General features: G+C 44.2%; 2 protein-coding genes and 1 long non-coding RNA gene across 5 annotated transcripts; 2 read left to right on the top strand and 1 right to left on the bottom strand.

The window, feature by feature from the left end:
• Positions 1-5,787: 5,787 nt before the first annotated feature.
• On the top strand, positions 5,788-42,142 carry cltca (clathrin, heavy chain a (Hc)). Of its 3 annotated transcripts, XM_080840858.1 has the most exons (34): positions 5,788-6,059; positions 16,430-16,637; positions 19,409-19,677; positions 20,137-20,298; positions 20,789-20,902; positions 21,263-21,436; positions 25,717-25,914; positions 26,333-26,533; positions 27,255-27,407; positions 27,577-27,699; positions 28,046-28,183; positions 28,337-28,501; positions 28,720-28,900; positions 29,171-29,334; positions 31,429-31,554; positions 31,801-31,943; positions 32,363-32,597; positions 32,802-32,924; positions 33,079-33,224; positions 33,411-33,594; positions 33,765-33,957; positions 34,120-34,277; positions 34,391-34,555; positions 34,668-34,775; positions 35,405-35,572; positions 35,843-35,992; positions 36,090-36,221; positions 36,364-36,474; positions 36,652-36,822; positions 37,175-37,396; positions 37,665-37,685; positions 39,829-39,873; positions 40,889-40,964; positions 41,379-42,142. In XM_080840858.1, the coding sequence occupies exons 1-34, from the start codon at positions 6,018-6,020 to the stop codon at positions 41,516-41,518; spliced, it is 5,109 nt and encodes a 1,702-aa protein (XP_080696984.1). In that variant the 5' UTR covers positions 5,788-6,017; the 3' UTR covers positions 41,519-42,142. The 3 variants fall into 3 exon arrangements, with proteins under 3 accessions (XP_080696984.1, XP_080696985.1, XP_080696986.1); XM_080840859.1 differs by lacking the exon at positions 39,829-39,873; XM_080840860.1 differs by lacking the exons at positions 37,665-37,685; positions 39,829-39,873.
• A 1,282-nt stretch (positions 42,143-43,424) lies between these two features.
• On the bottom strand, positions 43,425-44,891 carry ptrh2 (peptidyl-tRNA hydrolase 2). The gene is made up of 2 exons (XM_080840883.1): positions 44,806-44,891; positions 43,425-44,010 (listed from the first exon to the last, which is right to left on the bottom strand). Exon 2 carries the CDS (start codon positions 44,006-44,008, stop codon positions 43,487-43,489), a length of 522 nt encoding a protein of 173 aa, XP_080697009.1. The 5' UTR covers positions 44,009-44,010; positions 44,806-44,891; the 3' UTR covers positions 43,425-43,486.
• Positions 44,892-47,496: 2,605 nt separating this feature from the next.
• Positions 47,497-53,966, top strand: LOC308375392. Its single transcript, XR_013968893.1, has 3 exons — positions 47,497-47,736; positions 52,730-52,891; positions 53,822-53,966. It is a non-coding gene; the product is annotated as an uncharacterized lncRNA (long non-coding RNA).
• The last annotated feature ends 6,607 nt before the right edge of the window (positions 53,967-60,573 follow it).

Raw genomic sequence — 60,573 nt, forward strand, 5'->3', positions numbered from 1 at the left:
TTATAAAACGACATGGAAAGAATAAAAAAGAAGTGCGGGCCTGTTGCTGCTTAAGTGCAGGTTGAGCTAAGGTGCCAGTTTAGGAAGAGAGGTGCTCTTTGAAGAGTTGGGTCTTCAAGAGCTTCTTAAAGGTAGGGAGGGACGCTCCTGCTCTGGTAGTGCTAGGCAGGTCATTCCACCAACGTGGAACTACAACTGAGAATAGTCTGGATTGCCTTGCTTGCACTGGGGGCAGTGCCAGACGACGCTCACTGGATGAGTGCAGCGTCCTGGGTGTAACATTTGCCCTTACAAGAGCATTTAGGTAGGTGGGAGCAGACCCAGTAAGCACTTTGTAGGCAAGCATAAGTGACTTGAATTTGATGCGAGCAGCTACTGGCAGCCAGTGGAGCTCAGTGAGTAGCGGGGTGACATGTGCCCTCTTTGGTTGGTTGAACACCAGGCGCGCCGCCGCGTTCTGGATCATCTGTAGTGGTTTTACCAAGCATTCCGGCAAGCCCGTTAGGAGGGCGTTGCAGTAGTCGAGGCGGGAACTCACCAAGGTTTGCACCAGGAGCTGGGTGGCATACTGGGTTAGGTACGGCCTGATTTTGCGGATGTTGTAAAGTGCAAAGCGGCATGACCTCGCGACAGAGGCAATGTGGGCTGTGAAGGTTAGTTGGTCGTCAATAATGACCCCGAGGTTTCTTGCTGTTTTGGATGGAGCCAGAGATAAAGAGTCAGTCTTGATGTTGATGTTGTGGTGGATGAACTGTTTGGCTGGGAAGACCATCAGTTCTGTTTTGGCCAGGTTCAGCTGGAGGTGGTGGTTTTTCATCCATGTGGATATATCAGCAAGACAGTCTGAGATCCGTGCCGAAACAGTGTTGTCCTCAGGAGGGAAGGACAGAACCAGTTGAGTATCATCGGCATAACAGTGGTAGGAAAAACCATGCGAGCGGATGATGGGGCCCAGCGAGGTGGTGTAGATGGCAAAGAGAAGTGGTCCCATTACAGACCCCTGGGGCACCCCAGTGGTGAGGTGGTGGGGTACAGATAGATGACCTTGCCATGACACCTTGAATGAGCGCCCAGAGAGGTACGATTCAAACCAGGAGTGCGCCTTGCCTGAGATGCCCATACTTGATAGTATGGACAGAAGAATGCGGTGGTTGACTGTATCAAACGCAGCTGATAGGTCAAGCAGGACAAGAACTGAGGATTGAGCTGCTGCTCTAGCTGTTTTTAAAGCCTCTGTCACAGATAGCAGGGCTGTTTCAGTGGAGTGACCGCTTTTGAATCCAGACTGGTTTGGATCGAGGAGATTGTTTGTTGACAGGAACTCTGTGACCTGTTTGGAGGCTGCCCTCTCAAGTGTTTTAGATAGGAGAGTGAGAAGTGAGACCGGTCGGTAGTTTTCCACCTGAGTGGGATTGAGAGACGGCTTTTTGAGCAGTGGTGTCACCCGAGCCACTTTGAATGAAGAAGGAAATGTTGCAGAATTAAAAGAGGCATTAATCACCTGTGTTATTGCCGGTAGGACGGCAGGGGAAATGGCTTGAAGGATGTTGGATGGGATAGGGTCCAGCGGGCATGTAGTTGGACGGCTACCTGCTAGGATTTTGGAGACCTCACTCTCAGTGAGGAGGGTGAAGGAGGGAAACGATGAGTTATTGATGGTAGCGCCCTTAGGGGGGGAAGACAGTTGGTTGAATTGTTTCCCAATGGCTGCCACTTTCTCTGTGAAGAAGGAAGCAAAGTTATCGGCTGTGAGGTTAGTAGCTGGGGGAGGAGGAGGAGGAGGGTAGAGCAGAGTTTTGAAGGTGGAAAATAGTTTCCGAGCATCAGTTGCACTGTTGATTTTGTCATTGAAAAAAGTTTTCTTAGCAGCAGTGATGCTGGTTGAGAAGGAGGCCAGCAGTGTCTGGTAGCTTGCAAGATCGTCCTGTGCTGCAGATTTGTGCCACTTTCTCTCAGCCGCTCTGAGATTGGAGCGCTGCGTTCAGAGGGTATCACTCAGCCATGAATGAGACTGGGTAGCTCGCGCAGGTCTGGTAGAAAGTGGACACAAACTGTCCAAGCATGAGCTTAGAGTGGAGCAGAGAGATTCTGTGGCATCATTGACACCTAGTGAGGAGAAGGTGGATAGAGGTGGAAGAGTAGAGGAAACCAGGGCGGAAAAGTGAGTGGGGGAGAGGTTGCGGAGGTTGCGCCGGAACGAGACCATAGGAGGAGGGACAGAGGGTTGCTCGATGAGTCGAACATCAAAGTGAATGAAGAAGTGGTCTGAGAGATGGAGAGGGGTTACGGTTAGGTTTTCCGTGGTGCAGTTCCGAGCAAGGATGAGGTCGAGCTCTTTCCCTGCTTTGTGAGTTGGGGGAGTGGGTACCTGTTGTAGGTCGAACGAGTGGACCAGGGTCCGGAAGTCAGCCGAGTTGGGGTTGTCTAGGTGGATGTTCATGTCGCCAAGGATGAGTATTGGACACTCATGGTCAGGGATGGCTGACAGCAGGGTGTCCAGCTCATGGACGAAATCGCCCAGTTGTCCTGGTGGCCGGTAGATAACAATCACATATGTTTTAACAGGAGCAGTTACCATAATTGCATGATATTCAAACGAGGCATACCTGTTTGAGGACAGCAGTGGAGTAAATTTCCAGTTTTCCAAGATCAACAGCCCCGTCCCACCTCCACGACCAGATGGCCGAGATGTATGGGAGAAGGCGATTATCTGTATCCACTGTCTCAGCAGATTGTTCCCAGAATTAAGAATACATATAAATGATCTCCTGCTATCATGTTCAGTGCTTTTATTCTTTTGTTAATATACAGTACATGTACAATGTGCATGTACAATATTAACAACAAAACCCCTGTTAATCTGGAAACATTCATCTTTATATTCAACGGAATAAAAGCAAATTATAATGAGAATGGACACAACTGGCAGTTTTATTAAAAATAATGAATTTCCAGTTAAAGCTGAATATGCTCATTTTAGAGGCTTAATGCAGGATATAAGTACTCTCAAGATGAAATTTGTAATGACATGCAAAAAAGACTATCAAACTTGATACAGACCACTGTTAGGGTCTTTGGAAGCGAATCAGTACATATGTAATGTTTCATCTTCACCGCTAGAGAGCAGTATTACTCTCTGTAGTTCTTCACACAAACTGAGCCATGGCCAATTCATTATCGATGGCATTGAGTTCATTTGATGAGTTTGCACAGTCATCAATCATTCACAAGGAAGTCAAATGGGCCATCTCCTCCTGCTGTGACAGAGTAATTAATAGGCATATGTACCACATGGACGTTTTATTCTATAAGTAAACGCTCTATTTTAACAGCGCAAACACATTCATCATGTGATACAAACAATGCATACACATGTTAATGATATCTATAGACCCCTGTAATGTTAAAAAACGAATTAATTAAAAAAAATCCTTTTTGTTGGGAAACCCTTGTACCTGCGGATGATCTTTTACAGACTATGTACTTCTTTTAAAAGATACAATGAATACGGTTAAATTCATTGCCGGTAATGCTTTGGGCTGAAAAGACTAAAGAAGTTGAAGTAGCATTTTTTTTTGAGTGTCCAGTTTCTGCAAGCCTAACCACACCCTGTACACTTTCTCTGAATCCATCACTTGCAGATCCTGACCAAGCAAAATAACGGAAATGCCAACCCCACCCTTAACTGAAATTCTTACTTAAGATCCTTCTACAGTAGTTGAACTTCTCTCTTGTAGAATGATGCATACAAAAAGTCATGCTAATACTAAACTACCAATCAATCAGCCTCTCTCATGTAGGATGATCTCACGTTTATGCTTATAAAAAGATTATGAGAATAATTCAAATGTGAAAATAAAGGTTAACCTCAGGTTGGACACTATAGAATATGGCATGTATGCATGGTGTGGTAATTCAAACAGAGGCTACAGACTAATGTTTTTAAGTGACTTTGAGGTAACTGTTCACTGTACAACAAAGACATACTGTAAAGTTGGCAAATTATGTTGAATGACGATATACAAATTCTTTAACTCTGTGCTGTAGCCTAAACCACTGTTACTTTATTTGAAACAATTTTGTGTATTTTTACCGGAGTCTACCTGAAACAGGGACATGTATTTGATTACGCACACCGCACATATTTTGAAATACTTTCCAAGTGTATTTATTTTAGTCAGCAAATTACATGTCACTGTACTAATGGAAAACCCTGACCAAGTCCATTATGTTTAGTGGAGTATATGGAGTTGGAGACCTTTACAAAATATTGTATATTTTATGTTATTATATGTTTTTAAGGTGGGGGAAAACTCTTTTACTTTGATGCTGGCATGATAACACTTTTCATAGCAAGAATGGGAGCTGAACCATTGCTGACAAAGTGTGGTTCAATTCAGCCTGGAATTGCTGCATTGCATCTGTTAGAGAGGAACTACAGCGTAATATTGCTGAAAAAGCAGTATGGTTGGATTCCAGCTATAAGACTAGCTGGAAACTGAGTCAACAATGGGCAGGAAAAGAGGGAAATGTGTGGGAAACACCAGCACTCTCCTCGTCAAAGAGTTTGGACACCAAACTCTCGAGCACCATTGCACTCACCCCCAGAAAATTCATTATACTCCACATACCACGTTTAAAAAAAAGGCATACCATTAAGACATACTGAATATTTGGGGTGGGAATCACCAGGCATCTCATGATACGATTTAATCACTATTCGATTCAGTCATGATTCTTTGACTAACTGGGTCTAGGATTTATTATAGTATTGATTGGACTTCCATTTTAGCTAGTGCCTGCAACTATGAAGTTATTAGAATAATGTAAATATTTAGAATTGGCATAATAATTACATTTACCTGCACTGTTGTAACAGAGAAAGTTAAGTTGTATAACCTATATTTAGTGACAGAAAATGCAAACAAAAACATTGATTCGTATGAAAAATACGAATCACCAGATGTTTTAATTTTACACATTCCTTGTTGTATATGTTGAAATATGGAGTGCTGCAACTGCTCAATACTGTTGTGAAAATAAGTTGCCTAACATTATCATGCTTTATTTGTAAACATGGGGTTCACAAACTTGGATGAGTTTTTCTAAACTAAAACAACCTAGGTTTAATGAGGTATTCAATTTTACATCTAATTATTGACATTGCTTTGTAGTAGACCTAGTTCTAGGCTGTTGGCCTAAGATGTTTTCCTTCCATAGACACACTGATTTGTTACAGGCCAGTTCAAAAGTGTGTAAAATCAGCATGTCAGGAGTGCTGGCCTTTTAAATAAAGCATTCCCATATAAAACCCATTACACGTTCAACCACTTAATGCTATAGTTGTATGGGTTCATTTTTCTTTTCTTTCTCTGTTTTTTGCAACCTTGTTTTCTATGGGTCATCACAGCACATATGCAGGTCTTCGAAACATGCAGGAGATACACACCGACAGTAAAAATACTCATAGGATCTGACGTCAACTCACGAGGACGAATGATGTGGCAAAAATCAAAGGGCGAATCGCAAAGAAATAGTCCCAACTTATCTCCATTGACCTTGCCAGCTGAGGCCATAATATTTCAAACGCACCGGAAACACATTTAATTGCTTTATTTGAAATATTAACGTTCGGTTTCAAATGTTATACACACCATAATTTCGATCGTAGCTCCTTTTTTCCATCTAATTGTGGATATTCTTCCGCCCCACTGAAACATAGTGCCATTTCCGGAATATTTCTCGCCCTGAACAGTTTCCGCCGCCATTGCAGGTTTCTTGAGTTCAATTCAGCGGCCGCTGTTTGTCATTCTGGGGAAGAAGCACTTAGTTCACATCCAACGGGCCCACGGAATAGCGCGATAACTGTCATCACATTTACCCAAGAGAAGCCTCTGTCAAATTATTTGGTCTCTCAACAAGCCGTCTCAAGGCTGCCCGGCTTGGATCTGAGTGAGAAAGCAGTAGTTTGTTAGCTAGTTTTAGGCGAATTAGGAGGAGAGAGAAGAGGAACCGTCATGGCTCAGATCCTGCCTATCCGATTCCAGGAGCACCTGCAGGTAGGTTATGAGGATGCGTTGGAAAAAGGAGTGACTGTTAAATAAAATTCTTCGAAAATCAGTGTGGACCAATACTTGTCTAGCTTGTAACTAGATTGCTTTCACTGTACGAACGCTGACTTGGACAGCTATTCTGCTAGCTTAACGAAATGACCTCCCTTCATTTGGCAAAGGAAGCGAAAGCTAGCTATAAGTTAGCAAGGCATCATACCGCTAACAATCGATGCTAAATGATTAGCCAACTTAGGTCGTATAACGTACAGTTACAGAAACGTGGTTTGTTCCAAAATAATTAACCGCTCCCGTATGTCATCGGATTGTCGTGTAGTTACCGAACAGGCTTCCTATGTGTCTTTGACGCTTAACGCCAAACTACCCTGCTAACATAAAGTTAACCGAAAGATAGCTAGCTAACTAGCTGGCTATCGGTAGATGGGACCTCCGAATCAGATTGTTTTAGCTTGCTAGTAAGCCAGTTGGATATGAGGAAATGGGCTATATTCCTTAACAGTCATGTAAGCTTTTTGTTTTATTGCTGCTTGTTTGGCCAACTGAAAAGTATTGAGTTAACATTAGGTAATTGAGCAATTGTCTACCTGGCTATCTGAAAAGTAGCCGAGAAGTAAGATAACATAGCTAGCTAGTAAGTTAACATGAATAAGCTTGGTAGATGGCAATAAAAGTGAACGTCATTTATGGATTTAGCTTATTTGAGTTGATAATGTAATGCTTTCCTCGAATATATTCGTAATTTGAGTAATTATGCGGTACTAACCATCAGTTATAGACACGACTGAGAAGCGTCACTTTCAATGAATGACACTACCGCCAGTTGCAAGTTTCCGTTTCTGTATCTGGCTAACGTAGCTAGCTCTGTGACGTGGATTGCTAGCTGACATTGCTTATCTGGAAATACTGGCTTCCTCTACTGCATAGATATTATTACCTACTTTGGGCAGTTGTCTGAAAGCTGGTGCAATGGGGTGAATAAACTGATATTTATAAACGAAACATCCCCTTTTTATCAGCAGTATCACTTACAGTCAAAGCGAGGTGTTTTTGTCTTTCTTTTTTAAAAATTGATGTATGTGCAGAATTATTTAGATGGTGCAGGCCTACTACATCCCGAATCCGTTAACCACCCCTTCCTCCTCGCTGAAGTGTGCTAGAAACTTGTGTTATTGGAACCGAACTGTTACGTTAGATGAGTTGGAGTGTGGATGGAACCACCACACCTAGCAGACATTGTACGACTCCATGTTAGTCGTCTTCAGGATGGATGAAGCATATGTTTTCATAACTAGGTGGCTGTTAAACAAGATTCTTTAGTGACATCAAATCGATCCTTTAATTGAAGCAGTTTCCATTCAATAACACTGTCTTCCTCTATTCATTAGTGGACATGTTTGAAGTGTTGAATTACATCCTTGGCTAGCATTTTTTGGATGACTGCCTGCTTGTTGAGTATCAGGTCTTCAGTACTCTCATTCATGTGCGGTCTTTGGTCTGTATTGTATTGTTGGCAAAGGCTCCCTTCTGTGGCAATATTTATGCATGAAATATTTGATAGGCACATTTTTTTATATCAGTTTGCAAGATCCGTCCATAAGCATCCATTTATTGGTTTGTTGTTGATTTGAATCCTTTGACCAGTTTGTTCATGTTAGACTGCATTAATGTTTGGCGGGTAAACATGAACTGAATATATTTTATCTTCTGTGAGAAATTTGCAATACTGTGGAACATTTCTGTGTCATGTCGGTTTAAAAGTGACTCAGTGTTACCCACTGCATTTCAATAGCAGTACTGCCGATTAAATTGAACAGAAAATAATTAAATTGCCAAGAAAAACACTTCACATTTTAGAAGCCATTCATGCCATCGTGTCCAACATTCACTATGAGGTCAGTCCTGTGTTGGACAGGCGTTATGTTTGTGCACCTGTATCCATGGCAAGACAAATGTATCCAGAGTTAGCTTGGTGTCCTTGCTATATCAAGGTCATTTTACTGTGTGTGATGAATAAATACCATGAGAACGAGTGAGTGGTTATCTCTGAATGCGCCCTTATACAAATTAGATTTGGGTGGCACACAGCATTTGTCTCTTCACACATGGGTCATGGTGATTGAAATACTACTGGAGACAGCTATGGCCTAGCAGACACTTTGATTTGATCTTTGTTTGCTTTTAAGGGGCATGGCAACTTGAAAGTGTTTTATGCATGGTCTGACAGATTCATGTCTTAGAATCGATCTGTCTGCTTCCATAAAAAAGACGTACATGCTGATTTACATAAGATGGTTACCCTTGTGCTCACTGTAGCCGTGTTTAACTTTGGGTGTTGCTTTGCTGCCACCCTGAATCAAGAGGGGATGACACTGAGGAGAAAACAAGTGATGTTTTAATCCTAATGTTTAGCTTCTGGCAGCAATACAAGATTCATTATAGAAGTGACATGTGTAGAATTCAGCATTCCCCACATTCAGAGTAAATGCATCATTACCAGTAGAGCTATTTCAGATTGTTGGGCTGGTGTGCCCAGTGTTTTAACAGCTACATCATGGTAGGTCTAGGGCACTGCATAGGATGTGAGTATTTAATCTTAAACAGCTAGCAATGATTAACCAACACTTTTTTTTATGTGAGGTCAGTTTCATTAAGCACTTGAATGAAATCACATGGTGCCCTTTCTGCCTTGATATCAGTGAATGTGGGTAATTAACCGTCAAAAATGCAATTTGTTGTCACCAACTTGGAAAAGATGCCAACTCATTACCGGCAGCTTTTGCAGTTTCTGCATTTAGGCTATGTTAACAACTGCGTGCCTGATTCAGTCATCAAAACCCATGCCAAGTGCGTCCATTTAGTTGCCAGTTGCCTTCACTTGATGAACACAATCACTGGGCATCAAGGCTAATTGGATGGAGACTAGCCTGAACTCTTGCTTTGTGAGTGTCCTGCTGGGCTTGTCTTTTTATATGTCATCCATTTATACGACTCATCTGACTAAGGCTATGACTTGTTTTTGCAGAACGTCTTGGGTATTGGTCGCCCAGTTTAACACACTCCCTTTCTACAGATAAGCTATGCACACACAAGTGCTTAGGGTAGCGGTTCTTACAGGGATGGCAATACATTAATTTGGGTAACAAATTACTTTTGTTCAGTATTCCAGTGTAGGTGCTAAGAGGTTGCTCAGTGGTTCTTCTGCTAAAGCTCCAAACCAGGTTATGCACAGCAAACAGGGCGACACACCTACTTCATGTATAGAGTGCATCATTTCATGCTTATTTTTTGATAAGTTATCTTTTTGTTTTTGAAAAATCAGCGCTGTGTTGTGGTTTTAAATTGAGCTTGGCAGTGTAGCTACATCCAGAGTTGCAGTTCTATCTTGGATGAGAGGGATGGGCAGGGGCCCCAATTCAGGGGATCAGTATGTCCATTAGCTAATGGATGGGGCACCATTCCAGTAGAATGCCTGATAAGCAGGGGATCAACTATTCAGCTAACCTCAGATTTGTAACCTGTGGGAAACGTATGAAGAATGAATGGCACTGCGCGTTGTTGGACTAGTTAGTGCAGGACTACTCGCCTCCTTGCAGGGCTTTGCTCAGTGTAGTCTAGTTAGTAGAAACAAACTGCTGTGTTGTGGGATTCCTGACATTCCAGCACATCCTGTTTTCCCATTTATTTAGCCGTGCCCCATTTCTGCCAGCTCAGTGCCGATGCTCCAGTTTAACTTCACTTGTGGGGCCCTTTGTTGGAATCCATATTTAACACAAAATGATTTTCCTTCTGTGGCCAGCCCTCTGAAATTGATCCGTTACCACTTGTGGAAGTGTGGCAAGTATTGGGTAGAGGATATTTTCCTGATTTCTTGGCCACAGGAGCATTAAACTTTGGAGTTGAGTCACGAAAAGCTCATGGGGTTTATACATTCGATGGTCCTGTGTAGACTGGTCAGGTGTCAGTCAGGTGTTGCAGCAGGATAGTGCTTTATAGCTGTGCTTTTTAATGCTTCACCTCGAGCAATGAGCTTCAGGTTGAACCTTGAACTCTCACCTGGTAACCTCTCCGCTGTCTCATGACTAGCTTGTGGGGAGTACAGGATTTGCTCAGGAGTGTGGATTCCACACGAGCACAGCCATACCTCCATTCCCTAATGGCTAATAAAACCTCAGTTCAAAAGAAAAAAAGAACAGAAAAGTGACCCTCACTGCCAGGAAACCAGTGTCAAACTGGTTTGGGGTGGGCTGGTGGGGGGTTAGTATGAAGGGAATGCTTGTAAGACCAACACACACACACACACACACAAACACACACACAAACCAGTGCACAAATGCATACACACACACACAATCCTTGGAGCTTTCCTTTCTGTCACTGCCTAGCTGGTCACATGTTGCAGGCTGTCACATGGTCACTGTGGAGATGTAGTGTTGACTTAGCCCGGGACAATGGGACCCAGCTTCCTGTTATGGAGCGAGCGGAGCCGTGAACGCTGCAAGACTCAGCATTCTGCACATCCTTAGGTGCCCTTCCTTGAACCTTCCCCTGGTGCCAGAGGCAGGGGTCTTTTTGTGCTGAGCCAGGTGCCATTTGCCCCTCTGCCATGCACTAGAAGGGTTAACTCAGCAGCTGGGGTTCCTGTGGATGGGCGTTTAGAGCTGAGAATGAAGTGATTGTGTGGCCCCTTAGCCCCACTGGAAGAGGAAGGATGCTGTCAGCACCATGGTTGTGGGCTCTGACTCCCAGAATCACACGCATAAAATGTAGATTTGCACAGCTAGTCGCCTGGATCTGCTATATGAATGAAGAAAAATATGAATGAATAACACCCTACCAGATTGTCTGTCTGTGTAGACACATACTGTGTAGACACATACTGTGTGGACACACACAAGTACATCTAATTATTGTCATATTTTCTTGGCAGTGTGAGTGAGAGCCCTGGATAGAAAAATACCATAAGCATCTCAGCAGAGAGAAGAGTAGCTGCCCGAGTTTGCATAGTAAGGGATTGTGGCATGCTGGCGCAAGTCCTTTTAGGCACCCCTGGCATGGTGTTGAGTAACACAGGCGAGTGTCTGGTCCTCTCTTTGTGATGTCATGACGAAGAGGAACCAGGCCCTGCTGGTATTTCGACAGCCATGGCTTCAGGCTAAATGCGATTTCATAATAATCCAAAGGAAAGGTGACCCCACTCCTCTCAGCCAATTCCCGGCTCCAGTGAAGTTTGCTGATGTCATCAGTCTTTCTCGCTTTCATCCGTTGCGGGAGGAGTAGAATTGGAGGTGGAGCGAGGGGAATATGTCGCTGCCGTGGCAACACGAACTCTGCCGAGGACTGGAAGATGATCACGGCGTTGCACGGCTACGTGCTCTATGTGGACTTTGACGTCTACAACCCCCTCCTTCATCTGGATGCTGAGCATGTCCTCCTTCTGTAGCATATTTCCCCCTGCCCCATTTACGCTTGATGGATTGAGCTGCTTTGAGCCTGACCGTGCATATTGTGCAGTTAGCCAGCTAACCATGCAACCATTTGCAGAGCAAGACTGTGAGGAAGAGTAGTTCGATTTATGGTGTTGGGTTCTTTAATTACTTAGGATTTCAGTGGCTTGACACTTAACAGTGCAATACAACCTGCTGAAGGTACATGAGCAGTGTTCCTAGACTGTGACTAAAAGGGTGTAACGGGAAAGTAGTCATTGCAAAACTTACTTCGAAGGAACAGTCACTACAAGGGGAAAAAAAATGTGCTTGATGTGCATTTTCATGCCGTATTCTTGGCTAAGATCCTGGCAAAGCCTGTGTCTAGTAATGGAAGGTTCTGTTGCCACTGGTGCTTTTTAAAACCTGAACTCCGCATGCCTTTTAACAGTCCCGGTCTAATACCTCTTTCACACCAACGACGATCAGTCAATTCAAACCAAGCCAGTCAGCGTGGGTTATTCCCAGGTTGTGACAATTCAGATTAGACCTGGGTCGCAACCTGGGATTGATGCATACATAATCACCTCTCGGCCTGCAGCGGGAGGGGATTATGCTTCCTGCACGGCACCAGCTAAACAGACGATGAAGACAAGAGTAGGGGAGAGGCATGTGCTGTGTTAAGTGTTAAAAGGTGACGCAGGTAGAAACAGTTGTTACTGAGTGCATCATGATTGTGACCGTGCTTAAATCTACAATCTTGCAGCATTTCAAAACAATTAAATTCGATTAACACAATCTGTATAAAAGTTTAATTGACTTCATTATCAGAAAAATGGTAAAGGTGTAAAAGGTAATTTTGAACTTGTTAAATCATTTTACCAGGGCACCAAAAGGCGGAGGGTGAAATGTTCACAGGCTGGTTGTGACCACTGTAACTGACTTAAAAAAAACAAAAAAGAATATTTTTCCGCAATTTAGTCCTCCTTGGTTTACACACATCAGCACTTTACCATAGCGCAACATTTTTTGGGGGGGAGCACCGAAGACCCATTTTGACCCAGGAAAAGACCTGTAAACCCTTGCCTGACCCACCTCCATAGCAGAGTCGGACATCGCGGCTTAACCCTTTTCAGACATAAAATCGACGTAGGTTGAACCCTGATCGAAGCATTGGGTTCAAAGGGGTATTGGTCAAGTCTAAAGTGTTTGGCCGATGGAAGCTTTTAAGGTAAAGATCTCTGCTCAGATGTTGTCCCAGGGAGATGAATGGAGGTCATAGCTTTTATCTCTTTTCCAGATCCCCAGAACTGGTCACGGGGGAGCGTAATGTCCTGAACTTAGACCCCAATAAAACCCAGATGGGCTTAGATTCAAGCCAGTCGAGATCAGAACTCCTGCTTGATGGAAAGAGCTCAGACATCCCATCCGGGCTGCACTGAATCATACCAGAAAGGGCTAATTCATCCCTGTTGTTCATAATTTAATCCAGTCCCTAATGGCCAGAGAGTGCTTTGGGGTTGAATCAAGGTTATCTCTGGTTGTGTTCCCTGGTACTGCCTATGTATGTGTGTGGACCAGGGGTGCCCAGCAGTGCGCTGCTTCTATGTCTGTTCTTGCAGCTGAGTCATATTTTGCCTGTGAGCTGCAGCACAAGCACCGAGCCTGGCGTGTAATTGGCCAGCGATCCGCTGCCTCTTACGCACACTACCAGCATAGTCAAGGGCACAGCTTTCTCTTGGCCAATGGGAGCAGTCCAAACACTGCACTGATGTCATAGAGCGTGATGTCACCAGTGCCACAGTAGATGGTGTGTGGTGTACTCCCACATAGCCAGAATGTCTTCTACAAGTTAACATTTGAATGGCAGCAACTGATTAAATAAAAAAAGAGACGACATATAATGTGCTTTCATTTCACTGCTGAAACTAGTAGCCTATAGGATGATAGTCTGTGATTTTTTATAGGATGATAGTCTGTGATGAGTGTTGAAGTAATTGTTATCTTAGTAGGCATTGCATGACTCGGAACGCTATTCAATTTCCCCAGTTATGGTCACAGGTCATTTTGAAGAAAACCAGGTGTTACTGGTTTTGCCCCTATTCTATAAGTGAGCGAAATGACAATGACCTGAGGTATGTATACGTGTTCTGTGTGTATAGGGTGTGATTCTGGGTGTGGCTACAAGGCTTGATTCATTGATAAAAGGTGACAGGCAGTTTAGCCCTTCCTGGAACATCTCAGTTGGCTGATTACAACTGTCTAGTGGTGTGGCTTGATGAGATTGACAGACTGGGTAACCTCTGCAGGTGTGTGTGTGTGTGTGTGTAAAAAAAAAAAGGTAAAAATGGGGAAATAGGTTCATTTGCTTACTTTTGCTGTACTTTCCCTCTGTATTTGTTTGTCGTCAGTGAATTGTGTTTATCGTTAGCAAACAGCTTGTCTTAGTCTGCAGCCTCAACACTGTCACCATATCCTGGATCGGTGAGCGAGTTTGAGAACAGTGATCCTTTTCTCATTGGAATCCCTGTTGTCAATGATATCTGAACTCCAAGTTGTCCACGCATTCGCTCCCATCTCACCCTTCAGCCTGGCCCATCCAAAAATGTGCAAGAAGCACCGCAAAGTAGCACGGTGGTGTGAATGACACAGGAGTGTGTCCCCTGCTTGGTGCTCTGGTGCTTCACTGATTCGGAACGTGTGTGTTTGTTTTTCTTTTTTAAATGCTAAGAGTAAGATTACATAAGGCCTCCCCTGCACCCCCACGTCACCCCCTTTTCAGGATGCATTCTCGTCAGCTCTGTCCACTCGAGGCTGTGGAGAGGCTTAGTGGGAAGGCCAGGAACACGGAGGATGTTTTTGGTTTAGCGACTCTCCCTCCACCACCGCTCTGCCCCTATGTTCAATTTCAGCTCTGGTATTAGCAATCTGTCTGGTATGTCCTGTGAAAGCAGGACTTGCTTTTCAGGATCGAGGCTCATCGTATCCAGGAGACGGTAGACCATAACAGTGTTCTGTGAAGGATCCTCTGGGGGGAAAATCATAGATGTTACACACCCAGAAAGCCACAGTTTCACAGCTCTAACTGACTAGTGAGGTGTGTTTTAACAGAAGCACAGATAGAGGCACTATCATGCCCCCAAAACATTCAACCCAACTGCTTAATGTATTGTTTTGTGGCATAGTTCTTCACACTGGTTTCAAAACGCAAATCACTGAACAAATTTGCTGTGAGCAAAACAGAGTCCTGACTCCCGTTGCAAGGCTGTGATGTGGTGGGTTTTTTTTTTTCATAGAGAGCGCACAGCTTAACTCCTTGCAGCAGCTTGTGCGTTGTCAAGAGTATTATCAGTAGTAGTAGTGACCAGGGCACTGTGGTTGCCAGGGAGAAAGGTAGGTAGAGGGAGGGAGAGAGAAGGAGGGAGGGAGAGAGGGAGGGAGGGAGGAGGCAGCTGGTGCTTGGTGGTTAATCTGGTGTCCCGCGGGCTTTTGTTTTTGTCACTGCTGTTAACTCCCGCTCACGTCTTCATCCCACTGTAGGCTACACACACGTATGCATGCACGCGCGCACACACACACACACACACACGCATGCATGCGCACACACACACACACACACACACACAGATTGGCGGATCACACAAATACACCATACTCTCTCAGACAGTTTGGCTGGCTGAGTTGGGTTCAACGTTAGGTCAGAAGTAATGTTTTTAAGGAGCTGTTTACCAATACTGCACAGGTGTTTGTAACCGATCCACACCAGGATGTGGTGGCCCAGTTTAAACACCGTGCACATGTGCAGTCAGCACTGTGTTGGAGAGGAGTGTATAGTGTTTCCGTGACAACCAGTCAATGATGTGACATTGGGCAGATCTCCAGTCTCTCTCTCTCTCTCACTCAAACACCACACCTAAAGGCTGCAGATTTATGTTGCAGCCACAAAGCGGTGTGAGAACTGAACACATGCCAGATACACAAAATAGTAGCTTTTGAACAGACTATGGTCACAGACTAATAAAAAAGCTGTCCATGCTCCGTGGCAATGTGTAAAGTGTGGTGCATTGCCCACTATAAGAACCTGACAGTTTCTGAATCCTAATGGCATTGTCTTAATAATCTGATGTGCAAAATTGAAATGTTTTCATATCCTGTGTGTGTGTGTGTGTGTGAGAGAGAGAGAGAGCATGCTTATGTGATGGCTTTTTTTGGCTTGCCTTTGCACAGAATGTTTGGGACATACTGTGCCAATTGACACCGTGGACAAAATCAATGCCTCTCAGAATAGCTGTGAGTACCCAGGAGGATTTTAATTGGGATGTTTATGGGATACATTTTCGATCGTATGAAGGGATCAGACTACAGGATATTTGTGTTTCTTTCACAATGGTCACCATGTCAGATTAGGCAATCATAGTGCCATACATTCTTGCTGTGTCTCTTTTTGGGAGACTGGCAACACTACAAGTTTGACCCTGACCAATATTCCTTCAAAGGTCGTCATGCTCAAGACATTGTTAGCAATAACCACCGCTACAAGTGCCTCTTTTATTTCTCACTAACGTGTATCTATTTGGACTCTTCCATCGTACTCCCCCGAGGAAATGTAAAAAAGTCAAGGTTGGTGTTGCCACAGCTCAACTAACCTTTTTCTCTGTTTCATTGTTCCACCTGAGAAGCAACAGCAGCATCCCTCTTTCTCTTCGCCATGTTTACATGCAGACCAGAAAGCAATCTCGTCCTTTTGGTCAACATCAAGGAACACACTGTAGGAGTTGTAAAACGAGGCAGGGAAATACAAACAATTCTGACATGCTAGACATTTTGTCAGGTTGTGGTGGGGCATCCCAGATGCCACAGAACTGTTCTTTGATTGAAACACTGAAAGTAACTCATCAAATGTTCTCTCTTTCTCTCACTCTCTCATTATATTAGCTCCAAAATTTGGGGATAAATCCGGCCAACATCGGCTTCAGCACGCTGACGATGGAGTCGGACAAGTTCATCTGCATCCGCGAGAAGGTGGGCGAGCAGGCCCAGGTGGTCATCATCGACATGGCCGACTCCGCCAACCCCATCCGCAGGCCCATCTCCGCTGACAGCGCCATCATGAACCCCGCCAGCAAAGTCATCGCCCTGAAAGGTACGCATGCACACACACTCATTGGTCCTTCCGCCCAAAGGCCAGCAGGACGTCAGACGTCAGTATAGTCAAGTCTCACTGGATGAGGACGAGACAAGTGTAGGGCTTTAACTTACTGAAGAACTGTTTAGTGTTTTAGTACAGCTCTTCAAAATAATAAAAATGAATGAATTAATTAAAAGGACTGCTCATACACTGTCTGTCCATTTCATTCTGTACTTTGGCGCACCACTACATGTGGTCCTGCTTGTCCTTTCATTCATTTTAAAGGTCTTCTGTTATTTTCATGAACTGTTAAACTTGTAAGAGATTCTTAAAATTAACGTTACCAGTGTATTTAGATATTTTTTGTCCTGCAGCCATAATTGCTTTGTCTGTTTTTGTTTTTCTGTTTTGTTTGTATGTTTGTTTGTTTTTTTGTTACTGCTTTCTTATGTGTATGCAGACGGTGAGTTAAAACTTCAACACCACAGCTTGTGGAAGTTATGATCCTGTTCAAAGAGTAAACGCCATTTTGATAAGATGAGCTGTCCTTGTGTCTCTTGGAAATAGCCTTTATTCCTAATTGGATGCCTGACATCACTGTCAATGATGTGAACAGTGACCACATCTGTTTTTGTCAAATAAGCATCGAGACTACACCATGTAAGAACTTAATATTGCCAACTCATTTATTTAGGTAGACCCTCAGATACACTGTCCATAGAAAGACCTGGACTGGCTTTGGGTCAACAGTAACTGGTGTATGTTCAACTCAAATTGGGAATGATGCTAAAACTAACTAATGTAGTGTATTCAAGCAGACTATTTCAGCTTGAGACAGTCAACTGGACCGAACATGCAAATAGCAGAACATTCTTACATGATTTGAACAGGATTTGACTTGCACAATTTCTCTAGCTTGAATGTTGCCATCATATTGATTTCCCTAAATGTGAATGTGATCTTTTTGGGGGGAGAATATCTGCAGGGTAATTTATTTTGAAATTATCTATTTATTTTCATTTCTTGGATTTAATTACATTTTTAAGAAACAAAGTAACTGCATTGCTTGGCAGTTTAGACCTACCCCCCACCCTCCCTCCCCCACCTTCAACACCTTCACACTCCCCCCTGCCAAACGTCCTCACTGTGTGCAAGTGTCCCAGTGAGTTCTGCTCCCCTGAAACATTCATTTCCACTAGCTGCCAGGCAGTGTTAGCGTAGTTTCGAGGCTAATGGGTGCCTATGTTCATCCACAGAGAGCAAGGTTGGGCCCGTAGAGAGACCTATCCCTTTTGATCTGTACTGAGGCTCGGTGATTGAATGCATCGCCATAATTAATTCAGTTGCGGGCCTTTTCGAAAGGGACGTGAAATGTGATCTCCCCGATCAGGTGCATCAGGCCTTCGCTAGTAGACATGGCCAAAGAGGATGCAGAGGAGCTTTAACGCAGTCATCTGATGGCAGAGCCATGAAATCACATTAGCCCTGAATTGGTTGTTTGTGGTTGAAAGAGTAATTAAAAAAAAAAGAAACCTTACATTGGCAAATTAGATCAGTTAGGCCCACTGTATTGGTCAGAGCCTGGTGTGTGTCTGATCCCTAATATGATTTTCAGTTGAGTGCGGTCTTGTAAACACTGTGTAATGTGAGAGGCATTCCCTGTGAGTTGTGCACAAACCCTTCTCACCCTTGTCCCCCTCCACCTCCTCCACCCTGTCATAGTGTTGTGTGGGTGTCGTGTGGGTTTCTCTACTGTAGTACAGTGGCCTTTCCCCTCCTCCCCCTTCCCTAATCTGCATTCAGACAGGTTTAAGCCACACACACACACACACACACACACACACACACACACCCTTATTGCCTGCGTCTGGCCCCATTCCTGAAGCGCTCTACTCAGTCTGGTCATGTGTGTGTTCAGATCAGGTGATTCCGGGATACCAACGCTTCAGCTGCCTTTGCCTCCTTTAAATTCTGCAGCTTACACAATCAGCCATTTTTCAAATAAAAAACCCAAACAAAATCATTGAGACATTTATTTTGGGATAAGTGGTTATTTAATAAAGCTTCTTTATTTATCCTCGTTGTAATCTTGACACTAATTGCTGTGTTTTTGCCATTCTAGGGCATAATTGGTCATTAAAGCAAAAACTAGGGTACATTTGTTCATTTTATAATATTGCTGACTTTAACTGTTTGCCTTAACCTAAAACCAGAGGTGAGTGTGGTACGTTCTTTCACCAGACTTAACAACATGATTGGACAGAGCAGCAATATTTCTTTATTGATTAGTGTGTTCTGGTCTGTTTGGAACTTAGTTTACCTCTATTTGAAGCCTAAATACACCCTGAATTCTGCACTGCTTGTAAATTTGTCACATCAAAATTGTCTGTGTCTCTCGCCTCGTGCTCTGCTCACCTGAATGCAGATGAACCTCATGAGATTGTCCTAGTTGTTAAAAAAACAGAAAAAAATATTTTTTATTTTTTTGCTGTGCTTTCCTTTCAGTTGTTTGCTTTCAGTTCTCTCTACTGAGCAGCTGTTTGATGTTTCTCAGTCATGGTGTGCTTGCCTGACGCGCCTGCTGCCATGGCTACCAAAATTTCAAGCTTGAGTCTCAGCAATCAAGTGGAATTTGGTGTTTTTATTTCTCTTCGTCTTCTGTGAGATTTTGTATGGGTTTTGCCCTAATGACCCGGCAAGTGTATCTTAAGCCTCTGCACCCGCCGCCGTCCACATCCTTGCAAGAACCCCCTGAATGTGTGTTTCTATCACCCTCCCCCCACCAGCTGCCAAAACCCTTCAGATCTTTAACATCGAGATGAAGAGCAAGATGAAGGCCCACACCATGACCGACGACGTCACCTTCTGGAAGTGGATATCCCTCAACACCGTAGCACTGGTGACCGACAATGCTGTCTACCATTGGAGCATGGAGGGCGACTCGCAGCCAGTCAAAGTGTTCGACCGGCACTCCAGTCTGGCCGGCTGCCAGATCATCAACTACCGCACTGACGCCAAGCAGAAATGGCTGCTCCTCATCGGCATTTCAGCCCAGGTTGGTACAAACACTGATCCCAAAACGGCTGTGTTTTGTAAGTCCATGTGCTCCAATCACCAATATGTGCACTGATGTGCCCTCTTGCACCCAGAAGGAGATGGATGTTTTTGTGTCTGTGTTTGTCTGTTTGTGTGTGCCTGTGCATATCTTTCTTTGATGGAGGTCACTCACTGGGCATTAGTGTCATTCTCTTCTATCTAAATACCTGTGCCTGCTGCAAACAATGTGTACAAGTCAGGTGAACTTTGATATGTAAATGTTTATAATGCAGGTCCATTCCACCAGATGAACTCTGTCATCGCTTGGCCTCCCAGTCATGACCAAGGCTTTCATTTTATTTACGTAATCATCCTAAGTGACTTAAGGCGAGTTGTAGCGTGACCAGGGCGTTATAGTTTGTAATCCTCTCAACCTCGGCCACACGAAGCCTAACGTATAGTGTTTGGTGTGTTCTAGCAAAACCGCGTGGTGGGGGCCATGCAGCTCTACTCCGTGGACAGAAAGGTGTCCCAGCCTATCGAGGGCCACGCCGCCAGCTTCGCTCAGTTCAAGATGGAGGGCAACGCAGAGGAGTCCACGCTCTTTTGCTTTGCCGTGAGGGGCCAGGCAGGAGGAAAGGTGGGTAACGTTACACTTTCACAGAGCTGAAGATGCTGCCTCGGAATGTATGGGTCCATCTCTTCAAAGTGGGAATTAAGTGTTAAACTGCACAGATAAACCTGTTGGGGCGAAATGAAGCAAAAAGATGATTCTCTGATTCTCATAATCGTGAGTCATGTAGTTGACATTTTTTATTACAAATGTGGCTTGCCAGCTGCTTCAAGGATTTTAGAAACTGGTATTATGACCTGCTCAATCCTAATTTAATTCATAATGGCTTCACGGCCCATTGAGTTCTAATTGGGATATTTTGCTCCCACTCACCCCACCCACGCTATTATAGAGTCTATAAGTGTTATTAGTGTGGTTCCGCTTGCCCTGCCTTACCAAAACAGGGCCTCTTTTAGTGCTGACGTGTGATGCTCCCATGCGGTCTGTGCTGTCTTGCTGTGCTGTGCTGTGCTGTGCTGTCTGTCGGTGTCTCTAATAAAACCGTTCCCCCTCGCAGCTGCACATCATTGAGGTGGGCACCCCACCAACGGGGAACCAGCCGTTTCCCAAAAAGGCAGTGGACGTGTTCTTCCCTCCCGAGGCCCAGAATGACTTCCCAGTGGCCATGCAGGTATGCCATACTCGCAGTGTTCCTTTACTGATATTTCGTGACAGTAGTGAATGTTCAATAGAAAACTGCATGCGTGCACTTTCCTTTCCGTCTTTTTTTGTGTGTTACGCAATCAGAACAGTGGGATTTGCATTTGTCACAGTCCCTGTAACATCTAAGTTAACAACTCAGTTAACATTTGCCTTTCCGTGAAGAAAGCCATACAGTGCTTTTGAGAGTTGATACAGTACCACAAAACATACAATCCTGATGCTCAAGTCTACCAATATTTTCTTACATCCCTATTTGTTGCTATCATATCAACACTAAGCTCTTTCTTTGCCCACTATCTGATTGGATCTCCCCCCCTTGTGCATTCAGATCAGCTCCAAACAGGATGTTGTGTTCCTCATCACCAAGTACGGCTACATCCACCTGTACGACCTGGAGACTGGCACCTGCATCTACATGAACCGCATCAGCGGAGAGACCATCTTTGTGACCGCCCCACACGAAGCCACCGCCGGCATCATCGGTGTCAACAGGAAAGGACAGGTACTTGTGCATCTTTTATCTTTCCAACAGCCATGTACGTGTGTGTGTACGTGTGTGTGTACGTGTGTGGCGGCGGCAGGTATGCAGTTTTAGATCCAATTGATACGGAGGCCTCCATGATGGCAGGTGCCCCTCTCACACAAGTGGCAATTCATCGTGAGTCCATGATTGTTAATTGACAATGTGGGTCTGCAAAGTGAATGTTGAAACACATCTGGCACCAGCCTGGGTTTGAGAGTACTGCATGTTAATGGCTGAATGAAAAGAGGTTATTGGGGGCCATTGCCTTGGCGGCCACATTGGTGGTAACAGCCTCATCTGCCAAGCCTCAAGGGAAACCTGAGAGATGCGCAGAGAAGAGAGGCGCTTTAGGCGCTGATTACCCGAGAGGATGCTCATCACCGGCCCTGATCACAGAGCGATACGAAAATTACCCCCTTCCTCTCTTCCTTGTCCTTGCTCTCCACCCACCCCTTTCTGTTTCTTTCTTTCCTTCATCCCTTTGTTTCTTTCTTTCCTTCATCCCTCTTTTTCCCTTTACCCTCCCTCCCCTTTTGGCTCTTTGCCTTTCAATGTCTCTCTCTCTCTTGCTCTCCCCCTCATTTTCCTTCTCTCCCCCTCGGTCTCTCTCAAGTGTTTCATTTCCAATCATGTTTTCAAGGTTAAGCCCCTGGAGAGGCCCATGGCTGAGCGCTTAGCTCTAGATAATGCAGCCTAGCCCCCCCTCTTGGTCAGCATTCAGAAGTGTCTGAGGCACCACCCACTTTCCAAATGATCAGAGGTGAAAAATATCGCTGGCGAATCTACGTGTGTTTGTTTGCTTGCATATCTATAGCCCCCCCCCCCCCCCCCCCGTCCACTTCAATCTTCCTCAGACGACCCCCGGCCCGTCGCAGGCGGGATAACCGGTTCTCACCGGCCGCTGAATAATTTTCCAGTCGAGCCTCAGAAAGCCATCAATAATTCACACGAGGGCCGAAAGCCGATCCCGCCGGCGTCAGACCACACATGCCAGGCCCCTCTTCCCGTAGACTAGAGTTACCATCACTCTAATACACACGGCCTGTCTGGCCAAACAACATGCGTCACTCCGGTTCTAATCCTCTGCACTGGCGAGGCTTTTTCTGCTGTGTGCTTTTGTAGTTCAGGTAGAGGATGTGATGGGCTGGTTTGTGTTTCGTGGATTTGCAAAGCTACGGCTAGAGATAAAGATGGCAATGCCAATGCACAACTGGAGTTCGTGTGTGTCTGTGTGTGTGTGTCGCTCGTCCATTTTCTCCCCCAAAGACACTGCTGCCGTACATCTAGCCCATGAGTCATGGCGAGGGAGCAGCTGATTGGCTGCGTGTGGCACTGAGCTTGTCTTCTTCCACTCCTTCCTCTCCACTTTATTTCATTCCCCCAAGGTCTAGGGGGTGGGGTGGGGTGGGGTGGGTGAGAGTGAAAGAGAGAAGGAGAGCCACAAAGAGGGGAGGAAGAGAGAGTGAGTGAGTGAGTCACAGAGGGAAGGAGAGCGAGTGTGAATTGAAGGGGTGGGGGAGGAAAAGGAAAGCTGCTGTGTTTGCGCTGCCCGTGATGGGCTGCTGTCTGGGATGACCTTGAGAGGGATGGAGGGAGAAAGACTGAGGGAGGAACTCTGGAGCAGAGAGCTTCCCACACAGGCTGAGAGGAAGGCTGGAAAAGAGACACTGACTGCTGGGAAGAGGGGGGAGCGGTTGGTGGAGAGATGGAGGGGAAAAAACGAGCAAGATGAGCTATTATGTGTCATGTGACGCAGTTGGCGGCATTGACTGGCAGACTTAATACCTCTGGTGCTACCAGGAGAGGGAGGAGCCCGTGCTCTAATCTAGGCCAATCACAGTCAGCGTGGATCTCGTGCATCACAATGACCCTTGGACATCATAGTGCTCAGTGGCCTCCCCTCCTCCTCCTTCTCCTCCTCTGTCGTGTATCCTCGGCTCTCAACTCTGTGGTGCAGAGCCCGTGTGACGTGACACACTTGATGGTATGTTTCACCCATCAGCCTCATAGCATCCAGACACACGCAAACAGCCCACAGTCCGATTTGTCTGCAAAGCTTTCATTCTGGGATGTGAGTAATTACTGTTGGACTGCCCAGAGGAATATGCTTTTCTAAAACTAAAGAGAATTGGACAGTTACTGATGTAGGAATTCTTAGAATACAGTATCTTCTCCAGTGCTACTACTGAGTGCTGATATGTGGTTGGAATTAGTATATATTTTTTTCTTCATTTGCCTCTGTTCTTTTTAATCTATTTAGAGAAAAATGGATTAGCATTATGAAGAGTGCTGCCTATAGCTTACAGATAAAGCACTCTTAATTAGTTTTTTACACAAAGCATGACTTAATTTGAAGAATTAGGCAGAGTAGTCTTCGCAGGCCAATTGTGTTGAGGTCCAAATCATGATCCAAGGTGACGTTAATACTGACCCACGCTCACAATCCCAAGCAGTGCCTGTAGTATTTACTAGAAATAGAGCTGTGAGGGGGTGCCATGTTCTCATGCTTATTATAGTTATAAAAACGGGATTCCATCTGAGTGCAGCCTCCAGGATGCTGCCAGCGTGAGTGGAGCATGTTGACTGCACTCAGGCCTGACGTCCCCTGCAGTAGGCTTTGACTCAACGCACCGCACTGTCCCGCTGCCTCCTCGCCTGTGGCCGTCACTGACGTCAGACCCCGTGCTCCCCTTGTTTTCTCTCTCTCTCTCACACACACACACACACACACACAAAGAGGCTGTGTTTGTGGTTGAAAGAGCTCTATTTTTACTCCTCTCCTCAGTGTCTTTCTCATCTCTCTGTCTTGTCTATTAGCTGACCCATATTACAGGGGGGTGGGCCTTTTTTTTCTTCTCCTGATGGAGAGTGAGAGAAAAAAAGATACTGGGAGAGAGCGATAGAATGGGGGGGTTGGGGGTGGTGGGGGGCCTGAAACAAAAACAGCTGTGGCTGTGTGACCTGGTGCACCACTTAGAGCTGGGGCCCACTTCAAGCTGGCCATCAGTCACATGGTGAACACAGAAAAAAACAACTCATAGGGTTGACAACACGGACAAAGGCACGACACCGTCCCTTACAGAACATGCAAAACACCAGTTAGTATTTTGCAAACATCATATAGATCATTAATCTTAACATTACTGATCTAGCATACAGTACATGAAACGTGTCCAGTCCTATAAAAAAGTTGTACGCATCTAATCTAGCCTGTGTGTGTGTGTGACAGGAAGCATAGTTCACAACACACATCACATTCCGCAGATCTGAATCTGCACCCCCCCCTCGGGGGTAAGTGATGAATGTGAAGGTATGTTGATCATTAACTGTAAAATGATGCTGAACAAGTATTAAAGTGAAGCCCGTTTCAATGGTTTATAGTCCAGCGTGGGGCATGGAATGCCTTTCTGCTCCTGCTCAGGCACATTCTGCACGAGGGTTGCTGCAAGGGTCACATGGGTCACAGTCATATTTAACTAGTTAAAAAGCGGTGCCAGGGACATCTCCATCTTTGACCACCACTAAAGTTTGCACATCAGCAGTCTTGTGGTGAAGAGGGATCAAAACTCTTTGTGCATTGGGCTAACAAGCCAATGAGCGGCCTCCATATTCCCTTTCCATAGTTTACAGCCAGGCCATAAACTCCTTCTCATCCCTATTTCACCTGACTGGTAGATCATTTACAAAGCTCCTGTTCAGCCTGGGGACACGGCTGCATAGAGTAAAGGGGACACCCTCCTACCATGGTGTTCAGTGTCCTCTTGTCACGGAGGATCCTCTTCTCTGTGGTCAGGGTTGTTTGTGGCTTGCAGAAAAATAAATGTGGGTGGCGTTTAATTCGCTGGATAGCGTTTCATTGCTTCCACACAGTCACAAGAAGCAGAAAGCCAGTTCCAATAGAAAAAGGTTGAAGACCTTTGTGTTCTCTCTTTTCAGGTGGTTGTTTTGTAGATACTCCATTTTAGATCGTATGATAAGTCTTTATTGAGTTCATGTTACACCTTATCAAATGAAACGGTTATAGTATTCATGTTTTGTTTTAGTTTTTGTCAGATGTTTTTGTGACATAGGCATCTATTATTAGGTCTTCATATGTGTTTTGCAAAATTAAAGTAGGGTAAAACATTACTGTTCTATGCAAAGCTAAGAATAGGTGTGTACCAAAGAACGTATCCTGTTGTCATGTCTGCATACTTTCACCCCAGTCCTTGATGTTTCCAGAACATGGCTGCAACCCTTCCTCTCTCTGTGTTCTGCAGGTTCTGTCTGTGTGTGTGGAGGAGGAGAACATCATTCCCTACATCACCAATGTGCTTCAGAACCCAGACCTGGCCCTGCGCATGGCCGTCCGCAACAACCTGGCCGGTGCCGAGGAGCTGTTTGCCCGCAAGTTCAACAACCTGTTTGCGGCAGGAAACTACTCCGAGGCTGCCAAGGTGGCCGCTAACGCTCCCAAGGTACGGCGGCAGGGCCGTTCAGTTAGAACGGGAAGTGCTCTCGCTTCACAAATCAACAAAGCCTTAGTCAAGCAAGATCTGTTATAAAAGCTAGAGAACCGCAAGATGCTTTCCGCCTTCATGTACAGCTGAAGTTGTGAAGTGGTTTTCATTGAAATACCACAAAAATAATTCTGTTTCAAGTGCACTGTTTTTCTAAGGGGTGTGTGTGTGTGTGTGTGTGTGTGTGTGTGTGTGTGTGTGTGTGTGTGTGTGTGTGTGTGTGTGTGTGTGTGTGTGTGTGTGTGTGTGTGTGTGTGTGTGTGTGTGTGTGTGTGTGTGTGTGTGTGTGTGTGTGTGTGTGTCATGTACTTCTGTGAACGTGTGCGTAATAACTCTCGCGGACCCCACCCATGTCCTCCCTCCGTGCCGTCTCCAGGGGATCCTGCGCACTCCAGACACCATCCGGCGCTTCCAGAGTGTTCCGGCGCAGCCTGGCCAGACCTCTCCCCTGCTCCAGTACTTCGGCATCCTGCTGGACCAGGGCCAGCTCAACAAGTTTGAGTCTCTGGAGCTGTGCAGGCCCGTCCTGCAGCAGGGACGCAAGCAGCTGCTGGAGAAGTGGCTGAAGGAGGATAAGGTATGCCAGAGAAGGGGCCCTCTAGCCTGGTTTGCATGCTTGTGTGTGTAGGATGTGTATCTGGGGGGGTTGTGTGTGTGTGTGTGTGTGTGTGTGTGTATACGCCCATATCTGTATGCCTGTTTGTAGCTTTGAATTTGGGCCTTTGCCTGTATGCCTCTGTTTCCTTTTCCCTTTCGTCATCAGCGCTGTTTGTCCTTTTATTAGCAGTGAGGTCATCTGTTTGTTATGCGGGGGCTTGGATGTTTAGCTTCTGGAAGTGGTTTCAGAGACGGAAGCCATTTTTTCCTCATCACTGACTCTCGGTTGTTCCTGAAGGACATGTTTGTCCCATTGACATTGGATGGCTGGATGTGAATGTGTAAACTGTCTCCCTGGGCATGCACAGCATTATTGTGTATTTCCCTCTCACTCATGATCCACACTGTCAGTATATACAAAGACGGTGAAGGGAGCATATTTAGGTGCCTAAATTGACTTATTGTCTTGGGGGGGAAATTTCTAGTGGTAGTTCAAATGCTGTAGTCTAGTAAGAATATTTGAAAAACATGAAGATGATTCAATTAAAAAAACGATTGTGTTCCTGCAGCATCTTTAATTTATAAATGTTTAAGGTACTTCCACTTAAACCCAAATTCTTAATTCCCACAAGCAATGAAGAATGAACGTCTAATTCCCTCTCTGTGGTCAGGCTCACCCTTAATGCTTTGCCTCTGTGCAGCTGGAGTGCTCCGAGGAGCTGGGAGACCTGGTCAAGTCTGTGGACCCCACCCTTGCCCTCAGCGTCTACCTGAGGGCCAACGTCCCCAACAAGGTCATCCAGTGCTTCGCCGAGACCGGCCAGTTTCCCAAAATCGTCCTCTACGCCAAGAAGGTACTGCAGCCAGTCCTCACAGCAGGAAATATAACTGGCCTTAGTAAAGATGCCACAGGGTGGTGCCCTCTTGTTTCTCTGAACCGCAATCCATGGAATGGTGTGAAAAAGTGAGCACTTTTTGTTGGAGTGACGGGTTTATGATCTCTCTCTCTCTCGTGTGTTGCAGGTGGGCTACACTCCAGACTGGATCTTCCTGCTGAGGAACGTGATGCGCATCAGCCCAGACCAGGGTCTGCAGTTCGCCCAGATGCTGGTGCAGGACGAGGAGCCGCTGGCCGACATCACACAGGTTAGAGGAGACAATGGAAGGAGAGATAGGGAAAAGAGAGCCATCTAGTGGGGATGGGTGGGAGTTGCAAGAGTGGGGAGGTGGAAAAGCTGAATTGAATGGGAAAAGTTTGAATAAGAGAGAAGTTAGTTGTTCATTCAGACAAGCAGGTGATGGAAAAGAAAACAAGAAGGTGATGTCATTGTATGTGAAATTGTCGCTGCAGATTTGTCAACACGGGTCCGTGTGTTGACTCAAAGTGGACTTTCTTAATTTTATTTCATAGAGTCTGTACAAAGAGCCTGAATGTTCACTAGCTGTTCAAACTGAGCTTTATTAAGGGTGCGTGTTTCTTGTGTTTTTGCAGATTGTAGATGTGTTCATGGAGTATAACCTGGTTCAGCAGTGCACTTCATTCCTACTCGACGCACTTAAGAACAACAGGCCCACCGAGGGTCCCCTGCAGACCCGTCTGCTGGAGATGAATCTGATGCATGCACCACAGGTAACACACACACACACACACACACACACACGCACAGCATAGTCATACACACTCGCTCATGTACATCTAGCGACTCTTCATGCAGTGACCCGTCACCTATCTGCTTTGATTATCATCGTTGATGACGACTTCTGTTTGCTCCTCGTCCTGCAGGTCGCTGACGCCATCCTGGGCAATCAGATGTTCACTAATTACGACAGGGCGCACGTGGCCCAGCTCTGCGAGAAGGCTGGCCTCCTCCAGAGGGCCCTAGAGCACTACACAGACCTGTACGACATCAAGCGGGCCGTGGTCCACACACACCTGCTCAACCCAGAGGTGAGCCACACAGCATAACAGTAATGTTCTCTCCAAAGAAGACTTGGGAGATTCCTGCACTGCCCGGCTAAGCTAGTGTAACAGTCTTGTTGAAGATTAGAAGGGAGCTATAAAGCCTTAACTAATACATTTCCCCCAACTAGAAGTGCAGGCATGCACTGCTACCTCAAGAGTAGTCTCATTGGTGTGTGTGTGTGTGTGTGTGTTTTCTGCTTTAGTGGCTGGTGAACTACTTCGGCTCCCTGTCGGTGGAGGACTCTCTGGAGTGCTTGAGGGCCATGCTGTCTGCAAACATTCGCCAGAACCTGCAGATCTGCGTGCAGGTTGCCTCCAAGTACCACGAGCAGCTCTCCACCCAGAGCCTCACTGAGCTCTTCGAGTCCTTCAAGAGCTTCGAGGGTAGGAGCTTAAACATGCTGCTTATTTCTGTCAACATTTTTATTGATGCCTATTTCAACCTTGACCGTCATTACAAGTATGACAAATGCTAAGAGAGTGCAGTTTGCTGTTATTTGAAAGTCGTTAGACATATTCAACTGAATGAGACGTTCATGGTCATTTTTGTCTTAAATGAGGTTAACTTGCAGTTGAATGTCTGAACTAAAAAGGAAGATGCCTATTTAAGCAGTACACAGCATCTGTCGTCACTCGGCTAATATTGTGTCGCAGGTCTCTTCTATTTCCTGGGGTCCATTGTGAACTTCAGTCAGGACCCTGAAGTGCACTTCAAATACATCCAGGCCGCATGCAAGACCGGACAGATCAAAGAGGTCGAGCGCATCTGCAGGGAGAGCAACTGCTACGACCCAGAGCGTGTCAAGAACTTCCTCAAGGTACTGGAAATGAGATGAAACTTGGCTCACCATAGCACTATGCATCTGTAATAAGGAATTAAGTGACTAAGTTCTTTCTTACTCTTCCTCCTTCACACTTGCATTAAAAATTGTTGGTGGTTTTCAGTCCTCGTCTATTGGTCATATATGTGTACTATGAGAATGTAGTTCAGTTGTTGGGGACCAGTTACTCTCTTAGTCTTTATTTTTTATGTATATACATATTCATTGTTGCAACGATTTGTTTTGATATGGATACTCAAAAGCCAGGGAGGCTTTGCATGTTCTATCTTTTTTCCCCTGTACACTACATAGGCAGGTCCTTGAAAGTTAAAGGTGAAACTGTGGTTGTGCGTGTGGGATTGGTCTTTTTTCTTTGCTTTGACAAACCAAAGTACCCCTGTAGTGCGGTGTCCTCTTTCTAATTCATAGTAGACGTTCACAGTGCCTCAACTTTTGTCCTGATGGCAGTTATTATCTTTTGTGCTTTTCCCTGTGTCTTTGGAATGGGCAGGACCTGAATCAGGTAAATCTCTCCCAAGTACAGGACTCCCACTTCCGCCTCCCTTTTTCTGTCTTCCTTTCTGCCTTCCTTTCTTTCTTTCTTTCTTTCTTTTTTCCCTCCTTGTTTTCTTTGGTCATCCCACCCTGCAACACCAGTTTTGGGAGAATTATTTTTATTTTATTTTATATTATTATTTTGTATACTGTGTACAAAGACAGTAGCTCCTCCCTTGGCTGCCGGCCATTTTCTCAGTGCTGGAGCCGTGCCTCGGGGAGGTGAACAAGGCTGTCGGTAGACCAGTGGCCAGCGCGTACACTTGTGCCAGTGTGGTGGTGCTTTTTGTGTTTGGCTGTGGTTAGTCAATGGAGACCCTGCCCCCTCCCCCCTTTTCTCTCTGAAGAAATGGAAGTCAGAGATCGAGAGGTTACCCCTGGCGACCAGGCTCATGGTCCTGCTTTTTCAGAATCGAAGCCACTATTGCGCTTGGTCCATTCAACATGTCAGGGGTTTGGCTGTTTTCTTTCTCTTTTTTTAAACAGTAGGGGACTAAGAAGCACCAAAGCCAGTTGGCTCTATCATCTCTGCGAAACTAAGTGACTGGGTGACTCCGTTCAAGGCCAGCCTGGAACAAACAAAAAAACTGCTTTTATTACTTAGACTTTGAGGTCTTTTTTTAATGAACCAAATTCTGAAACATGACCCAGAGCCTGTTTGCGTGTTCCGAACCTTTCCCAACCCCCTTTTAATTGCCTAGTTTGTTTCTGTTTGGTGTGTTGGCGTAGACACTGATAGCCTGGAAAACCTCCCAGGTTTTTCAATCAGATTTTGTTTCCCAGGCAATATAACCACTTTATTTTCACTGTGTAGCTGAGGCAGACCCAGACATGTCCGGATTAACACCACGAGCGTTGCGTCTGCATTGAGTGTGCTGAGTCCACACAGTTTTCCCAGGCCATGCAAGGTGCACCGTAGACTCAGTAAGGGTGTGTGACAGTGATGGGAAGCAGCCAGCAGGGGGTGCTGTCAGTCTCTGATAGCCTTAGAACACTTTGTCATTGAGTATGTGTGGCGTTGCATATGAGCAGAAAGGGCAACAGTGAGCTCTGGACCCGTCCTCTAACCTCTCGAAATGTGACCCATTCCATTTACTGTAGTTGAGATTTTTAATTTCTCTCAGTATCATTGTTGTTTTTTCCTTGGTATGGTCTCGTTAGGAATCACTTCCGCGGGGCCGGCGTAAATAGAAAATGATACCTCAATTTCATTTTCAGTGATTCTGATATCATGATTTTTGTAACCTTTTACTCTTACACGTATGGTCTCTGCTAGATTACAGTCCAGTCTGCCTGCTTGTTAGGTATTAGGAATTATTTTGTCAATGATTCGGTCACTGGTCAGGAAAAAAAAAGAAAAATATCCCTTCCCTGTGCATAACACTACAAGATTGTGTCGTCATATGAAAAGTGAAAAGTGTTTTGGAAGTCAAGGCAGGTTGGACTGTAGTTTCTGTGGAGATGCAATCTGTTGCTGCTGTTGCGTTGGTCTTCCTGTGATGTTGACACCCTGTCCTTCCTGTCTTCGATGGATAGGAAGCCAAGCTGACAGACCAGCTGCCGCTCATCATTGTGTGCGACCGTTTCGACTTTGTGCACGACCTGGTCCTCTACTTGTATCGCAACAACCTGCAGAAGTACATTGAGATCTACGTACAGAAGGTGGGTGAATAAAGTTGACCATGGTTATAGACTGGTGCCTGAATTGACTCATACCAGTGGAAGTATTTCCTTAAAGAACAGCTTGTTATGCAGTATGGTAAAATTAAATTCTTTGGCAGCTGAAAATGCTAATGTAATATGTGTGTGTGTGTGTGTGTGTGTGTGTGTGTGTTTATAAATGTATATAAATGAATTGGCCAATGGTGTAGATTTACAAAACCTGTATGTTCACACATGGTGATGTAGGTGAACCCGAGCCGTCTGCCAGTGGTGATCGGTGGCCTTCTGGACGTGGACTGCTCTGAGGACGTCATCAAGAACCTGATTCTGGTGGTCCGGGGCCAGTTCTCAACTGACGAGCTGGTGGCAGAAGTTGAGAAGAGGAACAGGTACACCTCCGAACTAAATCATGCTGTGGTCTGTTTGGTGGTATTTTACTGTGAAAGGTTCAGTCTGCAATTGTAATCCAATACACTTAGTTGTTTGTACACAGTCCTGACTCTGTGAATGGAAACAAATGAACCATAATCTATTCTTGCCAATTAACACGTTGCTTCAGAAGCACAGAAGGGAGGGGTGTAATTTGATTGGATGTTCAGTTAAAATACTTTTTGCCAGAATTGCAGACGACATTTTTGTCCAAACAGCTTTTATGATTTAAAAAGGAAAAATAACTGCTAATGCATAGAAATGGGAGGTGGGTGACATTTCATGTGAAGATTTTTAGGTAAACAATAGGAAAACTGTCCAGTGAGGATTATCTAATGTACTGTCTTCTCACTCACTGGTAACATGTTGCGCTCGATAGGCTGAAGCTCCTCTTGCCCTGGCTGGAGGCTCGTATCCATGAAGGCTGCGAGGAGCCGGCGACACACAATGCCCTCGCCAAGATCTACATCGACAGCAACAACAACCCCGAGCGCTTCCTGCGGGAGAACCCCTACTACGACAGCCGCGTGGTGGGCAAGTACTGCGAGAAGAGGGACCCCCACCTGGCCTGTGTCGCCTACGAGAGGGGACAGTGTGACCAGGAGCTCATCAACGTTAGTGCCACTTTTCATTAGCAGTTTTGTTCTGACACTGACACAGAAAAACAATGTAATATGTCTGATATGACATAATATGGTAACCGTAGTAACAGACTTTCTCTCTCTGCCATAGTGCCTCATAGTCTTAATTCACTTGCACAAACTGTCAGCTGGTTTACTCATGCCTTATGAGTGTTTGCGTGTTGTTTTGTCTCGCAGGTCTGCAATGAGAACTCGCTCTTCAAGAGTCTGTCTCGCTACCTGGTCCGCCGGAAGGACCCGGAGCTGTGGGCCAGCGTTCTGCTGGAGACCAACCCATTCAGGAGGCCCCTCATTGACCAGGTCTGTGCAACCCCTCACATATTTAGACAGTAAAGAAGGAGACGGTTCAGGGTAACTCTGCCTTATACATCTCTGTCCTCCTCTTGATGCATTGGTCCTTTAGTTGCCTTATGTTACTGATGTTCTGTACCCTGGTTTCTTTCTCCTTTTGTAGGTGGTGCAGACTGCTCTGTCTGAGACCCAGGACCCCGAGGAGGTGTCCGTCACAGTCAAGGCCTTCATGACTGCTGACCTGCCTAACGAACTCATTGAACTCCTGGAGAAGATTGTGCTGGACAACTCTGTCTTCAGTGAACACAGGTAGATTATTAGCCAATAGCCATTTTGGTTCCCACGATTTTCCATGATTTTTTTGAATGACACTTTTTTTTTAAATACCTCAACAAATGCTAATTATAATACAGGACTACTGGGGGGTAATGTGTGATTCAGATGTTTGTGTGTGTGTGTTGCACATAAATGTTTTCTGTTTTTTTTCCTCCTCAGGAACCTCCAGAACCTGCTTATACTAACGGCTATCAAAGCAGACCGCACTCGCGTCATGGAGTACATCAACCGCCTTGACAACTACGACGCCCCTGACATTGCCAACATCGCCATCAGCAACGAGCTCTTTGAGGAAGCCTTCGCCATATTCAAGAAGTTTGATGTCAACACCTCTGCCGTGCAGGTACATTCAGATCACAACGCTGTGTGCAAGGCCATGAGTGACTATTACCGACAAGCTTGTTATTTTGAGTTTGGTTTTGTATTCGAAGCTTTCTTAAATACTGAAAAGCGGTTGTTTTACCAAAGCAGGATTTTTCTCGTGTTCAGTAAGTTGACCCTCTTGGCCCTCAGGTCCTTATTGAGCATATCGGTAACCTGGACCGGGCGTACGAGTTTGCCGAGCGCTGCAACGAGCCGGCTGTGTGGAGCCAGCTGGCCAAAGCCCAGCTGCAGAAGGGCCTGGTGAAGGAGGCCATCGACTCCTACATAAAGGCAGACGACCCCTCCGCCTACATGGAGGTGGTGCAGGCCGCAGATAAGAGCGGTAAGTGAGGGTCACTGGTCCCTATGAAAGGTTGTCAAAATAGATAGCTACCTATATCTGTCCCAGTTTGAAGCACCTATTAGTGTCGGTAGACTGCAGTATTGTTAGTAAAAGTGGTTTACTTGTAATTTCTAATTTGGTACTGTTTGAACTGTTGTTTAGGTAACTGGGAGGACCTGGTGAAGTTCTTGCAGATGGCCCGTAAGAAGGCCCGCGAGTCCTACGTGGAGACGGAGCTCATCTTTGCCCTGGCCAAGACCAACCGGTTGGCTGAGCTGGAAGAGTTCATCAACGGACCAAACAATGCCCACATCCAGCAGGTGCAACTCGACATGCAGCTCAATTGCTGTTGCACTATTTTTAGTTGCAGCTTTTCTGAATAGTCATTTCAGTAGAAGATGAGTCATTTGTTATGTCGCTGTCTGTGCTCTAGGTCGGCGACCGTTGTTATGACGAGAAAATGTACGACGCTGCCAAGCTTCTGTACAACAATGTGTCCAACTTTGGGCGTCTGGCCTCCACCCTGGTGCACCTCGGGGAGTACCAGGCAGCTGTGGACGGAGCACGCAAGGCCAACAGCACACGCACATGGAAGGAGGTGATTAGGGCTGACCCCCACCTGCACATTCCTTGATTGAGATTGGAAATGAGTTGATGTTTCTGAAATGGAGCTTTGTTCTTATTTTAACCCTGTGCTGGTTGTCTGTTAGGTGTGCTTTGCCTGTGTGGATGGGAAGGAGTTCCGGTTGGCCCAGATGTGTGGTCTCCACATTGTGGTCCATGCTGATGAGTTGGAGGAGCTGATCAACTATTATCAGGTACAGTGCTGCTCCCTACCTTTAACATATACGATATATATTCAATACATTTGTTTATGTATCCTGATCTACAGTATGTCATCATCATGTAGTATGAATATTATAATGTCATACTGTATGTGTCCTGCTCTCAGTAGTATCATTAAGTAATATAATAAATGGCAATTATTGCTGGTTAATACTCTTCCACTTTATCTGTATTATTAAAGGAGTTTGTGATTTGGTTTGGATTTTGCCAAAAGTTGTTGAGCTCAACACCCAATCAAATTAAACCCCTCACTCCCATGCTCCTGATGCACTGTGTTGATTGGCTGGGATCGTTTATGGCTCCGTCCCAGCGTTTAATCTCAGACCCTGCTCTACCTTTCGAAAGCCCACAACTGAAAAACTTTTTGTGACGTTATTATGCTAGTCCCCAGCACTTTTTTCAGTATGCCCATCCTGGTGAATGAGCTCTCCACTAAAACCCTTCCTAGTGCCAGCCAAGATTTTATTGCCTTGATGTTTAGAGCTGCGGCCTGCTGGGGCCTAACCACAGCCCTGTGCATTGTGATTGAGTATTGAAGCGGTTTCCAGAACTAACCCCAGCGTGTGTGTGTGTGTGTGTGTGTGTGTGTGTGTGTGTTTAGGACCGCGGTTACTTTGAGGAGTTGATCACCATGTTGGAGTCGGCACTGGGCCTAGAGCGTGCCCACATGGGCATGTTTACAGAGCTGGCCATCCTCTACTCCAAGTTCAAGCCACAGAAGATGAGGGAGCACCTGGAGCTCTTCTGGTCCAGAGTCAACATTCCAAAGGTAGAGGAAACCAAAACGTCATTATGCCACCGTGGTTACAGCCGGAACGGGGCATTCAGAAATGTAACAATGCCAAACCATGGCTTTAAGTCCTGGAAGAGATGTCGTCAGAGACTGAGAACTTCCATATTCCAACCTTTTTAAGTGTGATTTACTTAAATGTGTATTCATATAAAAAAATGACCGATGATGAAAATACCTAATTGACAAGCACACAACTGTGTTTTGTAAGGTTAAAGCTAAATGGAGACTTCCCATCTTCCTCGTTAGGTTTTGAGGGCTGCAGAGCAGGCCCACCTTTGGGCAGAGTTGGTCTTCCTGTACGACAAGTACGAGGAGTACGACAACGCCATCCTCACCATGATGAGCCACCCCACAGACGCCTGGAAGGAGGGCCAGTTCAAAGACATCATTACCAAGGTAACAGGCCCGTTCTCTGTGACATCACAATACATGCTGTCTCAGGTGATAGTGTGGCGAGTACTAGTGCGTAATCAACATCACATTTTTGTCTTAGGTGGCCAATGTTGAGCTTTACTACAAAGCTGTCCAGTTCTACTTGGAATTCAAGCCGTTGTTACTGAATGACCTGCTCATCGTGCTGTCCCCGAGACTGGACCACTCCCGAGCGGTCAACTTCTTCACCAAGGTGAGCAATGTCATCATTCTGTTAATCCACAATGTAGTTTTTTTTTTTTTCCAACACCAGATGCCACATTACTCTTGAAGTAAATATGAAGTGATGAAATGTCAGTCAGAATACTCAGAGCCCTGCCCCTCTCTTTTTACAGGTGAAGCAGCTGCCTCTGGTTAAGCCATACCTGAGGTCAGTACAGAACCACAATAACAAATCTGTCAACGAAGCAGTCAACAACCTCTTCATCACTGAGGAAGACTTCCAGGTAATACATGTGTGTGTGTGTGTGTGTGTGTGTGTGTGTGTGTTTGTTATAATGGGTCCATGATTGCTTACGTCTGTAAATTTTGCCATAAAATAGGTAATTGTTCCAGCTTTCAGATATGCAGCTGCTCTGCTCCTAAATGACCCCTTACATGTTGTTGTCCATCCCTGCCCCCAGGCCCTGAGGACGTCCATAGACGCCTATGACAACTTTGACAACATCACCCTGGCCCAGCGGTTGGAGAAGCACGAGCTAATCGAGTTCAGGAGAATCGCTGCCTACCTCTTCAAGGGCAACAACCGCTGGAAACAGAGTGTAGAGCTCTGCAAGAAAGACAAACTGTACAAGGTGCGGGGACTTTCTTCATTTAACTTGGGTGTACCAGAAAGACAAACTGTGCACGGTGTGGGGACTTTCTTCATTTAACTTAGGTGTACCAGAGGAGGATATACCAGTGACACAACCTTGTAGTCATCTGTGTTGAAAATTGTATTATATTAATTAGTTGTTCAACTTTACTGTGTTCTCATAAGTCAGTATCGTTGCTGTTAGTTTCGTTAAGTCCTAAACTTGTGAAGCTGTCCAAAGATCAGCCACCTGTAACATAATGCAGTACAGCTCAGGAAGCCTCAGCCACTGGTTTAAGGTCGTTTGATCATGATCCCTGATACTTGTGTCGCTGTGTCTTCCCTCCCTGCAGGATGCGATGCAGTACGCGTCCGAGTCCAAGGACACGGAGCTTGCCGAGGAGCTGCTGGCGTGGTTCCTGGAGGAGGAGAAGAGGGAGTGCTTTGCCTCCTGCCTCTTCACTTGCTACGACCTGCTGCGGCCCGACGTGGTGCTGGAGACGGCCTGGAGGCACAACATCATGGACTTCTCCATGCCCTACTTCATCCAGGTCATGAGGGAGTACCTCTCCAAGGTATGGAACTCTGTCCTCTAGCATGACCTTGCAGGGAAATATTCATCCTTAAAGGGTTTAGCCTAAAGGGTGCTGCTTTCAAATTTTATGCAGTAAGATTATATATACAGGGTAGAAATAATATAGTTTTTTTTTTTAAGACGGACTAGCTGCATTTTTTCCCTCTTTTTTTGGGGGGGGGGGGGTGGTCTTATGACTGTCAGCAGACTTATTGGGTGTACCAGTTAAAAGTACATTTCTAAGCATCACTTCTAAAATTCCCTTTCAGATCGATTTCGTTAAGGAAAAGGTGAACACTGCAACCTCTGTTTTGTCTTGCTTTTTTTGTTTGATTTTAATTAGTGTATTGATTTCCGCAATCTGCATGGATTTTGATTTGTATGCATATTTCAATGTCACACTACAACTTCTAGCTGAAACTGCCAGTATTTTCTCCTAAACCTGACTTGGACTCGACCAGAATGAGAGCCATGCTCTCTGGTGCACCTGTAGAACAGTGTTTCTCAACTGGTGGGTCGCGGAATCATTCTGAATGGGTTGCAGAATGTTTGCTGCTTCATAACTTTAATGACTGGCACAAAATATATGAACAGAAACTTCTATTTTGAAATGGGAAAAGCTGAGCCTTTGCAGTTCTCATGCCCTAATCCCAAGGGGAAAAGGTACCTGTCGGAAAGTGACTCAAAGTTCTGCTTGAGCGGCATATGCGTATGAGAGCGTCAAGTGCCTGCTGGACTAGAGCCATCATGTGAGCGGGGAAAGCTTCGATTAACTAGCTGTCTACAGGGATGACACTGGTGGGCTAGTTGAATCTTTGTTAGTATGTATTATTCTGTTGGAAAGGTTAGGCCGCTATGTTGCTGGGTAATGCATTTTCTTGTCATTTGTGGTTAGCATGTGAGCGTGATTCAAACTTCTTGTTATATTCTTCATCAACAAAATGTCTAAATTGGGCAAAAGGTGAACAAATTTGGCCTCCAGATAACTCGTCAATGCAGGGAGAAACATCAGTTTACATTTTATGTTTGTCAAGGTTTGGATTCTATAAAAGTGATCTTAATGACCTTGAGAGAACTTTGGGTCCCAAGGCCAGACCAGTTGAGAGGCACTGCTATATAACACTTGTGAGGCACCAGAACCAATAGGAGGAGTTATGGCAGACGTTCCTCCGCACTGGAGCTCTGCTTCCCTCTCAGTTCAGCAGTTTTATTTCTCATTAGCCATTGACTTCTCTGAGCTACAAATGCATTATATGCATTGGAGATGTGTTGGATAGGAAGTGTATTTTACCCATCAGCAGACACATAGAATAGCACAGGGAAGTTTCACTAAGTACGCTGTTAACTGGATACCTCTTGTCAAACTAAATGCCATTAAATATGGATGAAATTGGGCTTAAAATAAATAAATGCAATTTCTCACTGATGCTCATTCTGTGATTGCCCCAGTGGCAGACTGCATGTATCCATGGAATGAGATGCCGCTAGAAGGACGTGCTGATGTGGAGAATACAATTCTCCCTGTATGCAGAGACATTCCTTTTTTGTAACTCTGTTTAATAGTATTAAGAGTGAGTTACCCACAGAAGAAGTGATGCTCACTGAAAAGTGAAAGTACTCAGAAAACTCAAATATATGGATGTTGATACTGAATGTCATACTGAAACCACTGCACAAATAGTGTGTGTGTGTGTGTTGCTGTGTGTCTATGTCTGTGAGAGGGTGTTTATAAATGCACAACATGGAAATGGAATTTGGTGTGAAGGAACAGCTAACAACATAACTGCACCTTGATGACCGTGTGGCTTGGCATTTGAACACGCATGTTGTTCCACTTGCCCCCTCCCCTCCCATGCCAGCATCTCTTGCACTGAGAGGCCTGGAGCTGTGGCAGCTGCTTTGGGGCTGTTGTTTGGGAAGCCCAGACTGGCTGGAGTACCACCCCCACCCCCCTTCGCCCCTGGTTCACTGCACCCCTGTGCTCAAGCTTTCTCACCCTACTCTCTTCCAGTCTTCATACTGATGTTTCATCTCTCTCTTTCTTTCTTTCTTTCTTTCTTTCTTTCTTTCTTTCTTTCTTTCTTTCTCTCTCACTTTTTCTTTCTTTATTTCTTTCTTTCTTTCTTTCTTTCTCTCTCACTCACTTTTTCTTTCTTTATTTCTCTCTCTTTATCTTTCTTTCTCTCACACTCTTTTTTTACTTTCTCTCGCTCCCCTATTAATCCCTCTTTTTTTCTACTTTCTTTCTCTTGCTCTCTCTCTTCTGGATGTTAACACAACACTAAGCATGTCTTGAAGTGAGGTGTAATTGGTTGGGAAAGTCCCCCAGATTGAAATGGGAAATGATAGGAAGGCATGAATAGGCATCCACGCATTTCCTTTAACATGACTAACTCCTTGATTCACGTAGTGAACTGAACCCACTTTCTGCAGATAAATGTGGATTTGGAGTGCAAGACAGGGGAGGACGAAATGCAGGTGAAAAACAGCAGTAAAGATCAACATTTTCTAACAAATTGAGGTGATTTACAAACTTGAAGGACTAGCTTGGAAAAAATATATAGATTTGTTGCAGTTCTTATTTCTAGAAATTGATTGCCCGAGGCATTTTGGGTTTCCAAACATCGCTGAGAATTGATCATTTTTTTTCTTTTTTTCTGAGCTATCCCTTTGAAGTATTGTCAAAATGCTTAACACGTGTCCGTTACACAGCTTTGCTTCCACATTTCAATTCACCTGCAATTTACTGTGAATTTCAGTCTCCATCCAGAGATCATGGCAACAATGACTCTGGACGTGTGCAGGCATAGAAGACCTCACAATAAAGTCCACTGTGACCTTCAAATGAGCTGTGCAGTGCATATCTTTGCTCCGAGCATTCAGATGACCTTCAATTCTTTATCTTGCTAACAAAATGATGAGCAACAACAACAAAAATGGTGACTGTGTGTTGGGATCCCAGACAATGGTCTTTCTATGGCTCTGTGCATTATGTGACTTCGTACAGTCCTGCAATAGGTTGCCATGGAAACAGAAATGAGCACTTCATTCCTATGTCTGCAACCTGCAGTGGCAAAAGCACCAGTCCAACTGCCTCAAATGTTCAAAAGTCCAACCCCGTCCAACTGTTCAGAGACCACTGGATTAAGAAGAACTATTTGTGCAGAACTGACATTTTCTGCAATTGGAACTGCAATTTACCTTTTTTTAAGGTGCACAAGGCTCAAATGGGCTTTTTTTTGTTCTCTCTATGAAGGCACCAAAAAATTTCTTTTTCTGGCTATCTCTGTAATGATGCATCATGGGTCAAAATCAGTGTGAAATAATTCACATCACACCTCACTCGATGCTTGTTTTTGTCCCACCAATCAAATTACAGGTTTAAATTCGCCCAGCAAACAGGAGCAACCGCGACCTTGCTTGCGTGGTGACTGATATAGTGTGTCATCTGGGAAGGTGGTAGTTAAGTAGTTTCTTTCTCTGCACTTCTTAGGTGGACAAGCTGGAGACTTCTGAATCGCTCAGGAAAGAGGAGGAGCAGGCCACTGAAACACAACCAATTGTTTATGGTGAGTCTCCATACCAGTTACAACAGATCCCCCATGAAAGGGGTGTTTCCCGGCAGGTTTTCTCCAATTGACACTGGAGATTGATGGTATGCTTCAGGTGCGGTAGAGATGTCTTTAGTAGGATGGGAAAATATTCATATTAACTTGTCCATAATAACCTGATACTACAATTTACACAAGTGTTTTAGATGTCATCAATCCAAACTCTTGGTTCTACAACTTTCTAAGGACGTACATTTTTTGGGAAGATTCATATTTCCCCCTTTTCAGAACAATGTATCTGTTTGTTAAAAGTATTTTTTTTAAATGGGGCTTTATTTTCAGCACTATATGTATTTCTATACTTGAATGTAAAGCTTGTTTGAATTGAAGTTTTCCCGGTTTCTGACGCTGTCTGTTTGTGACGTGTTAAAGGCACACCTCAGCTGATGCTGACCGCAGGACCCACCAGCGTGCCCGTCCCCCCTCAGCAGGCATACGGCTATGGGTACACGGGAGCGCCGGCCGGCTACGCCCAACCCCCTCCGGCCGGTGGCTTCGGCTATGGCATGTAAGGACTGGACGTCCGGACCCGCTCCGCCCCTCCATCCCTCCCTCCTGCGCTCGCTGGCGTCCCCAGCTCGGAGCAGTCCATCCACCTCTCCTCCAGTTCTCCAAACTGCCCTCTGTCATCTTTTTTTCATTCAAGACGACAAGCAAGCAAATGTTTTCCCTTCCCCTTTCTTTCTCCTTTTTTTATATGAAAGATTTTTTGGCTCTTATTATTTTCCTTTTACACTTTTATGAAGGACTTCACTTTATTTCTGTTTAGGAAGAGAGAAATTTGGATCACGGGGATTATTTTTTCACATTCCATCAATCTAACTAGTTTTAATTTTGTTTGTCTATTTTATTTTTAAAGGGGAATCATTTATGTCAAAGTGGAGGACTTGTGGTGGGGAAATGAAGCCCTCCTTAATAAGGTCTTTTGTGAAGCATCAGAATTGCACTTGGCATTGAGAAGAAACTAATGTAGAATCTGTTCATTCTAGTGTGTGTGTGTGTGTCTGTGTGCGTGCGTGTGTGTATGTGTGTGAGAGCAGCTTGTTCTATCTGTCTTTAAAATGCATTCAAATATTGTATATTCAGAGAAAAAATGGGAAAAATACATTGTTCCAAAATACAGTATTTGAACACAAGACTGCCACTTCATGACAACACTACAAAATATTACTGTACAACATGGGGGTTGTGTAGTTTTTCGGATGAGACCTATTGAGTTGGCCTACAGACATATTGAATTCTGGCAAGTTCTACCCTTCCCTGGCCTATGCAGGTTAAATAGTGTGCAAGTCATGAGTGTATTTTTGTTTATTCTGTGTGCTACAGATGACTTTCCCTTGTGCAGTAAGTAACCAGTGCTCTTGTGTGGGACCATTCCATTTGAAGAGGAATAATACACACAAAAAAGAAAAAAGAATGCTATTCTTCAGATCTGTGTGTTTGACTAACCTCCCCCTATCCTTGTGCTACAGTCTGTGTATGCTGGATATCGTGGTGTTCTAGGTCATTGTTCATGACTGTACAGAAAGAATATAAAACCTACTAACCTTGATGTCCTGCTATTTTTTTTCGACTTTTCAATTTATCCTGATCTTACCATTTGGTATAAATTACTTTATTTAAAAGAAGGCACCTAACTCCTGTACAGTTACCCATTTAATGCATAGAATTTACAGTGCACATGGTGGGTTAGCAAATTATCTTGATGACTACCAATGGCTTTGGCACTCTCCCCACAAAAAGACTTCTAGTTTGGTAAGCGCTTTGTTTTCAAACCTGTTTATGTGCTTATACCATATACATGCTGCTCCTCTGAGAAACCACTGTCATCTTTCTGATCATACCTAATTAGTAAGCTCCCCCCCCCCTCTCGGGACGGTTGTCCTGGATATGATCTAGACTCGACCAAATAACGTATACATATGGAGTAATCCAGATGGGTTCTAATGCGTAGATTACTGTTGTGTGGAAAATACAGTATAACCGTTGTCTGTGTTGTGTTTGGATGTAAAGTTGGCCCTTGCCATGACACTATGAGCACAAATGAAGAGCAGACTCACACAGGGAATGTTTGAATAACCCTCTACTGTATGGTTCAGTCAAGGGGAACCTTGCTGTTTATTGTTATTCTATTTGACTGTCAGATAATGCCTATGTATGTGTGGGAGGACGTTGATTATTTTTCTTTTTCCTAAATAAATAAAAAAGAAATCCAGCTCTGATTAAAGGATGACATATATATAATGATAGAATTGTGAAAAAAAATAGATGCCTGATTAACCCAGTAGTCCCCTCTCTGTATATACACTTACACATGCAAAAATAAAAAAAAATCCTCATACATTCAATGATTGAACAGGTGAAACTAATTGCTTCTTAAAATAAATGGTCAAACAATGGAAACATTTGTGTCGTGTGAAAACCTTTAATAACCCCAGGGAGCACTTGTTTTAATTCCTAGACAACAAACTAAAGTGTATTCAATACAGTTTCAAATGCCCTGTAACTTTGTCTATTACATCACCAGGCCCGGGGCCCACTCCAAGAACTGTTCGAGAACCCGGTGCTATTTGGGTTCTGCCTGCATCCTGAATTAAACTGACAAGAAGTCCGAGGCTTTTAGCCTTTCGCCACAGTTCCAACAGGCTCTCCTCGTCCTCGGTCTTGACCACTACTTTTGGCTGTCCGTAATACTCCCACTGTTTGAGAAGATCCGGATCTCTTCGCTTTAGTTGTTTATAGGCGCTCACTGCCGCATGAGAACACTGAGCAGCTACTTTTCCTTTACCCATGCTTAGGTCCTTTCGCACCACCAAAATCAACTTAAGCTCCTCACTGGTTCCCATGGAGGACGTTTCACTTTCATCTCCAGCACCGTCTGTCCGTACGCCTCTGCCCCCGAGGGGTTTTCCAAACCGGCCTTTGAGATACCATCCGAGTAAGAGTCCACAGCCAACACCTGCTAACATACCCATGGCCAACGGGCCACTCAACGAATCCATACCTGAAATAGAAATATGACATTTAAAATCCACTTGATAACTCTAGACTTCCTCAGTTCTGCATCGTGGATTCCCGCCCAGAGCCAGAAGATGACAATTACCTTGTAACCTGCCGTCACACACTGTTTTTAAAGACTTCCGTATCAAATTCACAATTATCGTTGACCCCGTGATGTTATACAGATATTGTTTCCAATCTGTGCTGCAATGTTGTTCCCAGATTAAATCGTTAAACTCCAGATGAAAACAGGACTTGTTTAACGTTAACAACATCAACGTAGCAACGTTAGGTCCAGCCACCAAGCTACGGCAGTGAACTAGCTAATGGATGCGGAAAAGTGGCAGAAATGACTGAGTCACATCTGCAGATATTGCATAGGATGTTTATTTCACATTTGTTCACGAAGCAACAGAGTCACAATTTTCACAGAGCATTAAGACAGAAGTTAAGCGTTAGTCAATAATCGATTTCCTTGAAGATGAAGTATAAATAAAGCCCACGTCCTCCTCCAAGCAGCAAGCCAGACAACACACTGCCATCTGCAGAATTTAATTTATTTGACAATATTAACATAACTTTAAAGTTCACCGGTTGTCCTACTGGATAAACGGACACAAGTTCTGTAACGAGGTTACCTCGACACTCAAAAGTTAGCTAGCTAGCAGTGGTAGTATACACGTGTTGACGAATATATTGGCTAATACATAACTCAGTTACATGACGTTAGGATGTTACGTATCATAAGTGATTTAACATTCAGACAAAGAAGGGCGAGACAAAAACATTCAAGTCTTACCACCGTCGAAAAATAAGAAATGTCCCTGTAGTGTTCACCGCATTTGTCACAGGTTTTAACGTCACGTCGGTCTCCCTCAAAAAATGTCTCAGCCTGATGACGTTGAACTTAGTTTCTTTAGCGAGAGCCAGAATGTTACATTGCTACATTGTTAGTGTAACCGTGTCTTACGTAGTCCCCTACTTGTATTTTAATTTAACTGAAAACACTTCTACTTGATGTATGTTGTTCAAAATTGTTAAAGGCTGCTGTTAAAAATAGATTTCATAATACATTATGTAAGGCATATAAGACCTCCCCTGTATGGCTAGACAAATGATTACATTAAATAACACATCTGTTGTACCTTCAGCCATAAAAAGTAGTGGACTAGTAGCCCATTATATTAGCCCACTTCTTGGCATGTCAACATAATCAGAGTGGTAGAAGAGGACTGGCTTCCATTTTGCAGTCACTGAATAATGCTTTCAGCAACAAATAGGTCAAATTAATATGAGATATTAACAAAGTTATTAAGAAATATTAACAAGGCCTTACAAAGTTGCCCTTACGCATGTAGGCCTAGGTCATGTGATGTGAGACTGGTCATGTAGCTATGAAGCAGCTTGTTCTACAGGGTTGCCTTCCCTGCTTTTTCAGTGTATCTTGTATCTTCATCAAGTTGACGGTGGCCTATAGCCTAGACCAGGGGTCCCCAAACCTTTTCCTGTGGCCAGATGCCTCTGCCCTGCTCTTTGGGAGGTACAGAGTATGTCAGTAACAGGAAATAGTAGTCTACTCTGGACAAAAACAGTCTACCTTGAAGATTAGATCACCTTTAATGACATATTTCAATGGGAGGTAACTCGAATAAAAGCACTCCAACCATTATCAAGGTTTGATAGCGTGAGAAGCATTCTGAAAAAGTAGGGGAAAGCAAATTGTGCAGATTGAGCACTACATATATTAAATGTAAATCGGGAAAACAGTTTCAAATCTGCAATGAGAATTGATGGGAAAATACAAATTAAGCTTAACCAGGCCTGGATCTAGACTGCTCAGATTCGGGTGTGTGGGGGCAATTCGAAATTTGGGGCGGGCACCATTTCACACAGTGGACTATACTACAATGTAGAGCTGTGTCCGTAGTTTGATTGTACACCTGACATGGCTATTACACATTACCACTCTACACACAGGTGTACTTAAAATTATGGAAAAAGGCATTTGCACATGAGGAATAGGCTTAGATTGTAATAGAGAAGTTGAGCCTTACAATACTAACTTTTGGGGGTTGAATAATTTTGTAAATGTTTATATTTTCATTTCAAATGATATGTTTGCAGTATTTTTAAACTCAACATTATGTTCCCAAAACCCTCCATCTAAACAGAAAATACTTTTTCACCCACTCATGAATGAATTCTCATCCACGTTTAGTGTCTTGCATGCACATGTTTGCAAATTACCCACACATTTTCTATCCTGTTTTAGATTTTGGACTGCAGACATCCAAAAGCTAATATGCTTTTGATGTACTCCATGGTTCAGTTTGAATCATTGTCCTGTAGAAAATGTCTTGAAGGCTTCTGTTTTTGACTGACTTCATGAAATTGCATCCTGAATGTACTGATATTTAGTGGAATACATTAATCCCTTTATTCAAACAATGTTTCATGAGCCACTGCCTGCTAGAAAAATTAATAGATTACTAAAATAGTCACCCACAAGTTGTTGCCCACAGTTGTCATGGGGTTTTGTTCATCAAATGCTGCCTTTTTCTTTGTCCAAGCAAGACATGGTGATTATGGCTGCCAAACAACCCAATTTGAACTGAATCTGTTCACATCACTTATTTCCAAAAAGGACTCTGGTTCATCTAGATTTTGCTTTGCAGGCCTACTGAGGCCCTGGTCAAGGCCTACAAATATGTATATATTAACGATGAGTTTGATCATGCTAGAAAATTGGGGGTGTTTGGGGACCAGCCAAGGCCCACAGAGTTGACCACAATACACCATTTTAACTTGACGGTGGCTGACACCTTCGAGTCAGACTATTAGGTATATAGCCAGCTTGGCATTTGTGGACCACTGTGCATCTACAAAGAACATTACCTCAAATTATTGTGTGGTTGTGGATGTGGTTGAGTAAATTAAAACGTAGCCTAATCCACGTAAACTGACGAATTTACTGCTAATTGACCGGACTGTAAACTAATGGTCTATTCTGAAAAATGAAAGACAAAACAACCCAAGCTCAAGAGCACACAAACTACTACGTTACTTGACGCGTTATTAAAGTTATTTTCAGATCGTGTCTTGAAAGCAGGGAATACCAAGGGAAATCAGTTATTTGGCTAGCTATATTGTGTTTTCAATTGACGGTGCATAGCTTTATCTAAGCTATTATCTGAGGAGATTTTTGAAGAATTGGGGGCGTGCACGGAACTGAGATTGACAGAACAGAAGAGAGCGCTCCAAAGTAGGGATTTCAAACTCAGTGACCTCAGTCCAACAAACCGAACGCTCAAAGGGGCGGGATTTCTATTCCAAAACAATATATATAGTCTACTCACCTTTGATATTCTAGAATTATGGGCTCATGTTAGGATACAGACTTCTCTAGAAAATTATGTTGAGTATGTGATAAATGTTTTGGGATACGTACGCTACTTGATTTAATGATATCATTTAATTGGCTATTTTTCTGTCTTCAGCAGAGAATGGGTATAGCTCACTATTTTTGCCACTTGTACCCGCCCCCTTTCCATGTTGCGCACTTTCCTTGCTCGTACCCCTCGCACCGAGTTCGATGCAAAGGATTTTAGTTTGCTCTATTTAGCTGCTTGAGACACCTGCAGAATCTCTTTGCATTCATCAGAACCCAGCCTTTGGTCTTGAGGCACATGTTTCTTTGCAACTGTTTTGCTTGGTGGTTTACACAGCAAAGGTAAGGTGTCTACAGAGTAAGTGCGCTGTGCATTCATGTTAGTGGAATCTATGTCATTGCAACACGAAATGGTGTTGCTTTAGGCTATTATTTCTAGGAGAAATGTGGTCAACAGTAATGTTCCAATGCAACGGTGCAGTACAGTATTTATCTCGCTTGAGCTTGCGTTGTAGGCGTTCTATATTCATCAAAAAATGGCAAGACATTGTATTACATTACATACATTTCCACGCAGCAAGGATAGTATTTAGCAATTCTAAGTACTTTTATTACTTTAATTTTGTCTATGTATCCAGTGTACCTCGTGGTTCAGGGTTGTTTATGACAGAGTTGCTGTTGCGCAATAGTTCCTGGACTCACCAACCCCTGCTCTAACTGATTTAAAATTCAGTCTTCATCGTGACACAAACAAATGCCAGTGGAGGCCACAGAAAATGTACCCTTTCCCTGACGATTTGTGTCTGTGAATGCTCTATTAAGAGTAAGACATTTTGGTAATTGTCAAAATTAACCACTAAATTGTGTCACGTAGTGGGGCAGGTAGACAATGTTCAGACCAACAAGTAAAGTTAATTAGCCTAAGATCAAAATCATGTTTTGGAACTTATAATCCTTGGTGCTTTTATTTTTTTGAAAAATATACTCTATTCATAGAAGAGAAATAGCCAGGACATCTCTTGCTTTTTAAAGGGACACACAAAGAAGTTTTTCCCCCTCTCCAATTTCTCCCTGTTACATAAATGTTCCCTGTCTGTGACCCCCATCTTGAAATTATTCAACTGTAGGATTATGCAGCAGGCTACCATGCTTACCTCCCACATGTCAGTGCTTTTTAGTGTTTTCATGCCTTATCATCATGGAAACTAAAGATAAAACATTACAAATGTTTAGTTACTGCTTTGATTGAGTTATAGTTTTTTGACCAAAATGGGTATTCAGTTTCATGCAGTGGCTATAAAGACACATAATGGTCACCATAACTCTCACTAATGTGTGTGCAGTGCTTACTGTTCACGCGCATGGACAGCTTCAGAAAGGATCTACCTCATTTTTTTTTATTTGTCTATTCAAACCCCTCCATGTGATTAATGATGATCCAAGCTCATTCTTGCTTCGTCTGAATGTGTCCCATTTTTCCCCTGTATGAATAATATACCTTCAGCCTTTTCATCAGGAAGGCCGCCCCCTAGGGGCCCCCGGCCCTATCTTTAGCCGTCATATATGGGGCATCATAGCATGCTGTCCCGTTTGATGAGCATCCAGGAGGAGGCGGCTGCTCCTGCTACTGTCCTGCCTCTCCCGTGTCAGCCTGGCAGTCAGTAACCAGAGCTCGCAATGAACTCCCATGGATCTTTTAGCTTTATCCTCCGGGCCAGATGATGTGTTGGAGATAAGAAACCGAACTCCAGAGCTCTCTCGCTCTCTCTTTCTCGTGTGTGGGGTGCTGGTGTTTGATTTGAGGGGGTGGGGTGCGAGGTTGTTATCGTTAACGAAAACTAATAAAAAACTAAAACTAGGTGTGATTTATTTTTTTCGTTAACTGAAACAAAAATAAAAACGAGGGTTTATAAAAAAAAAAAACGATAACTAACTGGAACTCTATTGTGTCTTTACAGAACTGACTTAAATAAAATAGAATTATAGAGAAAATGGGACTCATTCTCGAATGCAGTTGAGACAAATTTAAAAAGGAATTTCTTCTGAACTCCACTTCCGGTAGATTTAAGAAAACATTTGGCATTCATGAAAGTTTTCTCATCTGGAATTTGTTCTGAACTTCAGAAGTCTTTCAGAATGCGAAATAGCAGTCGTAAATCGTCCGGAGTTTTCTCAAATGCCATCTTGTGGTTTTTTGAGGAATTGCATTTAAGAAAACTCTCCGTGTTAGAAGTGTTAAGGGCTGAATTTGTGAGAAATCGTTGGTGAATGCGTTCACATCAACTCTATAAACATCCTTGGATTAAAATAATTATCATGATAATAAACACGAGAATATTTGTATCATTAACAATTATGTTTCACATTTATAGTCATGATTCTAAGAGGCATTGTGATGTCCGAAAATAAAAAAAGGTCTACACGAACACTACAAATGTAAGTGAATAAATAAATAACCACTAAACTTAATCGCGTTGCTATAGTGGAATAGAATGGACACATCTACATCCTGCAACAGTACCTCCACCTCTGCGCCGGTGAAGTTAGATCTGCGTTTACTCGAACGGTGCTCGCGTTCCGCTTTGACATGACTCGTTTACGAGTTGCTTTCGTGTAGATTCAGTCGATTCCGACTGCACACGTCACTACGGTTGCGTGCCCTTATAAGGAGCAGGCGGGGCGTGTATGTGCAAATCCAGGTGCACGAGAACACACTTTCAATTTAATAAAAATCTTCTGGGGGATCACAGCTCAGAACACTTCTGCTGCATAGGTACACATTTTCAAGCGTTCATAGATTTGGCAGAGGTCTTTTTTTAAAGATGTTTTTCCGAAGTCCGTAAGAAACATTTCAGAAGAAACTTCAGAAAATGTTCGAGAATGAGGCCCAATGTCTTTAGTTTTTGTCTTTGTCAATGTATTCATAGATGTCAATTTATTTCATACATATTCGAAGTCTATCTTCCTCTGTCCCACTTTTAGTACGCGCCCCTCGCCTGGAATCATGGCGGAGTCCTATTTGGGATAACAGTGACGTGCAGTGAGGTTTGTGGCTGGTGAGGCACCAAATTTACAAATATATAAACCCAATAGAGTAGAGTATCTTAAATCCTACCAGCATCCAATAGAGTATCTTAAATCCTAATTCATATAAGCATTATTTTACACACACATAGGTGAGGTACATACAGTGCGCAGCTGCCAGCTTGTGATGAACTCGTGTTAAAGAAGCATTATGCAACAATTGTTCTTTAGGATTAGGTTTAGGATAAGCAGTTTTACCTTAATATAACAGCTTGAAAAAAATTGGGGCACTACGATGACTTTTAATATGGAGATTCGCCACCGTGCCATTGCCATACCAGGGTCCATAGGCATATTACTGCTAAATGTAGGAATTCCTGAAGCTGCCCGGCTTTAACTGTCTGCCGAACTAGTAATTAGCTTATTTGCCTTCTTTCTTTGTCTTGTGTTGCACTTGCTTGATGTTTGACTGTGGTAGGGCAGTTGTTGACTAACTAGTTTGCCATAATGTCAAAGTCAGCACATTTCAAGATATTTCGTTAGTTTAAGCCGCTAGCATATCGTAAGCGATTAGCAATTGATCCGGAATGCTACTTTAATGTGTAAATATGCACTCGTAAATATGAACTCTTTTATACGAAGTTGCACAGGCACTCTGAGGGTTTCTACCTTTTCCATTATAATTTTAAGAGTTAATTTGAGGAGACTATAACATCAGCTAGATATCATTTCATGCAAATTGAACTCTTCCATTTAAAATGTTTAAGTTAATGTCCTTAGCCAGCGTAGCAAACTAGATTACCATTGCAACCAGGAAACACAAACGTTAGCTGCAATTTAAGTTTAATTTATAAAAATCAGCTCACCAATAAAAAGCAGTCTTGGGTTCAAAGTGATCGAAAAATAAACTAGCAAATCCGCTTTAAAAACGAATTTAAACTGAAAACAAAAAGTAAAAACGAAATACAAATAAAAACTAGTGAAAAATGCAAAACTATAACAACCTTGGTGGGGTGGGGGGGGATTAGGCCCAAGTGTCGGACACTGTCCTAATAAGCAGATGGCGAGGTGCGTGTACATGCTTTACATGACACTCAGAGAGGGAATAGAGGCAGGTCTGATAGACACGAGGGATTGGACTCGACAGTGTTCTGGAACTGTTGTCATGGTGACCATCTAGGATAACCATCTTGGGCCTAGTTTCCCGAACGCTAAAAAGGACTTGAAATCGGTCGTAAGAGGGATCCTTGCAGAGCGGTTTCCCGATGCCGCACTTACGGCTATGATGAGTCTACGATGTCGCCAAAATCCACGTAGGCCGTTAAGGTACGTCGTTATCGGGAAACGAGGCCTTGGTCAGCATAAAGTAGGCCTATACAGGCCACGCAGCCAGATGCTGTATCGTTTGCTGTGTTCTGTTCCAAAACTAAATGTTTGTTGTTTTAGCAGGTTTGTGAGTTACTAGGCTGAAAGTGTTAGGTCTCCTTTCTATTAGTTCTGTCTGCCATGCACAAGTACAGAAGAACTTTCTGGAATTCTGTGCTTTGTGGATCACTTGTAGGGACACATATTGTGGACACATGCTTTTATGAGTAACTATTCATATTAAAAGCAGTGATCATCTACGTGTTTAAACACAGTAAACACAACCAGAGAAGTGTGAGCTATTTTAACAATAATTAAAAAGCAAATAGCGACTATGCAAGCACTCCCTCTCCTCACTATTTATTTCACCCACCGTAGATAAGCTGTGATTCTGTAGTATTTCACCTTCTCCAAGTTGTTTAATCCTTCTTTATTAGGCGTTGAGGAGAAAGAATGGTAGTAGATATATTTCCCATCAACAGGTGATATAACTTAAACATTAACTTTAAGCACGCCCTGTGTTTATGATGGCTAAAGGCTTCCAGGCCGTGTGGAGGCGGCCTTTCCTGAGATCTTGGCAGGCTCGGTCGTGACAGGAGGCAAGAGGGTCGTGGAGGGTCACGCACTGGTGCGATTAGGTTACCAGTCATCTGTGCATCTCAACAGAGCCTCAGGGACTGCAGGGAGAACAGGGCATTTGCCTGTAATAGAGGGAATAGGGAGGAAGGGAGGGAGGGAAGGTGGAATGGAAGGTGGGAGGGAGGGAGGGAAGGAGGGAAGCTTCCAGCAGGGTGTGAGAGATAGTGATGAATGTGGTGACTGGAAGGAAATAAAAGGACACTCTCTCATAGGTGTGTCTGCTACTCTCTCTCTCTCTCTCTCTCTCTCTCTCTCTTTCTTCTCTCTGCCCTTTCCTCCTTTCCTGACTCTCTCTTTTCAACATTAGGGTAGCCGGCATTAGACTCTCAGTCCTCTCACCTCCCTCGTCTGATCCTGAAACTACCTAATGACATGGCCGCCAACAGAGCAGACAGCACTCTCCCACAGCGTCGTCGTCATGGAGCCAAGAAGCAGCACAACGGGAAGTCCGCTGACATCGTTCTTTAAGGTATGTCGATGTCTGGTAGGCCTACACCTTCTAGTTCTTTTTCTCTCTCCCCATGAGGAATCTGGGGCAAAAATCCCTCCTGCACACACCCTCCAATTATCCCAAAGCTAGTTGTCAGTGATTGTGTGGGCAGTGGATTTTGACTGTCAGGTAGGTTTAAAATCAGCGGTTTGACTTTTGGCAGACGGCGATAGAGACCTGAAACTATTGAGTTTTGGCTGTGCTCCCCTGTACAGTGCTCTCATGTGCACACAACACTGGCACATTATCTACCCACGCCCTCATTAGGATGTGACACTCTTGGGCATGGAACATTTAAAGCCGTCATTATAATATGTGCATTTCACGGTAGATTTAGTAGTTCTCATCATGCACATTGCATTGTAATATGTGCATTTCACAGTAGATTTAGTAGTTCTTATCATGCGTCATGCATTGTAACATTGTAATATGTGCATTTCACTGTAGATTTAGTAGTTCTAATCATGCGTCATGCATTGTTATATGTGCATTTCACTGTAGATTTAGTAGTTCTTATCATGCGTCATGCATTGTTATATGTGCATTTCACTGTAGATTTAGTAGTTCTTATCATGTGTCATGCATTTTAATATGTGCATTTCACTGTAGATTAAGTAGTTCTTATCATGCGTCATGCATTTTAATATGTGCATTTCACTGTAGATTAAGTAAGTCTTATCATGCGTCATGCATTGTTTTGTGCATGTATCGGTCTATCTGTGGTCCTATGGTGATGCTGGTATGGGTGTAGAATACACTGCTCCTCTTTGCCATTGCTTGGCCCTGTGCTTGTCTATGCATGTTTTTGCATCTCCACTGCTCTGCATGTCTTGTTTGCATACATACCCTTGCCCCTTACTGTCTCTCATTCTCTGATGAAAGCCTGTGCTTTTTTCTGTGGGTCTGTAGACTGTGTGGTGCCCAGAGAGCTGAGGCGGCGTGTCCAGGAGGAGTGCCTGCGTTGGCGCTGTGGAGGAGGAGGAGGAGGAGGAGCCCCCGTTTCATCCTGAACTCCTTCCTCCCGGGGGCCCTCATCACCCTCAAGCGCCGGACAGTGGAGGTGAGCCTGAGTGAGTGTGTTCTTCTCCTTTCACTTTAGATCAGGAAGGGGTTTCACATACACACACACACACACACACACACACACACACACACAGAGAGAGAGAGGGAGAAAGAGAGGGCGAGCGAGCGGGAGAGAGAGAGGGAGAGAGTGGGAGAGAGAGGGAGGGAGAGAGAGAGAGAGAGAGAGAGTAAAATATGTGGACGCCTCTTTTGCTAAACAAACAGGTTAATGCAAACAAGCAAACAAATAAATGGTAATAGTCCATAAATTGTTTGATGGAATTCGACCAACACAGACAGGTCGCAGACCACAGACGGGTAAAGACAAGACAAGTCCTTCTGGTCCACCCACCCCCCATTGTGGCTGACATTTCAGAAGCAACACGTCTAGCCTTGGCATTCATGGGGAAAAAACCATGACCCTGGCACTCCTGTGAGCTGAATGTGTGGCACGCAGTGCGAGTCTACACAGAGAACGACACAGCAGACACAGCCTTGTGAATCAGACTTGCACAGAAGCCATCACAAACACCCCTGTCTTGGCACCCTTTCCTGGTACTTTTTCATGTGTTTAGGCTTTTGATTTGAACATATTTAGACTGGAAGGTTTTCAGATTGAAAATATTAACACTTTTTTTACTGTGGAAAAAAGGTCTTGTGCTTGGGTTAGGAATATGATTGAGTCTTTGGCTCACACAGAGCCACCGACATACACATGTCCAAAATGAAAACGAAGTGTGAGTGGTTTGACGTGTTTCGAAGTGTTCTCAAAATGACTAAACGGCAAAGTTATCTCAGTCCAACCTCGCTATCTGATTCACTTTGCCCGTTATTAGCCTCTGTTGACACAAATGTCTCACGCAAACAGATCATCTGCAGCTCTTTAGCCTATCGTGGTTTTATGAGGGGGAACAGCATGTTTGTTTTTGTTTTAGAAATCACCAGCGGATGTGGTGAGCCTCCAACATTGCTATGTACAGAACGTATGCGTAGAAGTGTGTGGTGTCTTTGTGTGTGTGGGTGTGTGTGTGTGGGTGTGTGGGTGTGTGGGTGTGTGTGTGTGTGTGTGTGTGTGTGTGTGTGTGTGTGTGTGTGTGTGTGTGTGTGTGTGTGTGAGTGAGTGTCTGAAGGGTCCTCTTGTCTACGCAGAGGCCACAGAACGGTGATAGCTCTTGCTGATATGAGGAACTCCATGTACCCGTCACATTATGTGCTCTCACAGCTACACACGTGGCTTAATACGTCTGACTGCTTCTTTTCAAGTCTGCTATGAGTGGAGTGACTTCCCCCCTTAAATCTTTGATGCTTGGTTTGATCTCTTTCCTTTTTTTATCATCAAGGAGATGAATGGCTGGAATTACTGTTCTGACATTTAGATAAAATGTCCTGATATCTAGGTCCTGTAAATCTGTATGCACTGCACGCACATGGGTGGATTTTTTTCTGACATGGATCTATTGTTCATTGTCTCATGCTTGGGCCGACCCGCGCTCTTTGGAAGTCCGTCAAACCATCTGCTAAAGACCATGGAGAGTGTGAAGGAGGGGGGAAAGCCTTTAATGTGGTTATTTGGGATCAAAGGCTTAGCTAACTTCTCTTCAGATGGACACTTTAACAGTGTGCGGTTAGCATGGTAAAATCCCCCAATGCTTTGTGTCTTATCTATGTTTTTATCTTCCTTTTCTTCTTTCTTTCTTGCTTTCTTTCTGGATCTTTCCATTTCCTCTTCATGCCAGGTTATGGTAGTGGAGGCTTTCTGCAATGTTCCTTCTCCCTTTGGTCCTCCTCTCCGTTCTCTACTCCATCTAACGCACATTAGCAGGTCAGGGGAGATTTCAAAAGACACTTTCTGCAGATGTAGATCACATTTTCTCAACCAGGGGGTCATTCTGTAGGGGGTCACAAGACTCTCTGTTATAGGTTCTCATTGCCCATTGCCCCAGAAATACAGAATTGGGGTTGCCAGGGCAGCCTGTAGGTGAACTTCACAAAACGCATTGCAATATTTGGACAACAGTGACCTCTATTGTCAAATCTATTATATTGTATATTGTATTTTCAAATGTTGTGTATGTCAAATCATTGTTTCCGTATCTTTCGAATGCCATTTTTTAGCTGTCATTTTAGCTTTCAGCTTTAGCTTTTGGACATGGTCACACACACACACACACACACATACACCCACCCACCCACACACACACACGCACACACACACACACAGACACACACACACACACACACACACACACACACACACACACACACACACACACACACACACACACACACACACACACACACTAGCCCTACTTCCCCAATTTCACTGCGTCTGGATATCATCATCCTTTCAGAGCAGCAGTCTCAAGTGTCACATTAAAAAATCAAATCAGTTTGCCTCATAGTCTGCCAATGATTAAAAGTGTATTTTTTATGAAATGAGTTATAATTAGCATGTACTGTAGCCTAGGTCTGAAGAGGCATTAGTTATTTCTTTCTTTATCCCCCCCCCCCCCCCCCCCTTAGTGGGTCATGGATGACTGCTATACCAGAAAGTGGGTCGTAGTAGTAGAGAAATCCTGATATAGATCACATTAGACCCCTAGCCCTGAGAGTTCCATTTGTTTCAGTCATTTTAATGAATGCATCAATCAGTCAACTCATGTATCAGTGTAGACTAACCTTAGCCTCCAGTTGCCTTCTAGAACTAAATGACTGTTGGGCACTGGAGGAGTTCTCTTGGCACGTTGGACTGAAAAAGAGGTGATGATGACAAGTGTGGTGACTGATCAGGAAGGCCATGCCCAGTGCTTATGGATGCAACCATCCGTGCCCACAGGGCCCTCAGGCACGTTGGCATAGTGGAGGTGTGAGGGACTGCACATGCTCTTTGCATTCGCCCCTCACCCTCAACCCCCACCCCCCATCCCTCACCCTGGAGGAGGGGGAAGAGGCAGTGTAGGAAAAGAAAAAAACACCTAAGGAGCCCCTTGAAAGGCTCTCATAATGGAGACATTTTGTACATTTTGCTGATGAAAAAGAACCTGCTCCCTACCACAGAGCGAAGAGATAGAGCAAGAGATTAGAGGGGGAAATTGGTGAAGAGAGACAAACAGAGCTGAAGAGGAAAGGGAGGGAGGAAGGGAGAGTGAGAGAGAGAGAGAGAGAGCGAGCGAGCAAAGATGAAGAAATGGAGAAAGTGATAGAGAGAGAGAGAGAGGGGACTGGCTGTCCTTGCTGTGTTGTTGTGTAAGAGCTGGCTGGCTGGATGAGAATAACACTCTTATTCTCTCACAGCTCTGAACTCTGTTACCCCTGCGCCTCGCTGCTTTAAACACGTAGCGGCAGACAGCGACTCCCACACATGCTTGCACACACTTGCACACACAGCTTAGCCACTCTCTCCTCTTCCTCTTGCTCTCTCTTTTCTCTTTCACTTTCACTGTCCTCCTTTTCTGTGCCTGTCTCTCTCTCTCTCCCTCTCTCTCTCTCTCTCTCCCCCTCGCTCAGAGAGCTCTGTCTTTTTCTTGCCCACATGACTTAGCCCCTTCCTCTGCCTTCTGTGGTGGTTGCTATCAGTGCTTATCTCCAGCTCTCTGGCAGACCACACACACCTTCCTTCCCTCCTCCATGTGTGTGTGCCCTGCCCCCTCCCACCTGCAGTATGTACTCTACCTGGAGGAGACGTTTCTGTGGTGTGTCTGCTGGCTAGGCTGGCTAGGCTCACTTTGCCGTCGCTAGGACTGGGGACTACTTTCCACATGTTCCTGCTGTACCTGGTAAGAAACCACGTTTTCTCCTCCACCTGTCTGCCTGTGTGTGTGTGGGTGTGTGGGTGTGTGTGAGTTAGTGTGAGTGTGCGTGAGTGTGTGAGAATGTGTATGTTTTTGCACTTATCTGTGTAAGTGCGTCACAGTACTCAATGTACACGATGTGGGTGCACTCAGGCAGGGGTGTGTGTGTGTGTGTGTGTGTGTGTGTGTGTGTGTGTGTGTGTGTGTAGATGGAGGGGGGGCTTGGTTTGGTTTAGTCCGGTCCGTGTGATGGCACTCCATGCCTGGTATTGGTTCCTATTTTGACGTGTAGTCCTGGAACGGGCGAACCCATTGACCTGTTGGTTCAGTCGAGGACAGCCTCTCCCTTGCTCTTGTTTTTCACTGTTGTGTTCACGCTCATGCTGTTCTTTCGTCCTGCTTTCTCTCTCTCCCTCTCCCTCTCTCTTTTGCTCTCCTTCCTTCCCTTACACTCTTTGTTTACCTCTTCTTTCTCTCCTCCAATCTTCTGTCCTCTCTCTCTCCTTCACTCACTCTCCATCTCTCCCTCTGACCCTTTGCATGTTTACCTCTCCTCTCTCCTACCCCTCTGTCCATTAAGTTCTCTCTAGCTTGCTCTGTTACTCAGTCTTCTCTCTCTCTTTCTCTCTCTCTCTCTCTGTCTCTCTCTCTCTCTCTCTCTCTGTCTCTCTCTCTCTCTGACTGTTTTCGCTGTGGCGTAGTGTGTTGTGAAAGGGGGGCTGGCATAGGGCTGGAGAGCGGCTCCCAAACATCTGGTAGTCTTTACAGAGTGTGGTATTAACAGTGCACCTCCCATCTGTCAGTGGCGCACACACACGCACACACGCACACACGAACACACGCACACACGCACACACACGCACACACGCTCACACACACACATGCACACAGAAGGAATGCTCTGTGGATTCTGAGCTGGAAACTCTTGAAGTATGTACTCTAGTTTGTGTCTGGAAAGACAACTTAGCTGCCCTAAATGTAATTTCAGGAACTTTAATTTGTTATTATTATGATTTTGGAGAGGGGGTGGAGTTTCTTGAATGACATGCTCCTCTGCTGTTGAGGAGACTCCCCCTAGTGACGTCTGGGCCCCTTTCTAGGAAAATCCAGCCCTGAGAAGCAGGATGCCAGGAGATGCTATCCTCAGAAACTCACGTAACGCATTTCAGGGGGGAAAAAAATATATGAATGCAGGTTTTGTGGAAGAAATTCAATTTGCTGTCCCTGGGCATATCTTTCTTCTCTTAAGTTATCCATGTTCTCTCTGCCGTCATTAAGACCTCTTATCTGATTTGGGGATGTGGTGATCCGTGGCGATGACGTGTGTTTGATGGCGAGTCTCGAAGTGGTGCTGATGTAAGCAGGGGAAAAAAGACGGGAAGTCAGTGTAAGGGACTGTGTGCCCGTGTACTCGTCTGACCGTGTGCTACCTGACAGCTGATGGATCCAGAGAAAACCTCTTATCTGAAGGGAGTGGCCTTTTTTTATTTTTTTTAAATGTCATCCTTGTTTGTTTTTTTAAACAGAAGGCAGTATTATTCTCTGTAGTCTGTACAGTCTTCTATCACATTATTCAATACAAATACCAGTTCCAAACATTTAAAGTTTACATTTGATGCTCTTGATTCTTTTTTTTTTTTAAAAAAGAATGAATTATTTGAGTAAAACAAATGAATCAGAGTAATTGGTTATAACAATCCTCAAATAAGGTCTAGTTTTCACTTGATTTATGGTTAGGTTAAAATCTCTTAATGTATTGTTGGAGCTTACAAACAAGTAAAAACTGAATAAATGTTTGGCACAATTGCACTCTGCATTTAATATCTATCTCTAATATCTAATTGATATTTAATATTTCTTAGTTACATCCCTACTTTATAAGTTAAAAAGTTAGTTATTATTCACACCTGAGTCAGACTTCTGTGGGTCTTGCAGAGTATCTCATTGTGTTCTTATCTCGCTGAAGTCTAAGCGATTTCCATCCTATGACCATAAGATGGTGCCAAAGCCTTATGGATGGTCTGGAACTTTGAACTCTCCAAATCCTTTATATTGAACATTCAGAAAACATCAGTCTGAAATAGCTGGGAGCATTTATGATAGCAAATCAAATGTTTCTTGACTTAATGACGAAGTAACTTTTGTTTTGTACTCTGACATTTCAGGTCAACGCACACACAACATTTGCGAAGTAGCTTAAATTGCTAATATGGAAGTAGGTTTTTTTAATTTTTATTTAGCATTTTGGAGACTTTAATTTATTTTTTTACAAATTTAACTAATTAACTAAGTGAACTAATTTCAGCTGTCTGGTCCAATCTAGGTTGATATTATGTGAAGATTACTAACATGGTGATGAAGATCCGTTTATCATTGGACTCACCTCAGCCTCCTCAGTGGATATGGAACAAGGCTGTGTATGTTTGATACTGACCATAAGTATTTTATTTAGAAGCTGTTTTGGAGTGTAATTTAAGGCTGCCAACCTCTTTTTTTTTCGAATAAAAAACTTTGTTGATAGAGCTGCCTTTTAACCACAGGGGCTTCTTTCATTTACAACCTCTACAAGGAGTATTTATCAAACACAGAACAGGACAGAACAAAAGGTAATAACATTCAATGCCCACAAGAACCCAAAGTTAAGTGTCTCGTGACAGACTACAAAATATTTATCAGTCAGTGTTTTCACAGTAGGCAGGAAATGGCATATTTGCCTGATAAGAACGAGTCAGCACTGCGCTCATTCATCCTGTGGGGCAGAATGTTCTATAAATCTTCGCTTCTCCAGTGATTTCTAGAACTGACATC

The sequence above is a fragment of the Sprattus sprattus genome (assembly GCF_963457725.1).
Source record: "Sprattus sprattus genome assembly, chromosome: 1".
NCBI classification, from domain to species: Eukaryota; Metazoa; Chordata; class Actinopteri; order Clupeiformes; family Clupeidae; genus Sprattus; species Sprattus sprattus.

Bases quoted from the DNA above. Each gene is read 5' to 3' on its own strand.
- cltca (XM_080840858.1), top strand. From the start codon at position 6,018: ATGGCTCAGATCCTGCCTATCCGATTCCAGGAGCACCTGCAG. The intron at 21,437-25,716 runs GTACTTGTGCAT...TGTGTTCTGCAG, and splicing joins GTGTCAACAGGAAAGGACAG to GTTCTGTCTGTGTGTGTGGA. The intron at 35,573-35,842 runs GTAGAGGAAACC...CTTCCTCGTTAG, and splicing joins CCAGAGTCAACATTCCAAAG to GTTTTGAGGGCTGCAGAGCA.
- ptrh2 (XM_080840883.1), bottom strand. From the start codon at position 44,008: ATGGATTCGTTGAGTGGCCCGTTGGCCATGGGTATGTTAGCAGGTGTT.